Source organism: Ruditapes philippinarum, unplaced genomic scaffold, assembly GCF_026571515.1.
Source record: "Ruditapes philippinarum isolate M1 unplaced genomic scaffold, ASM2657151v2 ctg1375_1_1_1_1, whole genome shotgun sequence".
In the NCBI taxonomy this organism is placed as follows: Eukaryota; Metazoa; Mollusca; class Bivalvia; order Venerida; family Veneridae; genus Ruditapes; species Ruditapes philippinarum.
In genome coordinates this window covers 29,264-101,352 of record NW_026857788.1, presented here as the reverse complement: position 1 = coordinate 101,352, position 72,089 = coordinate 29,264, and the positions used below count along the sequence as shown (strand labels likewise).

The following is a 72,089-nucleotide window of genomic DNA, read 5'->3' as shown; positions in this document are numbered from 1 at the left end:
ATTGACATTTTCACATTTTAGCCTTTATCTCTCTTGATTTCATCCTCATTGACCCTAAAGCATCCTTAAAATCGATATCGTGCCGTTCACATTTACAAATCTGACATGTAGGCCGACCATCTGAAACAGAAAGTTGGAAAGATAAAATATAATTATTATTAGATATACATATAGTATCCCGATAATTATGTTAATTGATATCAAATCAATAATTTAAGCAGTGTTAGAAGTTAGCAGTAGTCCGAGGGCCCGACTACTAAATTTCTCCTCGGGCTACCAACTTTTCACAGTAACAGGCCTGACCAGGCTACTGTATTTTAAGAGGCAATATAAACAACTGTTTTGAACAAATTAATTGTGCCAGTGAAACGTCTTTTGGGCTAGTGAATATTCCAATCTGGTAGTCCGACCAGTCTAGTCGATTCAAATCCTAATTTCTTACACTGTTTAAGAAACAATTTGTTCAAAATTGTCCAAGAACAAAGATTTTTATAGTATACTATAGTAGTTATAGTGTATATACAGTATGTACTAAATGTCTTTACAATCTACTATACTGTCCTTAAATTTTAAGAAAACAACTATCTTTAAAATCCATTGTCTCAGAAGTTGGCAAAACCAAGTAAATGAAATTGTTCTGTATTTGTATTATTCTGCACAACTTCTGATCACAAAAGCTTCAAGGACATTAATGAGTGAATCAGGTCCTATCCTGAAAGATTGTTGCGTACAAGTTTTGAAGACAATCCATTCAAAAAAAACAAAGTCATAGCCACTAATAGCAAAAATCAGGAAAATTTAAATATTTTACCTTGAATGTTTATATGGAGGTCAAGTTTAGTCTGGTCTATTTGAAGGGTTGTTGTGGCCAAGTATGAAGACAATACACCAAGATCTGAAAAGTTATGAAAAAGGTTAAAGTTTGTTGACAGCAACGGGAAAGCCGTCATGACTGTAACAATATATTTTGACCCTAAATGCAAACTGAAAGTTCTAGCCTATACACATTGTTGAGGATAGCCGTTCAGCATTTTTTCAATAATAAATAAATGCAATGATAAAATCGGTAACTTGCAAGTCTTCTAACATTTTTACAAAGAATGAACATATATATTTTTCCTAATAATTCTACGATGACGTTCAGCCTTTTATATTATAACAAGATATCGGAAAGATATATCAGAAATGAATTGGCCTGTGGACTTTAATGTCAATCATAGAGCTCTTATGTAAAATGTAATGGTAAGCAAACATCCAGCATGAAATTTTCAAGTAGCTAAAAGTGAAATAAAATTATTAAAAATACTTTGTCATAATTCAACTACTGTTGGAAATTGACCCACATGTTTGATTACAAATGTATCTGTACAATAATGTCCATAGAAATGATAAATTAATTTTCAGTCTCTTTCTCTTTGCGCTTTCACACAGATTTAAATTATTCAACTCCATGATTTTCAGAAAGAAAAAAAATCTTTTGATCATCAAACACTACAAATTACTATACCAACTGTAAATTGCAGTCTGTGCGAAAGGCTGTCGGTCCTCGGACCTCGCCAACTAAAAATCAGTAGGGCCGAGATAAATTTTGATACAGTCAGTTGTCATGTCCGAATAAAATTTCAGCCAGTTTGAAACAATTTTGGCCTTCTAAAATATGCAAAGCTTCCAAGGTCGATTTATTTTTTTAATTTTTGCTTGTATTCACAGACCAAGATAACCAAAATCACCGCAGGATACGACCAGTTTTTGCTAAGTAATGTAAGCCACCATCTTGTCTTGGGATAATTTCTTTACCAAAACATATTTTTTCTCCAATCTTCAAAAATTAAACCTTTGAAAGATGTATTTGTTTTTCTTGTGAATTATGCTAATGTTTTATCAATTATGTTTCTGTATATTTTTCTTTAGTATCTTATAGTTGAGTCTGATAATTCATATATGCTAAATATTTTTCTTTATAATTATGGCAATATCCCTCCCCCATCCCTACAAAAAAAACCTGTCCGGGCTGGGGAAAAATCATCAGTCTAAGGATCCCAGTCCTTGCCGGAGGAATTTTTTTTACTTTCGCATTGACTGAAATTGTATATGATATTCAATAAAATCGTCTTTTAGAAAAACAAGTTTGCATATTATTGTTTTAGGCAACTCATTTTTAAAATGCTGTACAGCTGGCCTCAACAGTGAGTATATGCTAGTCGTATTTGACTCGCATACAGCCAGCACTTTTGTCAAACAATACTGGTTCATACTGCTAGCCACTGCCATGATAAATTATTCCTTCCTCTACCAATTCATATACTTCCATGAATACTATTAGTATAATAATCATATAGATGATAAACAATAAAAGTAATGATGACTTAATATGATGTATATAAAATTCCACTGCTAAAGAACAGTTGTTTTTATTGATTGTTTATATCAACAAAGGTAATGAGGTAAGTTTCATCAGTGTATGATGACTTTTAAATTTTTGTTTAAAGTGAAAATTGTAGTCATGCTAAAAAAAATGTTCTATAATATACGCGAATACTGTTATAGAACAGAGTTCCAGATCATTTTTTGACACTTGGGGTAATTCTTTCCAGAATGTGGGGGGGTAAATCTTAAATAGATCATAAATCTAAGCAGAGGTAAAATAAAGGACAATACTCTGTTTTAATCCACTTTATTACATTAAATTAGCTACAGGCCATTCTCTAACTAAGTTATTAAACTATAAATGCTTTTATCTTTATATACATTTAAAATAAAATCATTCTAAGTCACTACGTCTGGTCCAATTAAATCTCTACAAGTAAAATAGGCATTTCAGATTTAATGGTTTTCAGATTTTTTATTAAAGTAGCGACAGAATAAAAGATGCCTGTAACCACACTTTGTTAAATAATATATTTTTATTCTTGGAAAATATCTTAGATAATTAAGGGGGAAATATCAAAATAAACATCTTTTATTTATTTCCCTGAAAGATCATGTGAAATTTAGCAGATATTCAGCATGAATTTCATTTCAGTTGAAAGGCCTTTCATGTGCATATTTATATTGTTTACCCTCAATTAAGGCCCCCACGATTACATGTTTAAACGGATTCGTTTCGATTTTCATTAATAAACGTTTACGATATTGTTTACCGTTTAATCGAAATGACCATTATTGTCTTACAATTTTTTTTAATCATAATGATTAAAAAAAATTGTAAGACAATAATGGTCATTTCCTGTAATCATGGATTTTATCAATTCTAGTGGTTTATTCCAAAGTAAACAAACGGAAAATAGGTGTTTACAACCCTCCACCCAGCATTACGGTGCAAAATTGCTCGTGACATAATACATTTTTGGTAAAGAAGGGGGTTACAATGCAAAAAATGTGTGCTGACTCAATCGTGATGAGCCCTGCACATTCTTTATTTGTACATGTATAAAAAATAGAAAGAAAGAATCATTTGGCTACTTAAATACATGGTGTGTATAGTACATAGAGGTAGCCTGGAACCCCGTTGTATCGATCTATTTACCCATAAATCACAACTGCAGTCAAAAAATTTAAATTTCCCTGAATCTTTATTTTGTATCATTTATTTTGATTCTTTTGTCATAAATATTACATGACAAACATCACTGATATATAGTTTTTAGCTTTGGAATAAACGGTTATTTACAGACATGTCAAACAGGTTGAAGAATTAGGTCACGCCATTATATCGATGCATTGTGAGAATCGCTCAGTTAGTCAAAGTTTTGGAAGTCTGACCCATCTTTATGCTAGATTTTTCAGTCAATTAGAATCAAAGATGTCTGTTTTAAAATGTCAGCATAAATTTAGGAACTTTCAACAGGCAGTAAATGTGCTTTTAATAAGAACACACTAATTATAAGTCTATTTATTATCTACAAAGTCTGACGGTACTGGAAACATGTTTTTGACCACTTTTACGGCACAAAACAAACGCGAAAGATTTTCGTGACACTGTTGTAAATGTTAGCAATCAGTTGCTAGTGCATTTTGCAAAAAAAATCGAAAGATTTGTAAATAGATCGATACAATGAATAGCACGATACAATGGGGTTCCACTATACCACCGTTCAAACGGTCTCGTTTCGGTTCTTAGCAATCGTGTAAACGTTTACAAAAAAATGTAAACGTGGGAGCCTTACCCTCAATAATCGTCGACAATGACATAACCAATGCAGATAACCACCTGTCAATTGCCGATTTCTGTATGTTTACAGCGCCTCCATTCATGTATATTATGATTCACATTTTCTTGTGCTCTTTTCTTTTTAAAATACATTTAGGTTTTTACAATAGTTCCCCCCGGAAAACAGAGTTTTTGGTGAAAAAAATGTAAATTTTTGTTTTCCCCTTTAAAGCAACCAGGGCACAACATTGTTTTAAAATTTAAATTTCCTTCCCAATTATCAAAAAAAATAAAACCCAATTTAAAATTTTTTACCCAAGCACGAAAGAAATTTAAAAAACTTTTTTTGACGGGTTTCCCAAAAAAAAATTAGTTGGGAAAAGTATCTTAAAAAAGGGTTTTAAATTTTGGGAAATAGAAAACCAGTCAACCTTTTTAAAGGGAAGCGGTCAATCAGCTTTTTTCAAAAAATAAAGGGTCCCAAAAAAAATGAACGCAAAAAATTTTGGAACCTTGTATTTTTTTAGTTGTTTTTTTAAAGCGTAAAATTTTGCGAAAACTCACATTATCTGGACTCTGTTAGTGTTATATTTAATAATATAATCAGTAATCTTATTATAATCGACCTGTGGTTTTGAATTTTAATACAACTACTTTTTTCATATATAAATGTCTATAAATTTACAAATAAAAAAATCTATAAAATTATGGACTGACCATAAATATCATGAAATCCTACATCTGATGAAGGCAAAACTGTGAAAATCAGATCTACATGTATGAAATAAGTATATCATAACTTAAGTCATATTGAATATAATAATAATTTAAGAAAATATCTTTCCATGTTTCTGAATAAGTCCAGATATTAATTATGTGTTTTCAACAATAAAAAATGATAAAACAAACCAACATATTAATAAATTGAAAAGTGGACCGAGTTGAAAAAAGGGCCGAGCTGACACTGCACTAAAATTTGCAGTCTATCTGACAAGCGAAATATATCAGTAGCTTTACCAGATTGTGAAGAAAACTTGATTATACATACGGAAAAGATTGCAACCAAAATATCAACGTAATAGCTAGGACTTCCTAATTGATAGCAAATCTTCTCAACCTTTCCTCGGAATAACTGACCAAGATGGCGATTTCGGGAAAATGACGTCAGAGGGAAAATAGTTCGTATTCATACGCATACAAATTTTTACTCTGTCATTCACACTTTTTAATCATTTTAAGCTTGAAAGTTATCTAATTTGAAAATCGTTTTCCATTTTTCCTGAATTATTGTGTTCTATGATAGTTAGTTAAGCAATGGTATATGTAATTTTGTGATAAAAAGATTTAAAATTAAGTAATAAAATGACCAGTCAATTTTAAAATAGATAAGGTATTATGATGATCTGAATATTATGGCAAAATATTGGAACTATTTTTGCTCAGCGCAGCTAGATAGCCTAGTAGCGTTCAAAAGGTAGTAAGCTGAATTTATCGTAATTACATTGGGGGCTTGCGCCCCCAAAAACGAAATGTTACACGTTTTAACGCATCACACATGACGTCAATAAAATAAAATGACGTTAGAAAAAAATACTTCTTGTCTAAATTTATTTCAACATATCTTTATCAGAGTTCTAGTTTAATATGCATGTTAGAATGGAAATAGCTATGGATTTTTCTTTCGTTGTAGTATTCGTGCGTGTTTGCACTCAAACGATGCATTATTCACCAACAGTGCACAAAAATAATATCTATTTCCTAAACAAAAATATATACAAAAGGAAGACCTCAAAAATAATTATATTCAATACTAGACACATAGCAGAAAAGGATTATATCACGTCTGTTAAAAGGGGAAAGAAATTTGCATTAACTATGGCGACCTTACAAAGTAAAGGGAAATACTTGAAGAAGCAGGGAAAAGGCAATAACAGGAAGGCTGCGAATGATATAGCAGACGAAAAGGTGAACCAACTATATTCTGCGGAAAAGTCGAGTAACCACAGACCATTAAGTTTGGTTTAATTATACCCTGCATTTTGGAATAAATGGAGCTGCCATGAAGCAAAGGTTTTTTAAGTAAAAAAAAACATTACTACTTACATCAATAAGAACGTAATTTGGAACAATTTCGGCTTTGTTTTGGACAGACAATGAAAATGAGTCTACGTCACCTCAAACTAAAAAGGCTTTTTATTTTGCCTGCTTCAAACGTTTTTGCTCCAAAATATTACAATTAAAATAAATAAAGAAGATGTTTGCGTGAATCATGCTTGAAACTTAATAATGAAAATGAGTAGATTCTTATAACATATTTAACAAGCAAATTCGTTGAATTTATATCCCCCGCCGAGTACTGGTTATTATTAACACAACAACTGAAGACATAAGGCTTTATTTATATATTAATCATGGCATAAACAGTAATATTCTTTGAACTTGATAAATATTCAGGGAAATAACAGAGCCATAACTTTGTGTTAAATAGTAAAATCTGGAAATGCCAATGAGATGTATGCATACTACATAACTAATCAAGGGCCATAAATCTGAGTTATAAGTATCTGACTGGAACAAGGCGACTATATGCACATCTCCTCTTAGTATCCCATAAAGTTTCATTGAATTCCAGCCGGTGGTAGCAGAGAAGTAGCGAGGAAACAAATATTTTTCTATATGGATACTGCATAACTAATCAAGGGCCATAACTCTGAGTTAAAGTGTCTGACCGGAACAAGCCTCTGATATGCGCATCTCCTCTTGATATTGATGATTCCCATAAAGTTTCGTTGAATTCCAGCCAGTAGTTGCAGAGAACTTCTCCGGAAACGAAATTCGGACGGACGGATGGACGGACAGACGAACGAACGGTCAGATGCGCATCTCCTCTTGATATTGATGATTCCCATAAAGTTTCGTTGAATTCCAGCCAGTAGTTGCAGAGAACTACTCCGGAAACGAAATTCGGACGGACGGAGGGACGGACGGACGGACGGACAACGCCAAAACTATAACCCCCTCCCGTTCCATCGGCGGGGGATAATAAGTCTCAAAATATTACTGTAGATAAGCTTTAAATCCGAAAACTAGGTCACAATGTTAAATAGAATTATGAGAAAGTCTATCGAATATTAATTGCTAATTAGACTGCATTTAAGAAATCTGATGAGGAAAGTTAAATAATGATATCTTAAACATGGTCTTAGATCTGTTTTATGAGATAATAATACATGGAGGATTTGAAAAATTGTTTGTACAAATTAACCCTTGTGATTAGCTGTATTTGTCACTCTTGTACATTGTTGTCACATAAAATTTAAGTCATAATCAATTTTCATTTTTTTTTATACTTTGAAACCAGGCAACTGAAGTGGATATTCTTTTATTTTTTTTATTTTGAAACCAGGCAGATGAAGTGGGTAGATTTTTCTCTACGTTATGAGCATTCGGTGACGTATAAGTTCTTAGAAATTGCAGAAAGACAAAGAAAAACCAGAACGGGGTAAGATGACAACCGAAACAAATCCAAGATTGCACGCAACTGGAAACGACAGATGTCCAGTTGAAACGTATGAAATCTATGCAAAGCACAGGCCCTCCAAATTTAAGTACATGCGCATACTTAGATTATGGACAATTCATTACAGGTATTAAAATTGCGACAAAATTTACACATCATGCAAAAATCCTTCTGGTCTCCTTGCCACTGGTTCTTGTTGCTGGGTCGTGTGGGGTTTCTTTGGGGATTCTGTTTTTTCACTATTGCGTCCTTTGAACGACGCCTTTCCTTGTTGGTCTTGTTTATTATATTTTATAGGCCTTTTGGTCAATCATAAAATTGTCTTCTTTAATTGCCATGTTTGTTTCTATTATTTTCTATAACGTATCATTAAAGTTATTATCCCGTCCATGCTGTGCCCTGTCCTGTTTTTGTTTGGAATGCTGCTGGGCTCCTTGCCGGTGGTCCTGTGTTGCTGGGTCGTGTGGGGGTTGCGTTCATAAAACGCCCCCGTCCTAGTTGATCTTGTTTTTTATAATTTATAGTTCATTAGATAAAATATCAAGCAATTTTATTTAAAAAATAAGCAATTTTAAAAGTCGATTTAACAAATTATCAACCACTTTATAGAAATAGGATCTCAAAGGAGTTTTAGGGTCCTTATGGGCTCCTTGTCATTGGCTCTTGTTGCTGGGTCGGGTAGGGGTTGCGTTCATTGAACGCCGCCTTTCCTTGTTAATCTTGTTTATCATATTTTGTGATATACATTTCATGTTAAATGTTGAATTCTGCTTGGGCCGGTGCTAGGGGGCGTTGACGTTGGTTTGCACTTGACAGTACCGTCCATGAACAGGCTCAATCAAACCGAGCCTGCAACATTTGCAATTTTGTCGTGTTGATCTTTCTTTAGGGATTCTTATTTTATCGCCACATCATCGTTGTTTGTGCCGTGTGGAGGCTGTAAAAAGTCGCCCCGTACATACATTCAGAGATGTGATATTTCCGATCCTTAAAGATCGTTCAGCACGGCATTATTGTTGTGCTTGTGGTAATTTAGTTTTTTTCTATTCGGCTACTTTCTTGTTGGGTGGTTCCAGTAAACCTCACTTGAATACTGTTGAATCACCCTTAGGATATGTGGCCTGCTTTTTAAATTTGTCTTTTGACTTTGACTCTGCGGATGTTTCAAAATTCTAAATTTTACCACTTCATGTTAAATGTTGAATTCTGCTTGGGCCGGTGCTAGGGGGCGTGGACGGTGGTTTGCACTTGACAGTACCGTCCATGAACAGGCTCAATCAAACCGAGCCTGCAACATTTTCAATTTTGCCGCGTTGGGCTTTCTTTAGGGATTCTTTTTCACTCTCTTTCTTATCTGTGATATGCAGGCTTCATAACCTGATCCCCTTTCAAAATTCCATTTTATTTACTTCCGCCCATTGTTTTCTCGTTTAGGGCACACACATTTTTTTACCTGGAGACCATATGCAGCTTTTCATGGAATGGCACTTACGTGTCACATTGAAGGTTCCATGATAACCGCCATATGAACACATCTGCGGATGTTTCAAAATTTAAAATTGTACCAATTCATGTTAAATGTTGAATTCTGCCTAATCTTTCACGATCGAAATTATCAGCATCATAAACAGATGAAACATGAAAAAACAAGAATAATGATCAACAATGTAAAGGCAACGTTCACAGGACGCAGGTCCCCCCCCCCCCCGACACACCCAAGTAGGGCACCAAGAAAGCACCAAACAAAAACCTGGAGTGGAAATAAGGGCGGCGAAAGGAGAAGGACATGCAATGCGCGAAACAACAAAGACCAAAACGAACCTAAATGGGAATTATGGGATAAGGGCTGTAAGGATGAAAAGGAAGGGGTGTGAGAAAATACCTACCGTAAACGACAATCCAACAAGGCAGACATCACAAAACATTTAAACATTCAAAAACAAGTAACAATACAGACATGAAAAACACGTGAAGGAACACAGAGGGGTACCGCCTTGGAACGGTCAGTGGTAGTAAAAAAAAACAAGAATAAAGATCAACAAGGCAAAGGCAACGTTCACAAAACCACTGGGGAGTTTAAACCTCATTCTTAGCCCCGATATGTTACTGAATTACACAAAGAGCATGATGAAGCAAAAAAGAGCAAACTTTCAGATTAGGAAAGGGCTACAAATGATGTAATTATTAAGTTATTGTGCATAGATGTACAGAGTTTGTTGATTTTCTACTAGCTCATATTACAAAATGACATTACTTGACTCTATAATCTAGTTATCTACGAAGCAAAGAACTATTTTCGACACGAAGGCGAATGGGAATCAAATGCAAACATCTTTGCTACATTTGTAGTAAAGTACCTTAATCAAGCAAACATAAAATAGCGGCGAGTGTACCTACCAAAACAGGGATGCCACGATATCAAACGCATTGTTTTGGACAACCAGGAAAAATATTGTAATATATCAAGAGTACCTTGAAAGGGGCCAAACTCAACTGAAGTGTGACGGTGTACACTTTAGTGTTAAAAGTAAAATAAGGACACAATGCATTTTACGTTCTTCAAATGTATGTAGAAAATATACAAGAATAAAGATCAACAAGGCAAAGGCAACGTTCACAGGATGCAGCCCTTGACACACACAAGCTACCACAGCAGGGCATCCAGACGGCACCAAACGAAAACCGGGAGTGAACATAAGGGAGGCGAATGGAGGAGAGGGACGGGACAAGTTATGTGTGAATTAACTAGAACTCCTTGTCGGGTAAGTCGTCTTGTGAACGGTATAGCTGTCACTTACGCATTTTCTTCTTAAATATAGGTTATCACTATTTCACGTTTGTATTAAGCTTCCAGGTGAGACCGGCCCTTCCCGTTCGATCATGAAATATCTATCAGGAAACGAGCACATTCTTGGTAGAAAAAATTGCAGCACAACGATTTGGTACGTAAACATAGACTAATTCATGTTTGTCAGCCGAGTACGGGTCAGAATCACTTGAACTTACTTAATAATATTACCCGGCCTTTCATTGTTGATCGTGTTTATAATATTTTGCACACACTCTTTATAACAGTACATATTAATAATTATTAAGGAAAAAAAATCTTCAGTAGTCCGTACGGTAGCATAATTTTCATGACAACCTTTTGCACGTATCATGAATTACCATGGTTGTCCTATAGATCAAGTCCTGCGGATGTCTCTAAATTCAAAATTTCACCAGTTGTCGTGTTGTGTTTAAATGTTGAATTCTGCTTAAGCCGGTGCTAGGGGGCGTGGACGGTAACTTGCACTTTCCAGTACCGTATATGAACAGACTCAATCAAACCAAGCCTGCAACATTTTCAATTTTGTTGTGTTGGGCTTTCTTTAGGGATTCTGTATTTCTCTATTTTATGTATATACTGCATGTGTGTGATTAATCAACAATTTACATTTTTTGTGGTTCGGTATTATTCACACACAACTATATACGAAGGTGTGGAATTAAACTCATGAAGCATTAAACCAGTACACATGTAGTAGTGAAAAGTACTGCATTAGCATGATTAAGTTACAAATTACATCTGACCTATCTTTCGCACATCTTTCGTTCTTATAGATAATATAAAATAACGTCTTATTGGCATGTTACAGTGAAAAGAATGCATGTGCGTGATTTATTAAGTTACATGTCATATTAATTATGTTACAACGATATTGTGATTCCTCCGAACAACAGTATTGTTGGAAAAGGAAATCAAACAGTATGAACAGTCAAAATTAGTTAGAACAGAAGGACCATGATTCCGTATCATGAATCAGTTATGTTCAGCTCGCTATAATGATAGTCAAAACTTAGTTTGTGTTGTTGTGTTACAAGTTACTGTTTAACCTACTTCATTTTATCTCATAGTTTAATAGGGAATTTTTTTCACGTAAATGCGCAAAAAAGTATTTTGAGCATTTTCCCATGATTTTTTTATTATGTTAATAAGCTGTATTAGCGACTCAGAAGATAAAATGAATTGTACTTTGATGGTGTAAGACGTATCTTTGGATAGAGGTACTTTGCTTGATTTTTACAGGAGTGACTACGAAAGAAATGGCAAAATGAGGAAATAAAGTTTTTTCATTATGCTTTTTATAAATAATCCTGGCTAAAGCAATAAACGACATCAATACATGGGAATGAGCGTTTTAATAGCAAACATATTTCATTTGTTAAAATGACTAACTCTTTGGAATGCATTTATTATAAAATGTTGTATCTCGCGTATCTCAGAATATCTTATGAAAATTGCAAAAGGTTTCTGAGAGAAAATTGTATTTCGATTGTTGATCAAAAACGCATATAAAAATAATTTCTAACATTTTGAAATTATGATATTGTGTTATGACGCTTCCTTGTCACATTTGTCGTGGTTGCAGCAATTTTTTAAAAACAAATTAAGTTGTTTTTTTTTTTGTTTTTTTTGGCTATTCCTGAAACCAACGATTTTCGAATTACGATATTTTTGCACGGAACTGTCGCTTTGAAATATAGTAGCAAGATATGAGTGGAAATCAAATGAGACCTAAAAGCCTTAAATTTTAATTTTCAATTTGTTAAAAAATCAACTCGGGGCACTTAAAATGGAAAAATATGAAAAGGATAACAAAAAAAATGTCCTCGTGATAAAATTTATAAATAAATGTTGTGCTATTTTTTACCCAATTTAAGTTAAAGGTGTGAAAACACGTCTCATTTTTTCACTATTAAACTGATTATTCTGAAGAAAATGGAGTAAAAGAAACATTTACATTTGCGGACAAGTTATGAGTCCAGACCTACATCAAAAGGTACATATATGCGAAAAAAATATAATCTGTCCGTCTTGTCATTAAACCTCAGTGGAGTCCCGTTATCAAGACAAGAATGATGCATTACTGTAAATCTTACTTACACTACTGTTTCTTTTTCAGGTTTCGATTTTTATTTGATAAGGAATGTCTAATAAGTATTTAAGATATTTCTAACATGCTTATTGCCCTGTAGGTTGAGTAAATCTCAATCTTTTCAACGTAAGTCTGAACATGTCAATTTCATCAAACCAAGAAATTTAGCTCGAGTATGATTTATGCCTACAAAACGTACTTACAAATCGGGATATGATAATACATTTACATGAACATACTGGTTAATGATATACGTATAATATTTATATTTGTTGTTTAGCAATTTACAAAATTTCTTTCCATTCAATTTGGAAAACGTAAACATATTTCCGACTATATTTTTTTTTAATTCCATCAAGCTCTACAAAGCAAAATTCTACAATAATACATTGATCTATATATCAATATACAAATATGTATCAAAATAAATGTGCAATTAAAACAAACATGACATAATCAATTTAAACAAAAGACATAAATGGACGTTTTATATACCTTACATCCTATAAAACTTTTAACTGTTAACTGTTTAAAATATTAGACTTGTAAAATCAGATTTAATACGAATACAATTGTCCTTTAAACAAGGATGCATGAAAATTCCAGGTAATTAAACTACAAATACAGTTTCCGCTGACTACAGTATTGCTACAAAATGTTCGGTTTGTAGTGTTCAAATCTATTAAATGGAACTTAAACACGCGGTAATGTTGTAGAAATGCACCAGGATTGATAATTTACTGCACTTAAATGACACTATTCTTAATACCCATCTTGTCTTCTTTATCAGCTAACCTAGTTTGTTAGTTGTTGTTTTTTTAATTCTTAAAACCTATTTTTCACAAGTCATATTTTTACGTTTGTTTATCTATTTACAAATTGTTTCATGTTTCTGTCTATATATAGTCTAAAAGACAATATAAATATACATGTATATGCATTTGAGTCAAATAAAGGTGTTCATATTTACACATTTCCTTATCAAAGCTAATGATCATATTTTTATATTCGTTTCATAAAGTGCTGATAATCCTGTTGAATACTCAGCAGTTACAAACACGACAATCTCGTTAATTGTTGAAGACACCGTTGTAAATTCTGGAAGGCTGAATGAACAATTCGGATTTTCTATTCTTTGCAGTTGTATCACATCGGAGTAACCTCGTCGAGAGCCAACTGTTACATCGTAAACAACATCTGCTACATAAGGTTCTTGAAAAACCTTCGACCAGTCAAGCCGTATGGTCCGGTTACTCCAAGCAACTGTCATTGCGTTGCCTACATATCGAAAACAAAGCATATTAAAATAACAAGTTCACGGTATATAACCTGAATAATTATTACTACATAAATCATGATTTTAACAGCTCTAGTAAGAATATTCTAAACACTATATCTAAACATGACTTGTGTCGTTTCTCAAAATTGGAAAAAAAGCAATATCTATTCAATTGACTCCATTTCTAGCCCTGAAATAAAATATATTTAAAACTTAACTTGTTTATTCTTACAATTCTCACTACTTGATTATGTCTGAAATTTATATTTACCTGTAAGCTTAGGATCATCTCCTGTAATAAACACATTCGTAGATACCAGCTCACTAGTATAGTTTTCGGAATTCACTGCTCTTACGTCTATCGTATATATCTCATTCGGTAAGAGGTGAAGACCATCCAGTTCATACATGGTATGCTTTTTTACTCTCTTCCATGTCCCTTCTTTCTTTGTATTGTGTAGAAATCTATATTCATAATGGTCGATTCCATAAATATCCTCAAATCCATCCCACTCAAACTTGACTTGTGATTTGTTTAGTTGCAAATAAATTTCCGTGAATTTCATACCAAATAATTCAATGCCTTGTTTGAAACCAATGGCAGATAGAACTTGCACATTAGCGAATTCTACATTTGTGCTAGTGTAACGGATGATTATTGGATCTGAAACAAGCTCTTCCATAAGTTCGACGTTATTAATACACATAACTTTTACATACACTCTCTCTACTTTAGCCAATGTCATATTGATAAACTGGCAAGCTGAATTAGTCTCCGTAGGTTCTAATGATTCTATCCCGTTCATTTGTAATCCCCTTCCTGAAATTAGCCGAAGAATAAATTTTGTTAACTTCATTGCAATCATATACATCAAATTCACATACAGTAAATGCTAATACGCAGGTGTTATTCATTATAGATTATTTAAATAACACTTTAATTTGATGGTTCTATATATATTAATTTTGATAAGTTAAGTTGCAAACAACATTTAAAAGGCAACCTGTCAAATGTCAATACAGCGAATTTATAAAACAACACTTTTCAAAGTCTCTCCTCGGTTTAAAAATCAACAAAATACATACATTCGTAGCATCTTTGCATATATGTAGATAATATCAATGCGACTAATATCCTATGGACGTTGACGTTTTGTGTAGAGTTATAGAATATCATATAAGGTTTGTTTTCTAAAGAAATATCTACTAAAATTAAAGTATTGATTATTGTTCACTGTAAATCACAATAAAGAAAAATACCAAGACCGCAATAGCAAGATTTCACTCCACTTTCTGCATCCTCGATATGCCAGTTTGCATAAACACTATAGAGTGCGTCGGTGGCATGTGTATCATTGACAATAACATTCAGTTTTCTGATTACCGGTGGCGTTTTGTCGACAACAATCGGATTACTCTTAAAGCTTGTTGTTAAGCCAGCATGGTTCTTTGAGAAAACAGTCAGATATAGCTTACTCCCGTGTTCTAAATGCATATCGACAACGCATTGGTAATTATTATTAAGTTTTGAAAATGGCCGCAGTTGTAGACCTCCGGGACTTGTCCCAATTCCATAGTGTATCTATAAAAATTACCATAAATCATGAACTAATATTCTGTGACTATACAAAAACATTACCAACGCTTAAAAATAAGCATATTGTATACATAAATTCTTAAAAAGTGAACTTATACAAAGGGAAAAATCGAAAGGAATATTAAAATGTTTGTATTTATATTATCACAAATTGAAATTTTGTCAGTGTTCTATTGTTTCTTATTTTAATAAACATTTTTTATATTCACCTTATATACGGCACTCTCTGGATCAAAAATCAATGTTGATACTTTTACTGCCGAAGGCCCTATTTGTTGAAACTGGATTTCACCGTCTGCTTTCATGTTTGTAGTTAAACACTTATAAAAGTTTGCTTGTAACGAATGATTTTCGAAGAAAATGCCTTCGGTTTGGACTTGTATATTTGCAGTTCCTGATTGTTGTGCAATAAAGCTATATTCAAAGTTCTCTGAGCCATTGTGATCAAATGATGTATATAGAACTAAACGAATCCGATCGATAACCAAAACAAGTTTTGATGAAAAGCTAGCTCTACGTAATATTCCACTTATTTTGTATAAATTGTCTTTTTTCAGAAAAGTGTCAAGACGTATGTTAATATCAGAAGGAACACTGCCTTCTAGCATGTGATCTCCATATGTTTCATTTTGTCGTAACAAAACATACTTTTCACACTGAAGTACACTAGGTGCTGTTACATCTATACTTTTCAAAGCCGATTTTGCAATCATACTAGCATGCCCAGCCGCATCACAAGCTTTCACTAAAGCAACGTATCGTTTTCCATGTTCAAGTTTAATCTTTGTAAATTTGTATTTTGTTTTAAGATATACGTTCTTAAAAATGATGTGACTTTGGTTTAAGGTGTTATCTTCAGATATTGCAACATGATAAGATTTTATACCGGAATGATGATCGATAAATCCGTACCAAGAGATTCCGAATGATGATGTCGATGACTGGTAATTGCTGTTAATCAATTGGTCTGTATTGAAGACCATTCCAGCAACTGGTGTATCCATGTCTATCACGAAACCATCAGAGCTTAGTGAATTTTGCATTCCGAGAACATTGTATGCCGTTACTGTGAAGTAATATCTTGTTCCATGAGAAAGTTCTGTATTTATCAAAGTGAAATTTGTATTTAAGCCAACTTCGGTCATGTTAAAGATGTCGCTCCCTAAAAATATAATTATACAGTATGATATCCGAATTAAACAGAAACGAACGTTCATTTCAATGAATACGAGCAATTTTGAATTTACAATAGATATAAAAATAACAATTTCCTTTACAAGTACACGCAGTGAGAAATATAGTTACCAGGTAAATCAATATCAAATATGACAGCTAAAACATGATAAATAAAATACCATTTACAGATGTTCCAAGAGATATTGTAAAGTGGGACAGTTGACTCTGTGTCTCTCTAAAAACACCTTTCCAACAAAAAGTTAACTTGTCCATCCAATCAATGACATCGTAATCTACAGCACAATCTAAATCAGAATCTAATACGAATCGACCTTTTGCTGGCTGTGGTGGTGTGTGATCAATGATTATTGGGTCGGACGAAAATGTAAATTGCTCTAAACTCGAGTACCATGCCTTAACATACACGGTGTATTTCATAGCATGTATTAAACCAGTGTTTGGTGGCAAACAAAAATTAACTTTGGTACGTTTTCCGACATCATGCCATTGCCTTTCCGATGAAATGAATATTCCGTCTCCTGGCTTTTGTCCAAACAACCCCATACTCCATTCAAAGCGAAGAATCGATATCTCATTGGGACCAATTACTTTCCAATGTCCAGACAAGCATGCAGATGAAGATGATATTTGTTCGGGCTTATTTTCAGAACCACCAAATACTTCAATTTTTGGATATCTGGTGGTACCTACAGTCGATGAATTTACATACACACAGTTTGTCATTTTAGATTGAGTACAAACTTTTCCAACGGCCGAGCAAGTACAGTCTAGATTGCACGAATGTATTTTGCACGAATGCTTTTCAAATTTAAGGGCACCTGACTGATATTGTGTTTTTTCTGACAAAAAGGGTACAACTGTTGCTCGAAATATTGTACTATTCAGTCCAGCACTATTCTTTGCCCAAATTGAAATGATCAGATAAGACTTATCACTAATTGGTTGATTAATGGTTATATTAGATGAATGATTATTTCTAGATATATCAGCATCAATGACAACTATACCATTTGATAATTCGTGTCCACTAAAGTTATTGCTGACAGTTACGTAGTATTTGTCTATTGGCGAGTCTTGGTCCACAAAGCCATACCATGAAAGACAAATGATACTGTAGCTTTTATTAAAACTATTATGATAATTTGTCCACCTCATTGGATATGCGAATCCTCCCATAAGCGGAGGGGAAGAATCAATTTTCAATTTTTCCGACTTCGAACTTGTACAGAGACCGGCAGCATTACAGCATGTTACCACAACATGATAAATGTCACCGTCATGTAACCAATTGTTTTTATCAAGGGTTATCAAGAACGTGTCTGAATTTCCAACAACCACATTTTCAATAGGAATGTGACCATTTTGATGAGTTTTTAAGGAGACAATATGTTTGACAATAGAGCTCTCATTATCAATAAAATTCCAAATAACTCTGATCAAAGATTTTTCCCATTGAATATTTGTGCTGTTAGACTTTCTTGATTCTCCAAGTGGGAAGATTGAGGGTTTACGAACTACAACTGGTGGGGAATTGTCAATTATAAATCTTTCGGATGTTTGTTTTGCATTAATCCCAGCTCTATTAAATGCTTTCACTAAAACATATAAATCAACTCCGATCGGAAGATTAAGACCAGTCCGTATGATATTTGATTGAAGAAGACTGGACAGTAAAGGACTAATATCACAGATATATGGTTTAGTTCCAATACAATTTTCGAAGTGACTGATGCCAGATTGTGGATCCTCAAAACCTTCCCACTGCATGTGAACCGATGTGCTTTAAAGAAAAACGAAGAAATAATTTAGAACCACTTTAAACTTCTTGCTTTAAACAAAGTGCAAAAATCATATCTTAAGAGGAAAACTATAACAGCATGTAAGTTACCAAACAATAAAAGTCTCTTACAACGTAAGGCCTTAATTAAATTGATATATTGATAATCAATATTGATATTTCAAAAACAAATGAACTTTTTAAAAAATGATGCCCTAAGACTTTATTCAAATCGAAAAAGGATCAAATTTATATGATGTGAATAACTTTCATATTGCCACCTATCCAGATTTTTTAAGTTTCAAGAATGTATAATCTGAATTATTGTAGGAGTAGATGATACTGGGTTTACGTATTTATCTTCTTTAATCTCATAAAAGCCCAAAGGTAATGCTTTTTGCACCCCCATAAGCAATTCTTTTTACGCCATATGTTTTTATTTTAGTCAATTTGAACATTGTCATTTATTTTCTACAAGTGATTGTACTTAGACTAACGGACGGGTGGAGGATTAATCTATATTCCTCGTCAGTGAACAGGTTCAAGACTTAACTTAAAAATTAGATACATGTACTAACTCCTAAGATACTGATGTTTCGCGAGTTACAATCTATAGACATGTTATAGACATACTTATGTGGTGAATATATCACATGCTTGCTACCCGAGCCTATCCGCACAATCCCAATTATTGGAGGAGTGTTATCCAGTTGAATACCGTTTGAACAGGCGGAGGAACACAGATTCGCACCATTACAAACTTCAACTGTTACATAGTACTTTTTGCCAGGTTCAAATGTACCGTTCCATGTCATGTCTAAAAAGTGTATAAAAAATTATGGTAATAGTTTAACATGGTAATATTATAACAAAAGCACTACCTAAGGTCCTACACAGTGACTACAAGCACCTGAAATAGTGTTGTTTGTAACCTAGAATGCTATTTGCGCCTGAAACAAATTTTGGTTGAAAAGTACGGTTGCTATTTTCTACCATTTCGTATTTTTGTGCCGGAGGCAAAGACACGAGATAATATACATGCTCACTAACCGAGCGAGTCTTCGCCTTAAACTTTTGAGGGCGCCGACACGAAGGCACAATGCATTCTAGGTAAAATAACGATATTTTAATAAGACACGAGATATTCTTCTATCGTGTCGGCGGCCTATATTTACATTGTCGACGTATCTTCGTTGACTCAAAAGATGAACGGCGAAGACATGATAATTGGACAATTTACCGAATCCCTATGTCGTGGTGCTTTGCCCTTAAATCGATGACACGAAGGCACAATAATGAAAGTGTTACTTCAAGTATGTGTAATTGTTTTGCGAATGTCTACCGGAAGGCGGAGACATGACCGCACGAAATATTGTTCAATATCGTATAATGTTTTATACCTTTTCAGGTGACGAAAAGTAGCTTTTACATCATACAAAAATTTTACCTGTTTGAAGACCAACTTCAACCATAGACTCAATATTGTCAAGATATGGCCTTGTTCCAAGACCTACTCTGTAATACTGTATGCCACTATGAGGGTCTGCAAATCCATACCAATGTCCCGCAATGCTACGTAACTCTTGCTGAAAATCTTTGTCTGCCTGATGAAAAATTTAAGACCAACTTTAAAGAGTATAAATGTACAAAACTGCTGCATGTAAATTATTGTTTTATTTTTGAAAAAGAAGAGCAAATGATACATGCAAGGACTCATTGCTAAACCCAAAAAAAAACTTTAATTGCAACGTAATATTTTGTTTCGGAACGTTTAATTCTGTTTAAGTACAATAGTTGTTTGTTACATAACAGAGGCATACTTTAACATAATTTTACCACTTTTATAAAACATTCCAACCGGAATAGTTTTATACTTTTTTTAACTTACATAATTCTTTTTTTTAAATGTACGAAGAAAATCAACTTATTTATTTCTTTTCTATATCAGTTATGAGCATCTAACCATAATCGATGGCGATAAAATGTGAATATAATATACTTTATACGTCCAGTGACCATCCATGACGTGTCCACCGGTTGGAGGAGACAAATCAGAAATAAACTGTATTGTTGAAATATCTGATTTCAAACCTGCTCTGTTGACAGCCTGAACAATTAAGTTAAAATACATTGTTCAATATTCTTATAATACTTGATTATCGGTAAATTTCAAATCAAGTTTCTTGTTGAGAGAATACTAATTCTTTGTTTTTGTTGTTTTTTTATTTTTATTTTTTTATTTTCATATTATTTTTATTTTAATTTATTGTTTTTCTACTAAAGAAGCATGAAGAAATTCTTAATTTGACTTTATTTACAACTGAAAAAACATTTTTTTTATATTTACCATTGCACTTATAACATAAACATGCCCATCATTTATGTTTAGTGGAAGCTGATAACTAATATGTTCACCATGAAAAGAACGCATACCAACAATATCACATGTCATTTGTTGTGTCCCTAAACATATTTCATAAAAATCTACCCCACTTTCACTATCAGTAAAATCAGTCGCGTACAAGTCGATATGAACTGAATTTATATATACGGGAACCTTCTGGATACGGTCTATAATCAAGAACCCCTTCTGTGGGGGCGATGTATCGACCACAAATTCCTTAGAGTTGATGGTTTTAGAATTTCCAGCGTAGTCAGTTGCTGAAATATTAATTCGTATCCTTTATTTTATGTAATTGTACAAAATAAATCGTTTATAGGTAGATTCAAAATCGTCAAGATTGTCTACATGTAGTGTAGAGGATTGAATACCGATTAAACCAGTACTAAAGAGTCTGAGATTGGAATTCCTTTATCTTTCTTAAAAAGATATAGCCGAGTTATGAGTTTTTGTTTTAAACCCAGCAAACACAAGACGTCATACTGACGTCAGATTTAAGTCAGGTTTTGACGTCGGATGACGGTCGGAAAAACGGTTGGATTTGAAAGTTTTTTTGACGTAATAATCTGACGTCAGGTTGACGTCAGAATCTAACCTTTTTCTGACCAAAATCTGACCATTATCTAACCATTTTCCGACCTCAATCTGACCATTTTCCGACCTAAATCTGACCATTTTCCGACCTAAATCTGACCATTTTCCGACCTCAATCTAACCATTTTCCGACCTCAATCTGACCATTTTCCGACCTAAATCTTAACCCTTTTCTGCCCTAAATCTGACCATTTTCTGAGTTTAATCTGATCATTCCCCTAATCCTTTTGGTTTTACCACGTTATAAATATTTTCTGGCTAATCCTGATTTGATCGAATTTAATGTAACTCATTCTATTAAGTAACTTTCAATCCAATGAAATGTATAACAAAAAACTAAAAGCAAAAATATGTTTTTATGTTTTTTTTTATTTAAAATAAAAGTTCCAATTTTAAGCTGATACATACAATTTTAGTAAATTCTGCAAGGCTAAATACTTTTCATAAATTAAACAAAATAAAACATAAAATAAGTTAATAACAAAACAAAAAGTATTACAAAAACAATGACATAAATGAAACTAAGAAAACATATACAAATATTAAAGAACAAAACAATGTATGTACATTTCTATCAAAGTTTGCCTTATCAAACAAAATAATGAAAATATTATAATTTTAAGAAAAGTTAAAAGATTCGGATAATAATGTTTCAAGCAATTAATGACAGATTTTCAGTATTTTAACTATATTTCTACAGCATTACTAAAACATTTAGTGCCATTTTGCATATTTTGACCTCCTTTTGATAATTGTCACTAAGGTATAAATTACTTCCTTTTAGTTACTTCACAAAGTTATACTTTTAAATATCCATGAGAATTAGCACGAATTTAGAGGTGTGATGCTTTTAGATATGACCTTCTCTAACCATCCCTCGTCTGTCCGGAGGATATGTTAATGTCCAATAGCGTTTGTGATATCATTTTCACTGAAAAAAAGAAATTTATGAAAAATGGAAAAATAACAAGCTAAAATGTTTTTCATGGTTATCTGCCCTTTAGAAATTTTGAAAGTTATCTTAACCTAATGAACAATTTTGCTAGCTTTTTATAAGAGACACTCAACACGAATACTGAAAATTTAAAAGGCCGGTTTAAAACTGCAGTTTAGTATGGATTATAAGTATGTAATAGAATTTACAAAAATCTTACTTTGCCATGTTTCTTTTTACATTATCACGTGTTTCTGTCCCTCCGACCTTTGAGAGCATGTCCAACACTTGGAACTGGATCTACCTGAAAAGAAAATTATATTCTAAATTTCATGTATGTATATTCTACGTTTGAAATAGAACAGTTACTCGTTTTAAATTTTTCATAAATTCAAATTAAAGTTTCAAATTCATTCTCAATTCTCAGATTTTAACTGACAAAACATCACAGTTTAAGAAAAATATGAAAACTAAGCATTCTCTTTGGTAGTACTGAAAGGCACAAGCAGAGTTAAAACATGTCAAATTTGAAAAAAATTATTATCAGACATTATCGCGAAATTGTGTGACATTTTGCTTCAACTGTTCAAATAATGATAATTAAATTTAAAAATGCTTGCAATCATGCAATTATTTATCAAATACAAAGTAGAAATAAATTTAAATAAATGGAACTGACCTTTTTGTTCAAGAAAATCTAAAATATTCACTTTATCAATGCATCCCAATTCCTGACCGACAGCCAAAACGTAACGCCTACGAATTTGAATTTCCATCCACGTGGCTGTAGTTTCGAATTATAGGTTAATTATGTTTTTCTTTCCCTTTTCTGACACTATGATTAAATGTTAAAGCACTATTAAAAACTCGTGATTTTGATACATATAATGTACCACAAATGATAATATTATAACGTTAAATGATTGGAACTCGTAAACAGATCTGTAGCTATAAATAGATTTCATAACAATAGCACATGTAACTTGCATGCATATAGCGCCACCTACATGTTTTATTAGGATGCAGTCCCGCGATCTTGGTCACACTTCATTTGTAAGCCAAATAACATTTGAAAAAAAGTTTAAATGATTACAACAGCGAATATGGATTTTTTGTTTGTTAATTTTTTACCTACCGTCAGGACACCGACCAGAACCTGACGTAAGTACGACGTCAAAAAGAAACGTCTGAAAGACATCGGTTTTTTAACGTCAGATTTACGTCGTATTTTGGTCGCCGACGTCGTGACCAAAATCTAACGTTAATCCGACGTTATTTTAACGTCATGTGTTTGCTGGGAATGCTCTCGACGGACTTTCCAGAATCTAAATTTTCAGAACAACAGGTGTTAAGTGTTGTGTAGCTCCTGTTAACATGCACAATCATTGTTTAAGGATTGAATGCCGCTTAAACCGTTGTTATGGCGTATCCTAAGTTTTGTACTTTCATTATCTATCATGAAAATGACTAAATAGATAAAAGCACATTTGTGACTTCAACTACTAAGTTATCGGAAGAATTTACAAAACATATTTGTCTAAATATATACCTTCAGGTATTATCATCATTCATCTTTAGTACATTATTTGATAATTATCAGACATTATTTAATTTCCCTATTTATCGTATTTTTATGTCTTACCTTTGACTATAACTACTAAAGTTGAGCCATCTTTTATATTATCTAATTGAGATATAATTTTTCGATCCTTGCCAACATTTGTAAAATTGTGAAAATCGTAACTGAGTGAAGTCGAACCTATAATATAAGAAATAAACTTTGTACATGTGCTGATAATTTATTTTATACATTATGAAATGCAATTAAATACTTAAAAGAACTTTTACAATTTTGCATTCCTTTTTAAATTAATTTAGTATAATCTTTGAAAAGATAGTCTTACCTATAGCGTATGAAAAATACTTTATGTTGTCTCCATATCCGAATATTGAAACATCTATATTGTCAACAAAGCCTTCAATATCAATCTCGATAGCTGACAGATCATTTATAAATCCGTTAATGTTATCAACTAGTACATCCCCGCCAGATGGTGGAATATCATCCAAAATGAACCCATTACTGCACGTCCTTATTTCGGCAACACTTTCTACGTAGTTCTCTCTGTTTATCTTTAAAGGCTTCGACAAAGCGCATATATAGTAAACGTTATTCATTCTTATGTATTTTCTTTCAAAGTAAACATATCCATTTGTACTTGTCAATGAAGTAATACATTTCGTATCACTCTGACATTGGTCAAATGTTGGAATACGTCTGGTTGACATTAAATACCATGAGATATTTCTTTCGGACGCATAAAATACAACACCTGCTACCTTTGACGATCTCTTTCCAAAATTTAACTCAGTGTCATGCAGGAACTGTGTCTCGCCCCCTAAATGGTTGCTGTGAATCATCTGCATTGTATATTAAGACAACAATATGAGTGAGAAATCATTGGAAGTTTAGAAGTTATAAGCATTTGTAATATTTAAAGTATCAAAAAGGGCATGGAACTTAAGAAATTGAGCAAGTTTGTGTTGCATAAACATTTTACTTCTCTTACTCATTTCTATCATTGTGTGACATTTTAATAAAATTGCTTTTATATTTTAAAAATAATTCTACAGACAATAGTATGGCGGACGGACAGTTAGACGGACAAGGCCACGACTTTATGCTCCAATTCGGGTAGCAACACAAATCTTGTTATCTAAATTCCGATAGTGACAATCAAAATTATCTTTGAATCTTTTTTTCCTCATTTCAAATGTTAGATGACCAATGATAACAATATTCACATATTTACAGACTCATTAAGAATACGATTTACAAAATGGCACAGTAAGCAAATGATTTTATTAACAATGAAATGAGTTTTAGTTAACTAAACAAAAATATGCAAAAGGACTATTTATAAAAAAAATAACACTTTTTAAAATCAAAGATGGGTTAAATAACTACATTGTTTAATACTTCTGAAGATTAATGAGCCAAAATAGCAATATGTGTTACATTTAAAATCTTTTCCCAAGTTCCAGCCGCTGCGTCTATGTCATAAACTACATTTATATTATCAGTTCCAACAGAATTCCGATTTGGCTTCGTGCATGTCGTTATTTTATTTCCAGCACGTGAGTATGCTCTTACGCAGATATAAAATGTCGAATGAGGATAAACTGGTAACTTGAAACGTTCCTTTACCTAAAACACACATCAAAAACTTCAAAAAGGTTAATGTTTTCATTAAACTTGGCATTTAAACTTAAGTATTTTTTTTCTTTACACAGAAAAGTATTATTTGCAAGATAATTATAACACAAGTAATACGATATAATTTAACTACTTACTGAAATATATGAAACGTTTGATGTATCAAATGTCCTCCAAGTTATTATGCCTTTATTACCCTCTTGACTTTCACTTAAAATCCATTGATATAAAACAATGCCACTTGGTGCTTTATATGGTTGAACTTCAATATGAGCGATGACGTTGTTATCATAATCATCAACAATAAATTCTGATATGATGTTCTTTCCCGGTGAAATAGTTCTTTCGAATTCAAATGTTGAAGATTCAACCATTTGTGAACAACTGTGTGGTAAACATAAACTCACACCAACTGAATATTTTTTCTTCTCGATTAGGGATATATTTTTTAATGTGAATTCGTAGTCATTGTTCTTTATAATTTGAATATGTAATGAATTACTCGTGTTGGGGCCTTTTTGTCTGTTAGTTGTATGCTCTAAAAGTGTCCATTTGGGCGTGAGTGTGGAAAGGTAAATGCCATCTTTTATAAAAACATTGATTTTATGCCTTTCTTTAACAAAACCTTCACTTTCCGCCCTTATTAAACGCACACACGACTCGGTTTGATTTTCACCATAAATCTGAAAATTTGGAATATCCATATACGGTACCAAACAAAATTCTTTCGAATGTATATCCTTTATTACACTTGCATCGCTTGACTTGAGCGTGAAACTATCTGAAGTGGTTTCAACATGCATTTTATATAGCAATCCTATGGTTAGTTTTCCTAAAGAAAACTGAGTAAAGGACGAGTTTACGCTATTGAAGCATTTGTTAACTGGGATCTCTCTATGACCAATTTGAATATCAGTCGTTTGTAAAATAGAACTGTTAAAGATGTAAACGCCGTTCGAACTGGAAATAATAACTCCTCCGGAACACGCGGCGCGGATTGATACGAAAAAACGCGTACCATAGATAAACTTGTCAGACTTAAGACAATGAAAAGACACATTTCCTGTTATAGGCTTAAACGTATATATGTTATCTAGTGTTCTGTTTGTACCGACACCGATATGCAATGACACATTTTCGTGGTGATTAAACCCACTCCATCTTGCACATAATTGTGTTTCTGTAAAATGAACACTTGCATCTTTATTGCTAAATGTTTGTGCAGGGTCGATATCCAAAATAACACCATGACTTGGCGGATATCTTGAAGGGAGTTTGAAAGGATCTGTTTGGAACAAGGTTACATGCCCGGCATTATTGTACAGGTATACATCCACTGCAAAACTAAGTCCATCTTCAGTATCAATTTTTTGCAGTTTTTGTAATGGATAGGAAATACAGTCTTGTTTGATTTCACATGCCTCCGCATCACCATATCTCCATTCAAGTATTGGAGATACAGTTTCTGAACCGTGAACTGAAGGACAAGGTAAAAATAATTAGAATAGTTAGAATTTTTGAGAAAAAAAATATCGATCTTTCTTTTTATTTATTTTTTTTTTTATTTATTTATTTTAGTTAGAAGTTAGATAAATAAAAACAAATGTCTTGTTCTAATTATCCTACTTTAATCTTTGAAAAAAAGAAGTTCTATATTTTTTCTGTCTTTAAATAATAAATTACAAGATATACTGAAAAGAGCAAGACTTATAACGTACTAAATTGAAACAATATTTGTCCAATTTTCTCTGTTTGTTCATTGTCGTAAAATTGGCCTTCGTCCCAACTGATTATAATATTTTGATTTACGACAGAAATAATCGGTTTCTTTTTGTACAGCGGTGGAGTTTCATCTATTACGAACGGGCCCAAAGAAACGATTTTTTCTAGTTTTGCTTTGTTTTCTGCTTTTATAAAAACATAGAACTCGTTTGCTAGTCCAAAGCCTAAATGGTTTACTTGAAAGTTGTGTCTGCTGTTGGTCGATTTGTACGTTTGCAAAGAAGGAGAATATTTCTCATCTACCGTCTTTCCGAAACCAACAAAAAAATTGTCCACCTGACTAAGGCTTTTCTCTATGTGCCATTGCAGGGATATGTGATCATTTGGAAGATACAGTTTTATCTTTTTGTTGAACAGCGGAAGGTATCTGCATAAAAATTCATCAATCTGGGTGTCATTTATCGATTGTAATTCTTCCATGATATCTACCAATTCACTTTCGCTCGTATCGACTGAACAACGCTCCCTACAGGTGGTAATGTCTTGAAGTAGGCATTTTTGAAATTTATTGTTGAAATGCCATGCACGTCCATTTAAACAAAATAGAGAATCAGACCATTTGGCATGTTCAAATGAAATATTACGGATCCGGGGTGGAATAATATCTCGGATGATTCCATCCGAGCAAACAGGCAATGACGACTGCAACGCATTATTGATCGCTACAACTGTTGCAAAAAGTTGTCCAGTAGCATTAGTTTGGACTCTTATATAGTTTTCAGTATTAAGTGCCGAAAAATGATCCATGTTATTCAATGCTATGTTATCGGATTGAAAATCTTCTTTATTAAGACATTTAGCTGAAATTCCGATTCTGTATAACTTTATTCCACTCTCATGATCTATGAATCCATTCCATCGTACAATAAAGTTGTCTTTGCTAGTGTAATCAATATCTGGTCCACCAACTGTACCTTTATTATAATATAAATTCGGTATTCATATCATTTCTGTTTACTTTTTACATGAAAAAGATCTTTATTATATTCCCTGTACAGTTAAAGTTAACATGGTAAATAAATACTATTTTCCTTCTTATTAAGTGCAATGTTGCTGTTAGTTTTCAAAGATTTTATAAAATTTTATTATTCCATATATTACAACGATTAACGGAGGAATTTTGTGGTCATTTTTGTATCAAATAATTATGCTCGAATATTTACTTCATAAAGTTACTAAGTCATACAGGAAAACGCATGAGAGATTTATGGAAATTCCTCTGCAACAAACACAAATCATTTTTGTTTCTTTCAATATTTACTCCACGAACTGCGGTGACGGAAATCATTGATTTCTTTAAAAATACATGTATATTATTGAATACGTAACGGTACTTTATGTTGACATATACAAACAAAAAAATCTATGCATAAAAAAACTTATGTATTCAAAATATCCTACCCTCATATACGGCGCCACTTTCTGGAGGAGAATCATCAACTAAAATATCCAGATGTTCAATATTTTTCAACCTGGCGTTATTTTCCACAGTAAGTGTAAAGAAATAATTTCGATTATGATCGCCAATGTGTGTGTTGTTGTTCACCAATCTATTCAGATCAAAAGAGTATATTTTCATCTCACATTGCCCAACGTCTGGACAGTAAGCATGTGGTGTTGGTTGCTGAGTACTTTTCCTGAATATGTAAAATACGTAAACATGCATATATACTCTTATGTTATATCATTTGGCTGATTTATTTTGAATGAGGTTTATGAATGAATGAAGACATAACTTCCTTTGTTCAAGTGTATAAAATATATTAGTTTACACTTTCATGATAAATGTCAGTAATTTATTTGCATGTACAGATCATGCGCGCCAGTAATCGTAATGCAAATTCGACTTCTCTGTTAATTATTTAAAGCAAACATTCTTTGAAATAATATCTAAAACATTATTAAAAGCTTACTCTTTCTACTGTTTTGACTCTGATATTAGCACTGGCAAGTTGATTTTCATCTGTTCCAAATGACCACTTTATAGATCTCAAACCACTATGAGGGTCAAATGCTTTGAACGAAAGTTTCATTTTTGATAGGTCCGTGCTATCATGCACAAATATTTGTTCTTCGCCATCTTTAGTCAGCCAAATATCTTCTATCACAGGTGCTGAACGATCGACATTAAATGTTCGATTTTCAATGAAGCTATTGTTTACTATGTCTTCAGCGATTAGCTTAAAGGTATACTTTTCTCCATCACGCATAGCTAATTTAGTACAGTAAAGTTGTTGTCTTATATTTGGAATACGAACTTCATTTGAATATGATCCACTATTAACTTTCCAAGAAATCTTAAAGCTGACTATACCATGAACGTTTTCTGTACCTTTCACGGGAAGGAGACCTGATGTTTGTTCATATATGCCTGAAATTTCGGAGTCTGATTCTATCGGGATTAGTAATTGATTTTGAACATAAAAGTCGTTATAAAAATAATCGTTCCAGGTTATGCAAGTTTGTTCATGATGTGTTTGCCATTTATAGTGAGTTTCTTTTGAGGCGGACGTAATGTAAAAAATGGATTTATTTTGTCGAGTTTTAATAACCGACGAATTATCAAACAAAATAAATCTGCGTGCATACTTGACGTTATTCGCAACATCTTTTACTGCAAGTTTTATGCAATATAGTCTCGGTAAGTTAGTCGTTATGTTTAGTGTATAAGAGGTAATAAGCTTACTTATATTTGTTGAAAAACTCGACGAAAAACTTACTTTGCCATTTGAAACTTCATGCATACTTATTTCAAAAAAGTCAATACCAGAGGCACTCGATTTATTCGCTCCCGGTGGAGGCTTATCAACCCATCCATCAAAATGTACTAAAACTTGTTTAGAACGTGTTATCCGTTTTTCGACAAAGAGTGGATCTGTCTTACAAGACTTATCTTCAAAGCAGTGTTTTGGTCTAGATGTATCATATATAAAACAAACTGTTTCTATTGTTCTTGACTTTTTGTAAGAGACTGGATCAAGTACTTTATTTGACCTTGTATCGAAAGCTGTCACAAATCCACCTCCAAGCGATTCGTAATGTAAACACAATCTGAAGTGATACAGTGTATTTTATCAAACATATGACAAAATGGTTTGATTAAAAACTCAAAAAGATTAGTTTTATCTCAAGTTTTGAATTGATACGATGTTTTTAGCAATTATCGATAGTTTTATCAAATGTAGACAAACAATCTTAATAACGTCAGTGAGTAGATTAAATATTTGAAACTTTAGGATTATTTTTTGTTCTTAAAAATCATACCGTTCCCCGTTTGATAAGCTGTAATTTTTATAAGCTTGCAGATTTATCGTGTCATTATAAAAAACAGCATGTTTGACGTTCGTTCCTTTTGAGAGATCTGTCTCCAAGGGTTTGCTGCCTATTTGAATTATCTTACCTAAAATATTAAAGGGATACTCAGGCAAATAAATGACAATAATATCAAAATTATCTTATGTACTCAAAACACGCTAAAATGACATTTTTGTAAAAGTCCCAGCATGAAAAATTCTGTATAAATTCTATATATTTTGGGTTTGAAGCGTAAATATATCTTTATATGTTGATCGAAATTTAGACGCCGACAGAATCACCGAGTACTTTTAAAACTAGTCATGTGACTTGAGCAAACCCATGAAGTTAACATTACAGATATTGTGGATATTGATATTGATTGAAACAAACCTAAATCATTCATTTGACATGTTCTTAAACGTTCCCAGAGTTCACTGTGACAACAATTGTGAATTTATTTATAAGGAGAAAAGTTCCTGTGACTGTCTACTGTATTCATTTTGAGGACATTTACAGAATAATGAAAAAATAAAGAAATAAAAATTGTGCCTGTGTTTCCCTGAATGTTTTCACAAAGTGTTATTTAAAACAGTAGGAGAAGGAATATTATATTTACTAGTGATAAAAGCACAATAAATTTCATTTAATGTCACAAAACACGTTTCATTTTGTTCTATAAAAATCACCATCAATTGTAAACTAATGCTTGTAACAAGCACTCTATCTTTATTTAAAAGCATTGATGTCTTAAACATAAACTTAACATTTTTATATAGTCTTATCATTAGGCATTGTAATTTTAGTGCCATTTAAGCGTTTCAAGTCTCATTTATAAAACAATATATACACAATGTAACAAATAACTATTTATGTCTTTACATATATAAATAACAAATAATCTATTTACCATCAATTTGCACTCTAGTTATAATAACACGTGTGTCTGTAACCCCAAAGTTGCTGGAATGTATAAATTTTGGTCTAGGAATAGTCGACACGTTTACCATAAAGTCAGATTGAATATCGAAGTTAACATGAACTGGCTTAAAATGTCCATACAAATCATGAAGAGTATGACATTGTCCAGCTGTAGTTTGAACTTTCTCAAGATTGTGTCCTATTATTGTAGTAAAACATTTGTTAACAGTCGGTCTGGTTGTTTCTGATACTGCAATAAAGAAAGTTTATTTGTTGTTTTATTACTATAGTTATTATTTAATTATTGTTTGTTTGTTTGTTTGTTTGATCTAAGAGCTGATTTCTAACTGATTTCCTGGATAACTAGTAATTACTAATTTCTTCGAAAGTGGTCGCCACTTATACCGCATGTTTTATGGAACGAATGACCATAAGACCGGTGATTAATATAAAAATCTGGAAACAAAGTGATCCATCCGAAGCATTAATCACAACAAAATTACCAGAGAATTGCAGACTCAGTTTGATTGAGTCTGTACATGAGGGATAATGAGAACGTGCAACATCCCTCACGCCTCTTAAAGTTGATGATGTTTGTGCATAATTGACATTTGATTATTTGATACATCTAACAGGGATCCAGATAACAATTGTGAAAATAAACTATTAAATTTCGTATCGACATAAGGTCTAAGCTATGACACGGTGTTTTTAAATATCAGAAATTAATTCATGCTCTGTAACTCAGTTACATTCAATCATTTTATTACAAACCAGTAAGAATGGTAAAGAAATATAACATTGTCATTATTTAACTTTGAACTAGTTTTTATATTGTAAAAACGTCAGAGATACAGTATAATGATGTAACTTCATAACTTTTAACTAAATGTTTAACTTTGAACACAAATGTTCTACTTCTCAAATCAGTTCAATGTTCTATGATATATTTTAAAAAAAAATTCATATTTACATTGACAAGAGGCTGCTTCCCTTGTGAAACCATTCAAGCACTTGCAGTTGGTAGCTAGTCCACTCCTGCACTCCCCTGGCCAACATTTATTGGCATCAAAGGAACACATTCCTATGTTTAAATAATAAAGTCAGGCTACAAACAACAGGATAAGCATTTACAGTCTAACAAGTCAAAAACAATGAATGATGCGAAATTTTCTTTAACTTCAATAAGGATTAATCTTTTTTGTCTTACTTAATTTGTCTTATTTAGAATTTAAAAAAAATGTAAATGAGGTTTTGATACGTTAAGATAAAGAATCGTCATATCCTATAGCTTTTATTTTTGTAAAATTTACTTTTATCTCTGTAAAAAATGTATCTTATTTTTCACGATATACTTACTTTCACAGCTCTTCTTGTCATGTGATACTTTATAGAACACCGTTTTATCAATACATGTGACACATGATGACTCACGTGCATTTGAACAGTTTACCTTCACACAATTTTCAATCGACCTACATTCTATTAAGAAAAAGGCCATTTGTTCACTTTTATAAAACATAAGAGAAAACAGTTGATTTTAGTGCAGTTAGTTAACATGAAAGATGTCTTAAATTGGTATCTTGCGGGAAAAATTCGTCTTGTCTTAACTGTTTTTAATTGTAATACTAATATAATAGCGTTTTTGAATATTAATATACATAGGCAATGCAAGTATAAAAAGATAAATATTTATTACATGTTTTGCAGGAGATTACTGAATTATAACGGTTAATTATATTCTGATAATTTCACAGTAATGATTACCAAATATAATTTCACAGTAGCCGAACTATATTTGGCGTAAAAATAAAATATTTATCATTAATGAATGTTTTTTTTCAGCGGAAATGTAGTCAATCATAATAAAAAAATGTACGTGATAACTGTTGTTCGTAAATATTTACGAACGTTGTGCTGAAAAACTTCTAAAATCTAAAAATAATCATGGAATTATATTTTGCTTCAACATTGTGACGTCATTATTTGATGACGTCGTGAAGATAAGAGCATGACGTTACGCGGCAAAAATCAGTAAAATGGTTTAAAAATCGTTAAAAAATCATGAAATAAACAGAAAATTTGTTTGTTTTACATGTAAGATCAAATAATATTTCACTCGTGAACCCCAGCTATTATATTTTCACTCGTGGCTACGCCACTCGTGGAAAATATTGCATCTGGTGTTCACTCGGTGAAATATTTTTCGATCTTACACTGAAACAAACTAATATCCTCTATGTCATGCACGATAGTTTTAAATTAATACTTAATATACATACCAAATTTAAAGGATCCACCATTTCCAAATCCAAAACTAATGCTTATTGCTTTGATTGAAAATGAAAGTCCATTCCATGACATGAATTCGCTGTGACCAATAGTTTCTCCTTTTCCCACCTATTGTGTAATTTAATCAAATGAAACACTTTATAATTGATATGATTTTTTTAAGCTATTATTAAGTGTTTTCTGTACTGAGGTTAAATAAGGCAAAATATATCCGATCTATTTTTTCTAACACATATAAATGGTTTGGTGTTTTCACTAAAATACAGCTGATTTTATGTCTTATGGCTTGTAAATACCATCATTTGCTTAAAAAAGTTTTATAAAAAGTATTTTCAATTGGATGATATTTTACTGTCACCCGCAAACTTATGTGTTATTTACTCTACACGTACCCGAACAAATAATGTAATGATCTAAAATTTTCAACTCAAAATAACTGATCCCATACTGTCAAGTTTAGAAATACTTACTCTGATATAAGATCCCGACCATGATATCCAGAAATATTTGAAGCTGGATGGAGAAATAATTCTCGATTCCTGTCAGGGAAATAAAGAAAGAATACAATAGAAAAGTCAAAATATAAAAAGGAACATTATGCATGTGTCATAGGGTAGTAATCATTAATAAATAAAATATGAATAAATACTGGTTGTTGTTTTCAATCTTTAATCCTTAAACACAAATTTGGTCTCGTAATAAGTCAAACATATTTCTCTTCTCTACGTCAGTCATTCAATAACTTAAAGTCACGTTATCCTATTATTATATTCCTATAGTAGCATGTACTAACCGTTTATAAGTGTTTATACAAAGTGATATTTACGGGTACGGTAATTCATCATTGCATTCCATCACATTCACTCACTTTGTGTAGACGCATTTATATATTATATATAATAAATTATCTATGATAATATTATCAAAGTAAAGATTAAAACCTAAGAAAATTAAACGAAACTTAAAAACATTTTAAAATCGTAGAATCACCATAGACGAGTTTGATTTTTGGTCAAATGTTCATCATAAACGGCAACTTTAGAACTAGTAAGTAGTGGCTATTTACATATTTTGTGTACGCTGAATACAAATTTTGCTCTTCCACGGCTGTATTTGTTGTCAAAAAAAACACCTAATACATAAAATACCTTAAAAATCCATTGTTATTAGGATAGTTGTTATACCGTTAAATGATACAAAGTCTAACAATTTATGTAAATACTACCACATGCTGTGCTCTTGGCGGTTCCTGCTGTTGCTTACTTCGAATAACTGACTTTGAATTTTCCCAACCACCAAGTACTATTTCTATGACATTATCCACCAAATTGCTGTGATCGTGTTGAAGTAATATATGGGCATCGTGACCACCTTTTACTTGAAACGTTATTGATGACTTTCCTTCAAGGTGAATTCCATCAGCGTACAAGTTGTTTTCTGCATAATTTGTACTTGGTCCATTTCCACAGTAATAGCCAATTAAAGCTGTTTGTTTAGAAATATACAAAATAATAACTATCTATTTATAAACGTACAACACCTTCCGTATAACAACTTATGCATTGTATATGTTGCCTTCCAGTTATATGATAATCTAATATGTGACTAGTTTTTAAATCTGATATTGCTTTATTATATTAATGACAAAGGATAGGCAAATTACAGCTCAAGATCTGCTTAAACTAATAGTCTTCTGCCTGTAAATATCGTCTAAGATTTCCTATATGAAGAATCATATGTGAGATTTTTTAACATTGTTCTGAATATATAAATGTATTTTAAATATTGCTTAATTTAAAATTTACCACCTTTACAACTTTAATTTGATTTGCAAGTCATTCTCGTACAATATCGAAATAAAAAGTTAAAGCGGCTAACAGTGTTGAGAATGGTGTGACGGCCTAGATGTGAAGACCGGCCTGGTTCGATTTTTCGTCGCAAAGGCGAGTCACTGTTAGTTCCGGCAGTTTACCTACCTAAGGGTTTCAAATGCAGAAAAATTCTTATTTCGGAACAGTTTTGTAGATTCAAAATCATTTCAATAAAATTTAAAGTAACCTTACGTACCAAACGAAACTTCAAAACCTAACAATAAAAGAGCAATTAAAATCCTCATCCTGTCACATATTTACGTTCGTCATCAAAAATAAGTTTCCTTCATTTCAACTACCATCCAAATGAATGTTACTGCAAACAACCGTATCGGTGAGATAAAGAATATACGTTTTCGTTGGTAAGCAAAAAATATATAAATAAAAGATTTGTGTGTTTCCTTTAAGTGATTACATTGTATGTTCTATAGATATTTAGAGTAAAAACATACGCTAAGCGTATTTATAATCAGATAAAACTAAAGTATTAAATCCTGTGCAAATAAGAGATGGATAGATATTTCAAATCAGTATGGGCATGCAAGTGATGTATCATATTGTTTTTATGAAGAAAATGCATTTAGAATGTATATAGAATGATAACATTATCTATTTTGAACACCTAAAAGAGTACTCGATTGCAGATAAGTATAAATGACGAGTACATACATACGCTCATCCGTACTCGGGGCAAATGTTATTACATATTTGCGCAGGAAGATAGATAGTCAAATAGTTTAGCTTCAATGTGCAAATTCATCCGAGTTTTCCCCCTTCGGGCTAGTTGATTACTTTTTCTTCAGAATTCCATTGTCAACTATCAGGTATCGTCCGGATATAACTATCAGGCTTGTTGACATGTATGGGCGGCAATATAACCCAATCTCCACTTTTCGGCCCTTTCTATCAGTCTTCGGATAAGAACATCGAGCACAGAAGTAAGAATACACAGAAACGATGCAGTTTTTCGGTCTAAACTACGCTAAGAAACTAAATATATTAACAAAATGTAATTTAATACTAGTAGGTGAAAGTTATATTTTTTCCAATATATCGAGTAAAAGTCCAATTAAATTGAGTAATTTTATAGATATAACCATAAACAGTACATTTTTATATACTTATTGTGATTGTTGAAACCGAAACATTTTGACACTAATTCGGATTTGGTTATAATTGTACATCAGTGAGCATTTTAATTAATTATGATTGTCAGACAAAAAAAATCCCTGCACAATTAGTAACATAGAGGCTTAGACATCTTTAATCAAGAGCATTCTAGTAATTGTTCGAAAGGCAATGCTATATGCCAAACATTTTATATAATTAAATGTTACAAAAGGACCGCTTATGTACGGAAGAGCATTAGTGCCAGGTGTATGTTTTTTATTTACTCGAAATTTCAAGTTACTAACTCGAAATTTCGACTTAATTATCTCGAAATTTCGACTTAGTAACTCGAAATTTCGACTTAGTAACTCGAAATTTCGAGTTACTAACCCCAAATTTCGACTTACTATCTCGAAATTTCGAGTTACTAACTCGAACTTTCGACTTACTAACTCGAAATTTCGACTTACTAACTCGAAATTTCGACTTACTTACTCGAAATTTCGACTTACTAACTCGAAATTTCGACTTACTAACTCGAAATTTCGACTTACTTACTCGAAATTTCGAGTTACTTATCTCGAAATTTCGAGTTACTAACCCGAAATTTCGACTTACTATCTCGAAATTTCGACTTACTAACTCGAAATTTCGACTTACTAACTCGAAATTTCGACTTACTAACTCGAAATTTCGAGTTACTTACTCGAAATTTCGAGTTACTTATCTCGAAATTTCGAGTTACTAACCCGAAATTTCGACTTACTATCTCGAAATTTCGACTTACTAACTCGAAATTTCGACTTACTAACTCGAAATTTCGACTTACTAACTCGAAATTTCGAGTTACTTATCTCGAAATTTCGACTTACTAACCCGAAATTTCGACTTATTAACATTACAAGAATGGCCAAAGTTATAAGTTAGATGATATAAGATATAGTAGGGAGTGCCGTTGAACGATGGAGATGGAGAATCGGGTGCCTGGACAAAAACTATTGAAATTAAAATAAAACTTAGTAATGGCACGTACACAACCGACCTAAAACACAAGGCTTCCTTTAATTTGTACGTTCAGGCGTTCTTCACACGTTGTATTGTATCCCATCTGTTCGAACATATCTTTTCACTAATCATATTCTTCTCATCTCTGTGAATAAAACGATCCTATACTTCACGTGTGGGACATCTGAGAAAAGTATCGCGGCGTGGCCAAAATAGGGCGTGCTGAGGCCTTTGTCAAAATTGTTTGACTGACTATATTTCTTGTAAAATCGGATGCTTTTATATTACTCCAAACATATATATAACAACAAGTTCCACTTTTATCAACTTTTATCAACACAATATGAATCAAAGTATTAGTAAATAATGAATAATGTTACAAAAACATTCTTAGTATAAAGAAACGTGACAGACTAACTGGCCTATACACGCCATTTAAAACTTATTTAACACATGATATTGCACAGTTTACAATAGAGTGGGTTTTGGACTTGTTGTTTCTCCACATGATGGTTGTATGTGTGCTTAAGAAAAAGAAACATCCGGTTAACACGGAAATGTGGAAAGTGTGATTTTAAACCCTCCTGCACAAAAAAGCGAAGCATATGTTCTGTATGTGTGGACAATTTGACCCTATTAAATTGTTCTGTTAAATAAATGTTAAAGGTGCTCTATCAATGTGCAACAGCTACACACGAAAGAAAGTATCTTGAATTCAATCCTTGCTTTCACCTGCTTTTATATTGTTCCCAACATATATATTATAACAAGTATCACTTTTATCAACTTTTATCAACACAATATGAATCAAAGTATTAGTAAATAATGAATAATGTTACAAAAACATTATTAGTATAAAGAAACGTGACAGACTAACTGGCCTATACACATCATTTAAAACTTATTTAACACATGATATTGCACAGTTTACAATAGGGTGGGTTTTGGACTTGTTGTTTCTCCATATGATGGTTGTATGTGTGCTTAAGAAAAAGAAACACCCTGTTAACACGGAAATGTGGAAAGTGTGATTTTACATCCCCCCCCCCCCTCCACAAAAAAGCGAAGGATATGTTCAGTATGTGTGGACAATTTGACCCTATAAAATTGTTCTGTTAAATAAATGTTAAAGGTGCTCTGTCAATGTGCAACAACTACACACGAAAGAAAGTATATTGAATTCAATCCTTGCTTTCACCGGCAACCAATGAAAGTCGTGCAATGTAAGTCGAAATTTCGAGTTACTAAGTCGAAATTTCGAGTTACTAAGTCGAAATTTCGAGTTAGTATGTCGAAATTTCGAGTTACTAAGTCGAAATTTCGAGTTAGTAAGTCGAAATTTCGAGTTAGTAACTCGAAATTTCGAGTTAGTAACTCGAAATTTCGAGATAAGTAACTCGAAATTTCGAGTTAGTAAGTCGAAATTTCGAGTTAGTTAGTCGAAATTTCGAGTTAGTAAGTCGAAATTTCGAGTTAGTAACTCGAAATTTCGAGATAAGTAACTCGAAATTTCGAGATAAGTAACTCGAAATTTCGAGTTAGTAAGTCGAAATTTCGAGTAAGTAAGTCGAAATTTCGAGTTAGTAAGTCGAAATTTCGAGATAAGTAATTCGAAATTTCGAGTTAGTAAGTCGAAATTTCGAGCTAGTAACTCGAAATTTCGAGTTAATAAAAAACATACACCTGGCACTAATGCTCTTCCGTACTTATGAGCCAATTGCCAAGATCTTTATAAATTTTGTAGAGGTCCATAGGGCAAATCTTTTTTGTCAAAGTTTTTTATTGCAATAACGTACATACTAAACTTTGACTAACTCGGCAAAGAAATGCTGAGTCAAAAGTTAATTGCAAACATGCATTATATGAGTAAGAACGCGCTCACATTTCCTCTTATTCTAAGATTAATTACTTTCCATGGTAAAGCATTTTTCTTTATAGACCGGTATACTAAGACAATGTTATGACCAGAAAGTATGGCATTTAACACTTTTATTTGAAATTGACCTAGTACAAAACGCTTAAGTTGGCATGCAATATTTCGGGAAAAAAGTTTACATTTAGTGTATGAAAATGGAAATGTAAAAACGCGCTTTTTAAAGAGTGTACCAGAAAAAATTAACGAAAATCCATCATATCAAGCAGAGTAACTCTCGCCGAACGTTGCAGTAAATGGCGAATGTCACTCTTTTTTTCTTTTTTCAGTTTACCATAGATTTGACTTGATTTTTAAACTAGCTGATTATATTAAATTGAGATTATATTTCATCCATTCGGATAATATAAAGGTATTCAAAGGTCGGATAAACAATATGGAAAGCCGTACAGGATCGAAAATATGCGCCGCAGTTTGCGGTTCCGTTCCCGAGTTCCTATGCTCACAATACTAACACTGGCTAATAATGTTAAATATTAATGCATCAATGTATGTGTGTAGAACTTTCACTATTGACAAGTGTTTTCCTTACCTTAGAACTAGAGACTTGGTTCATGTGTGTAACACTACGCCTCATGACGTTGAACTGTTGCCCATGCATGTATAAGACATGGTCCTGATTGAATTACTTGCATTTTTATCAGCAAAGGCTAAATTGAGATACAACCTGTGTCATGACCAATTTTCCCGTGATAATACCATTATTTTTTTAGATTAGGATTCTGAAAGTTTGTCTTTTGAGACTAAAGTAAACAACAAATTCAAAACAATGAAACTAAATGTGTTTCTCGGAAACACTACAATTCTTTTGACACTGATAATTCACTTGCTGTGTAGGATATTGTCACTGGAAAAAATAATGATACCCAATTCCCATGTCACATTCACATATTATTCCTGTTGAATTCAATTAGAGGAACGCTTTGTTGGCTAAGAAGCGATAGGAAATACAGTAAAAGGGTTTGCGTGTTGCTATCACGCACTTTCATTGAATTAATTCTAAGAGCCATCTCACATTCATTCAAACACATATTACAATAGCCACTGCTAGCTTTTTCTTATTTACAGGGGCAATCAGATGGAAGGTAAACATAGCAGTAAAAGGTTTTAAAAGAAAATATCATTTTTGTACAAAATTTAATATAAAACAAATCATTAAGATAAAGATAAAAACCATAAGAGATGATCATGCAATGATATTGTAATGAAATTGCACACTTTTGATGGACATGTAAATAATATTATATGTCAGTCTCAGAAAATTACAATGTATATAAATGCATATATAGATGAATTTCTGAGGTTGCATCTCCCATTTTTAAGACAAATGTAAAATGCAAAACTGACCCGACTGACCGAGGAATGAAACGAAAAATATTTTTTAGAAATTGCTAAATACATTGTAACTACAGACAAGTCAGATGTTAATAGGAAAACAATGGTCGCTGTTTGACATTCTTCCTTATTATTAAAATCACCAAATGTTAAAACAGATCAATATACAATCTTACAGATATTCGTTACAAAGATCATAACGCAAACATTAGAAGCAACTTTTGTCCTCGACATCTGTTTGTGTCATTTGTAATAAAATCTAATTAACCAGGAAATCTATGTCTAATGTTGCTTCGATCATATTTTAACAAGATTTAGATTATTCATTAAGTTTGCATAATCGGTAGATCTAATATAGACATGTATAGCAAAATGGGCCATAACTGTTTCATTATATCAAGAATGTTGTTTAGGCTGATTAAAGCCATTTATAATAAAATATTTTATAAACATTTTTTGATGCTGTTTACTTAACATTACGGTCGTTACCTGAAAAAAATGTAACAAAGAATCAATCAGTGTGCGTAAACAGAATAAAATATTCCAATTGCTATTTTAGTAGTAGACGGGTTTGATTTTCAGAAAAGACCCTCCGTTAAGAGTCTAACGGCATTTTTTAGTACAAGCAGGTAGTCAATCGTTTTTACATAATTCGGGTACGCTGAATCCATTTTTTGCTCTACCACGGCTGTACTCAAAGTCCTTGACCTTCTAAAGGTCAAATCAAAATGACCGCCATTGTCCTTTACCATCTACTTAAAAAATTATTATTTCTGGTACATATCGTATCGTATGTCCGTTAATCTACATGGAATAAAGTTTCAATTACTTTTAGCAATAATTGGCTGATAATTATACATGCTAAATGTAAATATTTTAAATATTGCCTGTCATCTTCACAGGTCAACAACTATGTCTCTGGGCCCGCATGTCCTTGCAACAATATATATTGTACGACCCGATTTAAAATAGAAAAAAAAGAACAACAACAGAATCCCTAAAAACAATCAAAACGGCAAAATTGAAATGATGTAGGCTCGATTTGACTGAGCCTGTACATGAACGTTACTTGAAATTGCAAGGTACCGTCCAAGCACCCTAGCACCGGCCTACACAAAATTCATATATCAAACGGGGAATTTCGAAATTTGGAATTTAGAAACATCCGCAGATGTGTCTATACGATATTTTTATTGTTGTATTGATATAGCTACTTTATAAAGGGTCTTATTTATCAATCAAACTTTAAACATGCCTAAACATGGTTAAAAACAGATCATCTATTTATAAATTGAAATAAACTCAAATAAATGGTAAAGTTATTTTAATCTTTATTATCTTTCACTTTGAGTAAAAAAGTCTCGCAAACATGAACCATAAATGGTCTACGAGCTTGCACTGTCTTACGGTTTATGAATAATATAGAGTAAAACATTATAGGTCTACCGCGGGTATTTGATGATGGTACATGCAAAGAAGATTAGACAGATAATTGATACCAATTCTGCAATTAATATATTGACGATTCACTGCTGTTTACCCTTTTTTATTAACACAAAATGATTTGATAGAGCATTTTGTTTTGTTTTTTGCTACTAAATCATGTAACATATGCCGTCGAAGCCTATGTCTTTAAATTTTGTGCGTTTTGCCTGAATTCATTGATATTTATTCATTCATTGTCCTAGTTAATATCAACGTCTTCATTATAATTATGTCACTTTGCCAAGGACGCTGCGACTTATTCTATCTCATAATTTAAAATCATTCAAGTGACTAAGATATATTCAAATCTTCATACTGATTATGTTCTCGTATTGGCTATCTTTCAAGAAATTGACGAGTATCTTATTACATTTTGATATAACATATTTTGATGTCATTTGCAACTATATAATTATTTAATCTCATATTTTTTCTACTATCACTCCATAAAATTAGTTTGGTATTTCTTAGTGTAATTTTAGTCACTAAAATGTGTACTAACTATTTTTGCACTATCCTGACAATTATGAAAAACAAAGATAAACAAGGGTGTGCCACTTTCCTTGTTAATCTTGTTTTACATCCTAGTGTTTAAGCATTATAAGTAGTCCTAATGTGCCACAAATGTATGCCCAGTTATGCCAATATCCATCTAATGAATGACAGAATTTATGACCGGACATGACCTTCAAACTATGGCCTTTAATGTCTGAAATCTTACTTTATGCGACAATTCTTTTCTCACTCAAGACAAATTGCTTCAAAGTACAACGTATTAATTCTTAGATCTTGCTGAATAACACATATATGAACTGGACATGGCAACAAATGCACTCTCATACCATGACTTTTGAAATACAAGTGTGACATTGAAACATTTGTCCGCTACATGTTGTCTTACGAAGAGGCACCATATTTATCCCAAATGATTTTTAATTCATCCATGAATGACAAAATCGTTAACCAGACTTTTTAGACACTTTAAGGAAATATTTTGTTCGAAGTGAAAGTATGATTTTGATCTTTGATTTACATCAACAGACGGGTTTACATGTGACTCATTGTCCCAATGTGCCATATATTTATGCAGAATTATTATTTCAAAAGGCATCAATTAATGAGAAAGTTATAGATCGGACACAACCATCTTGTTACGTTTATATCATGATTTATGATATAGAAGTTTAACTGTAGACATAACCCTGCTTGCGCATGACACGACCTTTTTTAAATTACACCTTAACGCAGTTATTGTCGTTCCAGGACGGCGGCCTATACAATTAACAAGATTTAAATATTTTTACCTGTACACCGCCTGCTCTAGGTCAATCAAAACAGATAATTTAATACCACATGATAACAAAATAGACGACAAAAGTCCTAACACAGAGGCCTCAAGCACCATTTTCTTGTCGGGTTACCTATATTAGCAAATGAAATACTATCCTCATGCACGAACCTCGGAACTAGTATATAGGGGCTTCCATGGGATAAACACCATATGGAATATTTCTCTTACAAGAAGAAACATTAACTCTATTATTCAGGAAAGTAGTCTATTTCATGAAAAAAAAATATTTTTCAAATGCCAGCCTTGATGGCGATTCCTAAATTACTTTTGGAAATACTAAGACTTTTTTTTAAATATCATGTCGAGCATGAACAATTGTTGACCGGGTTCCCCACTAATGAACTTTTACAAACTTGTCTTTCTTGCTAGACATGACTCTGATCTTTGGACTGTTGAATTGGCTCTCAATCACTACACGTCCCAGTACATGTTCTTGCGCCATTAACATTGACATAAGAAATAACCAAACAATTTTCATGGTATCCCTGTTTAATGATTAAGTAATAATATAAAGTACATCATTTCCCAATCCATTATAGGCTGTATATTTATGCTCAACTTTTTCAAAATACATCTCTTAATGACAGAATACTAAAATGCACATCTTTTTTCAAGCACTTTCAAGTCTTACTTGAGGGGTTGAGCTTCAAACCTGGGTCTTTCTTATGACATTGTATCCATGTGCCACACATTAATGCAATTTATTTCAAAATATATCCAAAATGACAGATATGGACGGGATTAAAAACGGACAGATAGGGACAAGCTCTTACTGAAAAATTTGTGAAGATGTCTGTATCTTCATGTTTGTTTCTTACTCCAAAAGCAGCCTTTTGCCTCCCATAACCAATGATTCATTCTATAGTTTGGGGGTACACGGAATTAATCTAAACGCATAATTGTGATCGCAAATACCCCTAACTGACACAAGAGGACGCTCGGACAGATAGACAGACGAACATACATTTGAGCAGGTCCCCCCTCAGGGCGATACAAATTCAATTTAAAAAAACATCGCAATAATTTGAAGAACATGCATTGTATTCTAAGAAGTATAAAAATAACATCTCCATGACAAAGTGAACGCAAATGTGACTCTCATTTACGTTGTATTAGGGTATAAATTGTGACCCTTTTGCACCATAACGTTTGTAGTTTTAATGGATGTTTTTCAAAATCTGCACTTGGAAGTCTTAATTAGTATCACTGCACTTCTTATAAAAGAAAACATGCCTGGTTAAATGCCTTCTTGTGCTTGTTAACTTTAAATATATTAATGTGTATAAAACATAGGAAATTGTCAGCCATTTTGAATTCCAAGATGGCTGCCACAATAAATTTTATTGTTTTTGCATCTATTCTTCTCGTCCACACTTCAGCAGACTAAAATTAACAAAACCTTAAATTAAAATGCCAAAAAAATATGTATATATCTCGCCCATGGGAAAATAAAAGTAAAATTAAAAAATTCAATGGCGGCCATTTTGAATTTGATTTTTAAAGGTCAAGGACTAAAAATACAGCCGTGGTAGAGCAAAAAATGAATTCAGCGTACTCGAAATAGGTAAGTAAGCCCAACTACCTGCTTGTACTAAAAATGCCGTTAGGATGAATATTTTCCCAAAACCAAACCAGTCTATAGATTTGGCGAGCCAATTTGCTTTTCATAGAAAATATTCTGACATTTTTTTTTCATTCTTAATATCGCGTGTTATTATTTTAATCATAATGTAAACAATAATCATATAATCCATATAGCAAATATTAAGGTTTATGCAAAACAAATTTATAATTTTCATGTGTATAATACCAGCGGAACGCTTTCCATCCAAATACCTGATATTGTAAAAAGCGACATGATATTGTTTTGGTGTTGATCTTTTTATCGCAAGTATCAAGAAGTGTAAACATTGTAAATTGAAATCCAAAATGAAATTATTATGTATAATGATTTTCCTCCCTAAAACAAAAAAGTACTTGTTAAGCAGTTCCAGTTTATATTCTTTTACCACCAAATATTTATATATAAAGAGAGATAAAAAGATTAGATTTTGATCAATCATGTACGAGCCACAATATCTATAATGTGATATGGCGTATATCTAGGCAGAGATACATAATACTCCAGCATTATGACTTGTCATTAATACTGAAATGGAACATTTGACATTGTTATATCTATTTTGGCGTCGCCATAACATCTATCAATCACTTTTATGGATAAACATCACAGTTATATATGTTGTTTGTGTCCGGTAAGACTATTAAGAATCACAATATATAGACGGAAATGGTATTGTAACTGACACGTATAAATTGTATAAGGCATTTGTACTTTACGAGAAGAAATATCAAGGATATTTTTGAAAATCGTGCTATTATATCTTGAGATAATTCTCATTGATGCAAATCGTAAAATATCCTAATTGTTCAATAAATAAAAAAAAATATATTGAAACTGTTGAAACATAGGCCTGGATGACACTTTCTTCATATCAATATATACAGCTCAGGCATATTAAAGATATTATTCAAGAAAAACAGGCTGCAGTTTGATCGCATCTTTACATATCTAAAGGTTGTGTACAATGAAACATAGTTTGTATGAACTGTCATAATCTTTTCTTTTTTTGTAAACAGGAAAATCCAAAAAGTGTAACGCTTGACATCGCTTTTGACACGTTGAAATATTACATTTCACTGATACATATACAAGATTTCTGTTTTGAACGTTTCTATGTTTTTAATTAAAAAGGGGGAAAACATGTCATTTTTCCATTCCTTGAAAGGTTAAATTTTGAAAAGGAGAATATTAACATAAAAATATATAATGTTCAGAAAAATAGTGATTGAAAAGGGTTGAAACAGATTAAAATAGAATACAAATTAACAATGTACAAACGTAGCATCGCAGTTAGAAATTATTGCTATACAAGATTTTCCTCATCTTCAAGATGTCTGTTCTAAACATCTCTAAGTCTTCTTCAATGTATAAATAAAAAGTCAAGACAGTATCCCATTCTTTCGGAGTATTTTATTTTTAAAGGACAAATAGTTAGTTTAATATTGATCGACAAAAGGTTGAAACAAAGTATTTAATTTTACACTGAATTAACGCAGCATCGCATTCAGAAATGTCATGTACAACAAAGTACATGAAGTAATTCTGTTGGACAGGTGAAAAAACTGAGAATTCAAGAATAAATATCAATTTTGTACCGTTGTTCTAAGTCCGGAAAACATTCAAGTACATTTGCACTATTGATAGCATTATTACTTGGTGGGGTTCGAGGTTCAGATATTCATTTTTTTGGGTGTTGGTGCCTCGTTTTTGGTTCATTCAAAGGAGAAGATGATGTTTGTGGAGATAAAAGCTGCATCTGTAAAGTCTATTAGGTGCTTTAGAACTTAATGAAATATTCTTATTTTTTAATTTTTAGGAAATAATCATGAGAAAACTGACAGATTACAAGATATGTCGCTCAAGATAAAGATTGAAATGTCTGACAATTATGTTTATGTACAGAAAAATTCCTCCATTTATTTTTACTAAATGACCTTCTTAGATTAGCGGACTACCTCATGAAGGAAGAGGTTAAGACTGGTTGGAGTGTTTCGATTATTCAGAAATAAAATGCATCTATGTTTTACAATTATCGAAAAAGTATGTTTTGTACAGACTAAACTCTATACTTCAAAGAATATTCTGACGAGGAACGTTGTGCAAATATTGCTGATGTAAGAAATGATGACCCCGAATGGTATTTCATAGAACTGAAAGATATAAAGCAAAAGAACATCTAATCACTTTAGACCTTGATTCTGATGGGATGGATAGGCAGACGACTGCGGTAGAATGTAATTTTCCAAATCAAAAGGTTGTTGATTTGCACATATCAAACAAAAATCATCAGAAATGATACAGTGGCCGCAAAAGTAAGGAAATCTATTTAACTCTAACTAGAGATCCAGTAGAACCGAGGGTGAATATGAATGCGTCGGTTGAAACCGTGATGAAGAATATCAAAATGGTGCGAATGCGGAGAATCATAAAGTCAAAAAGTTAGGCTTGAAAATAGAAAAATAAATGTTGTTTTTTTTGTACTTTAGGCGTTCTTTAGGGATTCTGAATATTTTCATTATCTGAAAATTGTAAAGTCACCCTAAGGATATGTTGCCCGCTTTTTAAACTTTTAGTTTATACAGAATTTGTTTTAGTTTGATATCTGTGTAGGAAGCCATAAACTTATAGACACACTCTCGCAACCGTTCCTGGAACCAACTAGTACAGAACAATGAGTGTAAAGTTTCTTGATCAAGCAAACAACAGCAAACGGGGTTTGAACACACACGGCTAGAGGCCCTTAGAATACTTGTCTGATGCGTTAAGCACTCGTCGATGGCGAAGGAAATTTGTCTTTTGGCGTTAAATATGTGATATGCAGGCCTCATAAACTCTGATCCACGTTCAGAATGCCTTTATATTTAGTTCCGCTCACTGTTTTCTCGTTAAGGGCACAAAGCGCAAAATCAAAAATGGACGTCGACATAGCTGTGGGGCAGAATTCCAAGTATTTAAAATATTGACAAAAACAATGGAAATGTATCATTCGAATATTCATATAAAATATTGATTGGAAAAAATGTTGAAAGTTGGGTTCTAAAAGAGCATTTATATCATGAATAATGATAATTTGTTCCGAAACAATTTCTATTAGCTTTAAAAAATAATATCTGATCGTGTATCTCATTGATTCATTTATAATTATTTTGTGTTTTATAGTCACATATATATTAAATAATATCAACATAATCATTTGTGATAGTTCAGACCTTCCATTACGAACTAATTCACATAAAAGTAAGTAGGACTGAATAATTTCAAGCTACTATTTGTCATTCCTCTGTTTTATTAAACTGACCAAAAGTCGAAATGGATCAATAAATGATCAAACAGTAGTCGATTCAAACACCATGATACACATGATATAAAGTTGAGAAACAACTTTTGCCTGCGATGATAGTTTTCGTATCGATATATGTATTTGCCATTGGTTATAAAATCCTGTTATGCTGACCCATGACATATATGCTCATTTTTGGGTGATTCACGAATATTTAGATGTTAGGATATCTTTGGCATACAATTGAGCCTACCATGCAAATGTTAAGTTTAAACCACGGATTAATATTCAATTTAATTAGGATCAGTGTTTAAACATAGTTTATTTTTAACAATGAATACAACATGTTAATACTTAACAATAAGTAGATACATAAATGAAAAAGGTTTCTTGAATTAAAAAGGATTTGATATGAAAGCTATATAGCTTGCATATAAAGTATTCTCCTATTTATTTATACCAGGTGATTAAATAATGACAGTATGTGTAATGTTGTTTGAAAGAATGCATTTTACTTTTTATCAGTTTTAGAATGTAAATGAAATTCTAAAGAATCAAGCTGCAAATTAATTCATAGCATTTGTTCAAAAGATCCAAGTTTAAAGAAAATAAATGTTCCGATAGAATGAGAAAGTTTTAGAAGATTCAAATAGGAAACGGTAAAAAAAGAATTAAAAAATGAAATTTAAAATGCATATTTATTATATTAACTTTTCCCTTCTCTTAGATAAATGCACTTGTATGGTCAATCAAAAATGTAGAAACTATATCATAATTATATACGTCACAATATCTATAATGTGATATGGCGTATATCCAGAAGACAGAGATACATAATACTTCAGCATTATGACTTGTCATTAATATTGAAATGTAATATTTGACATTGTTATATCTTTTTTGGCGTCGCCATAATAGCTATCAATCACTTTTATGGATGAACTTTACAGTTACATATATTTTGTTTGATTCCGCCGGTAAGAGCATTAATAGGCGTACAAAATATATACATGTGTAGACGGAAAAGTTTTGAATGTTACTAAGACGTATCAATTATATAAAGCGTTAGTACATTAAATAAAAGATAGATCAATGTTTAAAAAATCGTGCTATTATATATAAAGATAAATATCTCATGATGCAAATAAAAAAGTTGATTGATAAAAAAGAAGCATACATTATATTGTCATTTCAACTTACAAAAATCCTTGTATACCAATGTGATGATTAAAATTTATTCCAATATATCGATCGTTTCTGTTCAAAGTTAAAAGTATCCTTTCTTTACAGGCCTCTTAATATTCCGCACCAAGACAATCAGTCTAACCTGTCGTCTGAGCGGAAAATGGGCCAAAAGCAGTTGAAATGCGTTTAATAAAAAGCCTTAGCCTTAGGAAATATGACCAACGTTAAGATTATACGTTGTCTATTTCAACAAACCTTTTGTCTTTACTCAAAGACTTTGCGGCTGAAATTCTTTCTACAGGGAAAATTTAACAAATACATTGACTTAACCCATTAAATATTATTGAAGAAAAGCATTCAGCCTTTTGCTCGCATTTAAACATAATAAATGAATGGTTGCGATGAAACATATCTTGTATGAACCGTCTTAGTTGTATTTGCTTATTTGCCAACAGTCATTCCCCGAAAAGCGTAACGTTTGACGTCATTTGTGACACAATAAGATATATTACATTTCGATAATCCATTGTTTTTCCAATTCTACAATTTTTATGTCTTCAATGTAATAAAAACCCTAAAATTTTCCTTTCATGGAAAGGTTGGGTTGTTTTTAAAGACACTGTTTTAGATAAAAGTGTATAACATTCATCTAAATTTCGATGTACAAAAGAATTTAACTTTCCTTTTTTGTGTGTAAACTTGAATGCTCATCGTGAGCATAAATCTTTGGTAATATGGTGAATTTTCTGAAAATAGTGAAGTTAAACATACAAATGTGAATGTTTTTGTAGAGAGAAAGCTATCGAGCTAGCTTACAGAACGTCGTTGGTTCAACTCGAGTGCCCGTTTGTGCCTGAAATAGCGCACAGAGGGACACCCGAGGTGTGGAGGAAGACTCCACAAGTAAGGCTTAAAAGTCGCCGTATATGGTGCAACATAAAACCAAATCAAAATTATTTTTTTTGATTCATACTAAGACAAAACTGCCGATATGTTGAATAATATAAATTTTACCTTGATCTTAAAACAACGTTGACAGTCAATGTCAAATTATTGAATATTGCTTAAATTGTGATAACTTTCTTTTTTTACAGATTGCATTCATATTTTAAAGGGAAAAAAAACACAAATTACAACACCTTCACGTTGAAAAATTAAAGCATGATCATGATAGGATGGTCAGATACAAAATTAGATTTTTAAAATGATGTTTCTTCGAAAATTCTTTACTAGTTTACTTCCTCTGATGTTGTCTTGAGATCATCGAAAAGTTAATTTGGAATTAATTGATCAAGAAAAAGAATGGTAATTAATTGATTTTAGAAGCGTAATTCTAATTATTCTTATCTTGCACAAAGATAATCATGGACTGTTGTTTCACACGTTTAATACTAAGGTTTAAAAAAACAACATATGTTTGATTCATTATGGCATAACATTGTACAGATAGGACATGCATACAACTGGAAATAATCTGTTACGATAAGATGAAGATTTACATAATTTCATTTATCTTGAGAATGTATAACAATAAATTGCATTGTTGTTTGATTTAAAAACATCTGCTGTATCTATCTATCTATTCCGTTTATAACTAAATGTTGCTCGTTGTTTGGTATTTATCGCGTTTCAATGAGATCCTTTTTATGTATATACGTCAAACATAAAAGACACGTTTTTATAATGAATTAAATTGTATACTTTTAAACAATTGATTGCGTATTTCCTATTAATTGGTTAGTTCCATATATTGGAAACGACTTTAAAAAAATAAATATATCATTTATTTCGGCCCATTTCAAAAAAAAAATGTACTCAATTTTGATATTAGAAAATAATGATTATTGCTACACAGTCGCTTTGTTAATATAAAATAAACATATTTTGACTTCACACAAAGTAGTTATGTCATGTACACTACAGGTGGTTACAATATGAATACACAGTGTCATTAAAAAAATCAGTTTTTTTAAGAGAAGACTAACTTTACTTGACTTGTAATAGGGAACATAACTACCCATACAAAGTTAATTCATTCTTTTTTTTTTCACATACACATTCAGTAAGAATTTCATAGATTTCAATAAACTTGTGTGATTAAATGATCTCATTGAAACGCGATAAATACCAAACAACGAGCAACATTTAGTTATAAACGGAATAGAGTAGATAGATACAGCAGATGTTTTTAAATCAAACAACAATGCAATTTATTGTTATACATTCTCAAGGTAAATGAAATGATGTAAATCTTCATCTTATCGTAGCAGATTATTTCCAGTTGTATGCATGTCATATCTGTACAATGTTATACCATATTACTCAAGAATGAAGATAGTATATCTGTAATGAAACAAATTTTTACAGAATTTTATTAAGGTTGTTGAATTTATGGTTATATTTTATTATGCTACACAGAATAACATTTTCGTGAGCACAAAATTGAACCGCGTTAAAGCTTTTTACATGAATTCTGAAACTCTCTCATAATTTAAATTGGCGTCTAATTATATTTCTATTTCTTGCAAAAGTTCAGATGAAAATCCAGTACACGTTTGTTATAAGATTCCATAGACTCTGATTCGGCTTCATAATTACATTATACTTACCAATACCTCGCTTACTGTTGTTTCTTAGAATTACCATAGAGTGTGGTAATTGTGTTAATAATATTTCAGGAGGGTTCAAAGCTCTTGTGAATTATACTGTCTTTATTACTGTCTTATGTTCTATTTATCGATGCTGGAAAACAACGTTACAGTTCATAAATGTATGCATGAATATTTCATATCATTTACGTATTAGCAAGCAAAATCAACATAAATGTACATAAAGTTTACTTCTAGCAACAAAAGTTTATTAGTGTATCGTTATTGATAGTCAATATTTATAAACAGAAAAAACCAAAAGAAACAAATTACCTGTTTTTTGATGGAATTTAAATTAGCTCTTTATTACAACTATTAAAACGTTCGCTGCATAATCTATAAAACGCTATTACCTCGCTCAGTACAGGAGGTTTATATCTCCTAGTGTTTTTATCTTGGCCCGATTTCTTTTGATTTGCGATAGGTACACGTTACAGATTATCGCCTTAACCCTCATATCATCTAAAAATTTGTATTTAATGTTGATGCCAATTTTAATCATGTAAATTAAAAAGTAATTCGAAGCACACGCGATAAAAAAATTTTATATTTGAACAAGTTGAATGTTTGGGGAAAACTAACGAGTTCCAAAGATGTGGATTTTGTACAAAACGCAAATGATAGTTTTAAAAAATATAATTAATTTTGATACAATGCTGCAAAATACTTAGTAGTAAAACTTTCAATCTTTAGAGTAACAATAAAATAAAACTTTTAAGATTTTTTTGTATCTTGTATAAATGTCTCATGGAGTTTAAACTCTTGTTAAACATGTGCTTAAAACTTAATTATAGAATTTGTATAAGTGTACACTCCTAAAAATGAGAAAATTGGTCATTTGTTTATGAAAGAAAGCAGAGAAATTGGTTAAAAATGTTTAAAATGAACTCTTGAAGAGTATGACTTTCTATACGTGTATGTATTTAACTTAACCTAGGGTTAATGAGATGAACATATGATCTTATCAGATGACCAAACAGAACGCTAAAAGTATCCTATCAGTGTGGCCGCAGTTAATTTCTCTTAATTTATGTGTTTATGTGTTATTATTAGAATTAAGATTTATTCAATTATTCTTCTTAAATGGATTAATACAATTACTTAATAACTTTTGTAAAATGGATTAAATACCGGATTTGTTTGTAATTTGATTTAAAGTGAAAATGTTTTGGTTATAACAACTGACTTCTGCTTTTGACTTGATTATCCATTTATATTTCCCACATGGATTGCTACAAGAATGGGCAAAGTGTTCAGTTCCAGCAGGGAATTTCACTTTTCAAGAAGCCCAACAGTCGCTATAACCAGTACAGTAGGTACTGAGGCGTACTGCGACGACCCCAGAGTTTGCGGACAGTAGGTCCAACATAACTCTGCAACAAAAATTGGAAAGTCTAGAGTTTGCGGACAGTAGGTCCAATATTAACTCTGCAACAGATTAGGAAAATCTGTTTCGTCATCATGGAATGGTGGACAACGTAAAGCTTATATATCATGTCAAGAAAACATTTTTGCTAAGAAAACATTAATGTAAACGTTAAATTACTTTAAATAATGTAAAGATTATATCATGTATAGATTACATTATTGTACAGATTACATTATTGTAAAGATAACATTATGTAGAGATTTTAACCGTTAAATCAAATATAACGGAAAGGCAATTATTATGTATTTCTTTTAGTATTTTTAGAATTTTGAAATATGAGACCCCTTGAGTTTAAAAAATGTGCAACATCTCCCACGGCCCTAATCATCGGCGGTTTAAAGTCTTGGAATCAATTCTACTGTAGGACCAGAAAAATACAATAACACTTAAAGATGAAGTACAGGACAACTTATATATATGTTGTCATACAACAATTAACTGCCGTTATTGTGAGTATAAAAATCCTGGAAATGGGACATCCCTACAGAACGATAAAAACAATAAATTGCATGATCAGTATTATTGCAATTGTTTTCATGAGAGTGGAAAGTGCAACGTCTCTTACGCCCAGAGCCACGACAAATTGCATATAAATGTATATTTTGGCAGAGTTGTTGCAGAACATTTCCAGGTGTATTTTTTCATACCTGTACACCTGTACAATGTTATATTGTAAATATTACAAACATATGGAATTTGTTAGGTTTTGTTGTTGTTATTGTTTGCATGCAACTGAGAAATTAAACGTGTAAACTACCATGAAATTATGGTCAAAACATTGTAAGACACGAAATTTGTTCTTTCATAAAATAAATTTATGACTGGGTAACTCAAAAATGCTTTGATTTGGTGTGATGATATCTTTAAAATGACACGGCTAAAATGAAAAAAAAATGAAATAGCCATTGGCAATAGTAGTGGTAAGAAAAACACCAGTAGAATTCAACATTAAGAACGTTTAGTACAGTAGCCATAAAGGCATGCAAATGGAATGAAAACTGTTTTATAACATTCATAAACCTTGCCATGCTCTTAGAATATGATAAAAAAATAAGGAAAAAGATGGGTCGATGATATTTTGTTTTTGAGGTGTCTGCCCTTGAATTAGAATTTGAAAGTTCATTGTGATAACTGTCACATTTTGTAACCATTTAGATACGTGCTAAAAATGTATAAAATAAATGTGTAATCTCATGCAACAAGTAGTCGAGGAAAGTTTATATTTTCGTTAATTCGTACGCTGTCGACACTTATTCTTAATTTGTTTCTGGTAGAATATTATCATATGTCTGCCTGTCTATCTTTCACTCAGTCAGTCTTCTGATTAAATGTATAAGTAATTAATTTACAGCTATCAGTTAAAGTATAAAATTGTCACGTCCGCTGTCAGTATTCATTTTTTGATATCAGACTGCAATATGGCATTTTAAGATTTACCGTATGTATTATGCATTTTGCATGTAATTACATTTTCTGTCATAGTCTAGGTTCTAAATCAATTTCCTAGTTATTTTCTGATGATTTTTTATTTCTTTTTTTTTTTGGGGGGGGGGGGGGCATCAAGCTATATTATCGTGGAAGCAACATGCTTGTATATCTATATGTTATGAGTAAGAATTATGCTGAAGGTATTCAGAAATATTCGTAGCTTTTTGTAGCTTTAGATAAGTTATTAAATGATTATTTTATTAAGTACTAAAAAAGGAGATATGAAATAAAATATTGTAAACCTGGCCTGGTGTTGACGTGTATAACTCTTTTATCTTGAACTTACATTGGTTAATTATTTTATTAAATAATTATGTAGACAGTTATTTATGTCAACAACAACAACAATCACTTTTATTAGAAGCCACGTCACAATAGTAACAATATGACTGATTAACATAAAATAAAGAGTGGGTAACATGATACGTAATACAAATTATACTTTATTTTTATCACATGGGGACAGTAATTATATTGTCAAAACTGCTGAAATGTTGTTTATGTTTCCAAATATACATTTATGATTAACTGATAAATAGTAAGTACATGTACATACATGATATGACATGCATACAACTGGAAATAATCTGTTACGATAAGATGAAGATTTACATCATTTCATATATCTTGAGAATGTATAACAATCAATTCCATTGTTGTTGGATTTAAAAACATCTGCTGAATCTACTCTATTCCGTTTATAACTAAATGTTGCTCGTTGTTTGGTATTTATCGCGTTTCAATGAGATCCTTTTTATGTAAAAACGTCAAACATAAAAACACGTTTTTATGATGAATTAAATTGTAAACTTTTAAACAATTGATTACGTATTTCCTATTAATTGGTTAGTTCCAAATATTGGAAACGACTTTAAGAACAATTAAATATATCATTTATTTCGGCCCATTTAAAAAAAAATGTACTCAATTTTGATATTAGAAAATAATGATAATTGGTACACAGTCGCTTTGTAAATATAAAATAAACATATTTTGACTTCACACAAAGTAGTTATGTCATGTACACTACAGGTGGTCACACAGTGAATACACAGTGTCATTAAAAAATCAGTTTTTTTAAGAGAAGACTTACTTTACTTGACTTGTAATAGGGAACACAACTACCCATACAAAGTTAATTCATTCTTTCTTTTCACATACACATTCAGAAAGAATTTCATAGATTTCAATAAACTTGTGTGATTAAATGAACATTTTACTCAAGAATGAAGATAGTATATCTTTAATGAAACAGAATTTTATTAAGGTTATTGTATTTATGGTTATGTTTTATTATGCTACACAGAATAACATTTTCGTGAGCACAAAATCGAGCCGCGTTAAAGCTTTTTACATGAACTCTGAAACTCTCTCATAATTCATGTTAACGTCTAATATATAGTTCTATTTCTTGCAAAAGTTCAGATGAAAATCTAGTACACGTTTGTTATAAGATTCCATAGACTCTGATTCGGCTGCATAATTACATTATACTTACCAATGCCTCGCTTACTGTTGTTTCTTAGAACTACCACAGAGTGTGGTAATTCTATTAATAATATTTCAGGAGGGTTCAAAGCTCTTGTGAATTATACTGTCTTTATTACTCTCTTATGTTCTGTTTATCGATGCTGGAAAACAACGTTATAGTTCATAAATGTATGCATGAATATTTCATATCATTTACGTATTAGCAAGCAAAATCATCATAAATGTACATAAAGTTTACTTCTAGCAACAAAAGTTTATTAGTGTATCATTATTGATAGTCAATATTTATAAACAGAAAACACCAAAGAAACAAATTACCTGTTTTTGATGGAATTTAAATTAGCTCTTTATTACAACTATTATAACGTTTGCTGCATAATCTATAAAACGCTCAGTACAGGAGGCTTATATCCTCCTAGTGTTTTTATCTTGGCCCAATTTCTTTTGATTTGCGATAGGTACACGTTACAGATTATCGCCTTAACCCTCATATCATCTAAAAATTTGTATTTAATGTTGATGCCAGTTTTAATCATGTAAATTAAAAAGTAATTTGAAGCACACGCGATAATTTTTTTTTATATTTGAACAAGTTGAATGTCTGGGGAAAACTAACGAGTTCCAAAGATGTGGATTTTTTACAAAACGCAAATGATAGTTTTAAAAAATATAATTAATTTTGATACAATGCTGCAAAATACTTAGTAGTAATACTTTCAATCTTTAGAGTAACAATAAAATAAAACTTTTAAGATTTTTTTGTATCTTGTATAAATGTCTCATGGAGTTTAAACTCTTGTTAAACATGTGCATTGAATTAAAACTTAATTATATAATTTGTATAAGTGTACACTCCTAAAAATGAGAAAAGTGGTCATTTGTTTATGAAAGAAAGCAGAGAAATTGGTTAAAAATGTTTAAAATGAACTCTTGAAGAATATGACTTTCTATACGTGTATGTATTTAACTTACGTGTCATGATACTCGTATCCCTACAGTTGTTTGTGCTCCGTTATTTCATCTATTTCCAGCTTTGTGAGTTTAGCTCAGAGAGCCTTATATATCAATAGTAATGAAAGTCTCTGGCTCCAACTTAAATCCAGACTCGTGAATAGAAAAAAATAATCTAACAAATTATCGGACCTAACATTGGAATATTTCTAACTTCATTAGTCACAAAAAATTTTCAGAGAGAGATATCATTTACATAGAAAAGCATGGGTTGTGTAAAGATTACTCTTCAATAGTTGTAATAGTTTGCTTTTGGATCAATAAAACTGCTTTTTGATGTTATTGTTTTTTGTTTGTTTTTGCTTCTGCAATTTTTTATGCACCTTTCATAAAGCAAAGATTTTTAATGAATTACGTTTATTGATGCTTTCTTTAAATTAACTGCCTTCTAATTTAGCATCAATCTTGTCTGTAATCATGAAAACTGATAATATTAGGTAAATGTAAAATAATGTAATGATTTTATAATGTAAACATCACATGACTGTAAAGGTTACATTATGGTAAAGCTTATATATCATGTCAAGAAAACATTTTTGCTAAGAAAACATTAATGTAAACGTTAAATTACTTTAAATAATGTAAAGATTATATCATGTATAGATTACATTATTGTACAGATTACATTATTGTAAAGATAACATTATGTAGAGATTTTAACCGTTAAATCAAAAATAACGGAAAGGCAATTATTATGTATTTCTTTTAGTATTTTTAGAATTTTGAAATATGAGACCCCTTGAGTTTAAAAAATGTGCAACATCTCCCACGGCCCTAATCATCTGCGGTTTAAAGTCTTGGAATCAATTCTACTGTAGGACCAGAAAAATACAATAACACTTAAAGATGAAGTACAGGACAACTTATATATATGTTGTCATACAACAATTAACTGCCGTTATTGTGAGCATAAAAATCCTGGAAATGGGACATCCCTACAGAACGATAAAAACAATAAATTGCATGATCAGTATTATTGCAATTGTTTTCATGAGAGTGGAAAGTGCAACGTCTCTTACGCCCAGAGCCACGACAAATTGCATATAAATGTATATTTTGGCAGAGTTGTTGCAGAACATTTCCAGGTGTATTTTTTCATACCTGTACACCTGTACAATGTTATATTGTAAATATTACAAACATATGGAATTTGGTAGGTTTTGTTGTTGTTATTGTTTGCATGCAACTGAGAAATTAAACGTGTAAACTACCATGAAATTATGGTCAAAACATTATAAGACACGAAATTTGTTCTTTCATAAAATAAATTTATGACTGGGTAACTCAAAAATGCTTTGATTTGGTGTGATGATATCTTTGAAATGACACGGCTAAAATGAAAAAAAATGAAATAGCCATTGGCAATAGTAGTGGTAAGAAAAACACCAGCTTAAGTAGAATTCAACATTAAGAACGTTTTCTACAGTAGCCATAAAGGCATGCAAATGGAATGAAACTGTTTTATAACATTCATAAACCTTGCCATGCTCTTAGAATATGATAAAAAAAAATAAGGAAAAAGATGGGTCGATGATAATTTGTTTTTGAGGTGTCTGTCCTCGAATTAGAATTTGAAAGTTCATTGTGATAACTGTCACATTTTGTAACCATTTAGATACGTGCTAAAAATGTATAAAATAAATGTGTAATCTCATGCAACAAGTAGCCGAGGAAAGTTTATATTTTCGTTAATTCGTACGCTGTCGACACTTATTCTTAATTTGTTTCTGGTAGAATATTATCATATGTCTGCCTGTCTATCTTTCACTCAGTCAGTCTTCTGATTAAATGTATAAGTAATTAATTTACAGCTATCAGTTAAAGTATAAAATTGTCACGTCCGCTGTCAGTATTCATTTTTTGATATCAGACTGCAATATGGCATTTTAAGATTTACCGTATGTATTATGCATTTTGCATGTAATAACATTTTCTGTCATAGTCTAGGTTCTAAATCAATTTCCTAGTTATTTTCTGATGATTTTTTATTTCTTTTTTTTTGGGGGGGGGGGGGGCATCAAGCTATATTATCGTGGAAGCAACATGCTTGTATATCTATATGTTATGAGTAAGAATTATGCTGAAGGTATTCAGAAATATTCGTAGCTTTTGGTAGCTTTAGATAAGTTATTAAATGATTATTTTATTAAGTACTAAAAAAGGAGATATGAAATAAAATATTGTAAACCTGGCCTGGTGTTGACGTGTATAACTCTTTTATCTTGAACTTACATTGGTTAATTATTTTATTAAATAATTATGTAGACAGTTATTTATGTCAACAACAACAACAATCACTTTTATTAGAAGCCACGTCACAATAGTAACAATATGACTGATTAACATAAAATAAAGAGTGGGTAACATGATACGTAATACAAATTCTACTTTATTTATATCACATGGGGACAGTAATTATATTGTCAAAACTGCTGAAATGTTGTTTATGTTTCCAATTAACTGATAAATAGTAAGTACATGTACATACATGTATGTAATACAATATATATGTTTACTTCTAGAAAAGGTGTAACAAAAGAGTAGTAGAGCATTATGATATTAAAAAAAAAAATTAACACATTTTGTTATTATTTCTTCTATAAATTGTATAGTTATTTATCAAATTATCATACATAATACCGACTTCATTTAACATACAAAGATTGCATTTACGCGCTTCATATGGAAGATGTCAGTTGCGCCACCTTCCTATTTCAACAGGTAATTTATGATTTCCTGTTCTAAAATGGAAAAGAGTGAACCTTAGATTATTTGGTAGTATATTTAGATATACTTCAAATGATATATCATTTTTAAATAGCCTATAGTTTATACCTTTTGATGAATTTTCAAGCTGACTGTGCCATTTTTGTACGAATTTATCAATTAATACCCTTTTTACATGTTTATAAGTATTGGTAAATAAGAGCGAGTTTTGATATGTCCAAATATATGTATGGCCCGTTTGGTTTAATATGTTTTCACATTCACAAATTCACATCTAGGGTGTTGCTGGTTTTTTGTGTGTGTTAAACAAATTGGGCCGAATAAGGGTGTTTTTTAAAGTTGATGAATATTTTTAGATTTCTATTATTTAATGAAAAATAGTGTTTAAACCAATTTAGAAGGACAATTATATTGTGTGATATAAATGCTTTGCAGGGTTTTGTTGTGTAATCCATTAATGTCATAGAAAAAAATAAAATCATTCTTCTTAATCAGTAATGCTATTAATTAATGTATATGCTGTGAATAATATCTACTGTAGAACTTTGGTAAGTCAAAATTGAAGGAACTTGCTCAAAAACTTTTACACATCAGGACTTCAACTCAGTTATTGTGAATCAATCTCAAATTCATGACAAAATATCGAGCCATCAACATTTGCATGTGAAGTACAAAAGTCGATAAGTAAAACTAAATTATATTAAATATATCCTGTGTGATTATCATGTGCCACCGGTCATCAAAACCAATTCATATTGTTTACTTTTAAAATATATCTATTAACTATGGCAATAGACTTACTCCAGAATTCACAATATTTTGTTTTTTAGCTCGACTATTCGATAAGAATAAGTAGAGCTATTGTAGTCACCCGAGCGTCGGCGTCGGCGTAACCACTTATGTTAAAGTTTTTGTAATAGTTCAAATATTTTCAAAGTCCATTGACTTATGGCTTTGAAACTTTGCACACTTGTTCACCATCATGACCCCAACCTGTAGACAGGAGGAGGTAACTCTATCAAACATTTTGACAGAATTATGCCCCTTTTTCAACTTAGAATTTACGTTAAAGTTTTTGTAATACCTCGAATATTTTCAAAGTCCATTGACATATGGCTTTGAAACTTTGCACACTTGTTCACCATCATGATCCCAACCTGTAGACAGGAGGAGGTAACTCTATCAAGCATTTTGACAGAATAATGCCCCTTTTTTGACTTAGAATTTACGTTAAAGTTTTGGTAATAGTTCAAATATTTTCAAAGTCCATTGACATATGGCTTTGAAACTTTGCACACTTATTCACCATCATTACCCCAACCTGTAGACAGGAGGAGGTAACTCTATCAAGCATTTTGACAGAATTATGCCCCTTTTTCGACTTAGAATTTACGTTAAAGTTTTTGTAATAGTTCAAATATTTTCAAAGTCCATTGACATATGGCTTTGAAACTTTGCACACTTATTCACCATCATTACCCCAACCTGTAGACAGGATGAGGTAACTCTATCAAGCATTTTGACAGAATTATGCCCCTTTTTCGACTTAGAATTTACGTTAAAGTTTTTGTAATAGTTCAAATATTTTCAAAGTCCATTGACATATGGCTTTGAAACTTTGCACACTTGTTCACCATCATGACCCCAACCTGTAGACAGGAGGAGGTAACTCTATTAAGCATTTTGACAGAATTATGCCCCTTTTTCGACTTAGAATTTACGTTAAAGTTTTTGTAATAGTTCAAATATTTTCAAAGTTCATTGACATATGGCTTTGAAACTTTGCACACTTGTTCACCATCATGACCCCAACCTGTAAACAGGAGGAGGTAACTGTATCAAGCATTTTTTTACTATCAAGCACTAAGAATAGTCGAGCGTTGCTGTCCTACCGACAGCTCTTGTTTCCCATCTAATCTGGGGGTAGCAAACAAACTTTTACAATAACAAGATTCGAAAATAAGTGCAACAGGTTGACTAATCTGTTGTGACCTGTAATACACTATAAAAGTTTGTTTGTACCTGGTGATTAGAATTTGCTGAGTTCCAGATAGCATGATCTATTTAATTAGAATAATAATAATTATAAGAGCATCATTCACAAACATTTGAATGCCAACAGAGGCACACAGCTCATACAGACAAACTTTGACTCCTCGAAAAAATCAACACAGTCATAAAAGTTTGACTCACAGGTTTTAATTACGAAAATATGGGGGGAGCATCGGGACTTTCATTTTTACTTTGACACATCGAGAAATTGACTAATAGAAGATTGACACATAGAAGTTCTACTGCATTGTACTGTAGTTGTATAATATATATGATTAGTATAAGGTTAATTTTAATGTTAATACAGGGATAGATATGTGTGTAAAACACTTGATCATTGTTTTGACAAATATTAATAAAGAAACATGATTTTTGATCAGTACTTAGATATTTACTTTCATAAAACTATTGGATACATATTAAAACTTTAAATGTATATGCTGCACTAAATAATTTACCCCTTTAAAATGCAGATAAATAGAGACCTGAAATTTATGCTTCATATTTAAATAAGATGATTAATGTATTGTTTTAATTTTTGTAATGAATGTTTTAAAATGAATCAAAGAAGTTTTTAAAATCAAGATTTTTATTTTTATTTTCAGAGCATCTGAAAATTCTATCATTGGCTAGAAACAGTATAAAGTCATTGACTGGATTGGTGAGCATTGGATTTTCCCTTTACAATTTGATTAAAATGGGAAATATTCCTGGAAAACTTTAGTCAATTTTATTATAGCATCTTATAGCAATTATATTTCATAAAAACACTGGCTTTGAAAGAAGATAAAAGTGTGCCAAATAAGCATGGTTCTAACTGTTTAAGAATAAAGGCTCATTTTTGTTGGAAAATATTTGAATTTCTTAGAGAAAATATTTTTGTTATATTTTCTTACTAGGCAATTAACATTTGACTGCCTTGTTACAGAAGGTAGATCATTACGTTGATTTAATGTCTGTGTTGGAATTTATTTTCTTGGCAAATAGGGTTAATTTTGATATGCATAGCCATAATGTCCTCATTGTTTTCTACTGTCCCATACCTGTTTCAAATTATTAATACAGGACAGTTTGCAAGTAAGCTGTTAAGCAATCCGTTACTTGTAAAGAATACAAGATGAACACTATAAACTTATATTTGATTGAAATTCAAAATCAAGTTGGCACTCATCTAAAAGTGTGTCCACCAGAGTATCAATTTAGTTGAAAACTCATGCATATGCAATATGCATATATGAAACTACATGTATACTAAACTACATGTGTAATGGGGCGTTCTTGGCCGAGTGGTTAAGGTTGTTAACTTCAAACCACTTGCTCCTCACCGCTGTAGGTTCGAATCCCGACAGGGACATTGGCTTCTTTCATGTGAGGAGCTATCCAGCTAGCTTTCAGAACATCGGTGGTTCTACTCAGGTCCCCATTCTTGCCTGAAATAATGCATAGAAGAGCACCTCAGGTCTGCCCACGACAGTAAAGCTGGAACGTCGCCATATGACCTATACTGTGGATGCAATGTAAAACTCAATCAAACAAACAAACAAGAACTACATGTGTGCTAATTTTCTGTTAATCATAGGAAACTGTTGGTGACACACTTGAAGAATTGTGGATATCTTACAACAACATTGAGAAGTTGAAGGGAATCAATGTCTTGAAGAAACTCAAGGTATATTATATTAAGATTTGTCAAATCAATATTTATGAATAGCATCTTTGTCATTTGAATAAGAAATAGGACATAGATTTATTCTATCCACAAAAGTTTATGGTATGCTACAATAATTATGCAGTGTAACCAAAATCATTTGTTACAAATACAGTGAAAGCACTTGATAAATTGATATTTACCTTTTGGTATTTTTACAGTAACACAATTATATTGAATTTTATTGTTAATGTTCATCCTTTACCCTGCTATATATCTGTATTGGACTTGCCACTGACTATATGAATTTAGAACTTTTTATTATTACTTAAAGGGATTTCAACCCTTACACTATTAGAAACAAAAGGATTACTTTGTGTCACCATTATAGAGCTATGCCATACTCCACATCTGTACAGTCTGACCAGGTTCCATATTATTTGCAGCTTAAATTTTGTACTTTTATATTGAAATCCCTTACACTTCGAATGACTTGTTCTAAATTCAAAGCTGGGCAAATCCAAAATTTATACAAATTCAGCAGGCCAAGCGTAAATAGAAAAATACCTTACTATATTCTGTTGGTAAGGACCAGTTTAAAATGCAAAAAAATATCAAACTATGAATGAAAAAAGTAACAGGTTATATGATCATAAACTTGAACAAAACTTTATAAGTTTTGTAAGAGGTAGTTTTTAAAAGAAATTTTTAATTTCCAAGAAAATTCCTGAAATGCCACACATCTTTTTCCCAGTTTAAGCGCACAAAAAAAGATGAAAAAGTCCCTGTAGTCACTTAGTCTTGACATGCTTAAAACTTTTATATGATACAGCTAACATGTAGACAACAACAAAAAATTTTGCTGTACTTTTCAGATTCTTTACAGTCGACAAAACAATGTTAAAGATATGAACGAATTCATGAAACTGGTAAGTGTTTTTAAATCACTGTTTCATATGTAGGAAAAACAAGAAGATCTTTAAAGTATAATAGTGTGTTGTGGTATATATTATTACAACAAACTTTAAATCAGATTCTACTTGTTACCATAGAAAAGTATATAGACGTGATTTACTATGTGGCATTATTTGCTTACTAGTGTTTTCATACAATGCTACAATATACTTTGATGTTATTTTCAGGCAGACTTGCCATGTATGATAGAGCTTGGTTTTGTTGGCAATCCTCTGGATGATGCCCTTTCTAAAGTAAGCAGTGAAAACTATACTGAAACAATAACAAAGAAGCTACCAAAATTGAAGCGTCTAGATGGTATGTTTGGTGTTGCTATTTTTGCACACACACGAAAAATGAGATGTGATGAGGCATATTTTATTATATTTCTATTATGACAAATGAGCTATACTTGAGTATGATAATTGCAGAGTTAAATTAGTTTCGGTATCTTTAACATTTAGCTTGGTGGTGTCAATGAAATGATTATATCAATATTTGGATTTCTATCATAATTATTTTAATATCCTCTTTTAAAAATAAAAGAAGTTCAATAAATAATTCAAGTAATTTAACTCAAAACATAGCCATGTAGAATTTGATATAATTTGATTTCAAAACTCAAAAGACATATCACTAAAACAAAATACGCATATTAAATGCTTTTAAAAAGAAAAACATCAAATGTTCATACCTGATTGTGTATTATTTAGAAAATATTATGCGTTAAAGTTACAAAATCACTGATTGTCCAATCGTTACAATAGTCATACATTACAGTATCATTAACACTATGTATATAAACCAGTAATAAACTGTTTACCATTCAATTGATAAAAATATCTATATACTAATCTTAGTTCAAATGATATTTGATTTGGAACTTGCAATTTATCTGTGTGATAATTTTATTACAATTAAACGATGAAAAATACAGTCCCAATTTCGGTAGGTCTACTTGGTTAATTGGCAGAAACACGCTTATATATAAAAATAATTATACCATTCAAATGTCACTTTAATATGTCATGTTCAGCAACTTTTTCAAAATTAGGCTAAGTAAAGTGTCCACTTAAAGTTTCGACGATATTAATTTATGGATGAATATGGATTTTAGTAACGCTATACTCATGGGACAGGGTTTCATTTTTACATTCTAACATATCCTAACATATCTAAGAGCTGTTTTGCAAAGTTAATTAATAACTGTATCGATTGAATCATTTTGTATAAGTTTGGTGCATTAATAATGGAAGACGTAGACATAAGTCTACCGTGAAAAATAGAATTCTCATATGCATGTATGTGAAAGAAAATGGAAATGGGAAGTATACACGAATTGAACGTTTTATAATTTATCATTTAAATCTCAGTTTTAGTGCCATGAAAGTTTTGCCAAATATCTGAAAAAAATTAATCCCTCGGAAGCATTAAAAGTAGCAAAATTACATAAAAATTGCAGACTCGGTTTGATTGAGTCTGTACATGAGGCATAATGAAAAAGTGCAACATCCCTCAACCCCCAGCACCGGCTAGAGCTGTACTCAATTCTCAATACTTCAAACTGCTGGACTCAACAGTTCCATAGTATGACAACAGTCTATACAATATGTACCGATTCTCAATCATCATACAACATGAGAATGTAAAAATGTTGATGAAAACTTTAGGCATATTTCATTGTGTTATCTTAAAAGATGTTCATTACTCTGAACAAACTTGTCATTATCGGTAATTAACTTTGTGTTTCATTCAGCAGTAATATATATAGTAAATATCAAAATAAAAGAAAGTTGTTTGACTGAAAAATGACTACACGAGTTCGTTTCTTTCTTCTTGCTTCACTGTATAATGATATTTGATCTGGTGAAAATTCAAGACACTATTATTCAATAAAATTAGTGACTTTTTAAAATAATCCCTTAGATAAATAAAATATGAATAAATTAATGAATGAAATATATACAAATATGAAAATAATTAATTCAGAATATTATTGTACACATCATGTTAATTACACGAAAATGCATGCAAATGTACCTAAATAAAAATTCAATTAATGATATATTGTTTTAGAACTCGTCTTAAAAATGCACTTATGTGCAAAAAGTGGATATATATTTCTTATATAGATGCAGAAAAAACGTTAATTTGTAATCTGCTTTCTAAAAGCATACATATATAAATGTTCATGTTTGTCAGGCTCATACCTTATCATGAAAGTTATCACTAGATAGGTAAGTTTAACAGCTTGCTGGCCGTATTCTGACCTACAACAATTTGTAAATCATTGTTCCAGTAAATAGTTACATGTACAGTGAAAATATTCAACGAAATATTCGGTTTTGTCTGTTTTACAGCGCAATGTAACCAACTGAAGGTAAGCCTGTTTGATCTAATATTTAGGGTAGTAATGTATAAGTTACGCTCTTTAACCGTTTCTCCTTTCTGTTTAATCACACAAAAAAATCATATGTAATTAAAGGATCTATAGTTTGATAATCACAAGTAGGCTGACTTAAGGTAAAATAACAACTATACTTAAGTTCTTTACAATAAAATTGCAGTTAGTTAAATTTTTTATTGTTTTACAATAAGAATAATGGTATACATGTATAATGAAGTATCTTCTATAGCAATTTTCATCCATTACAAATTGCTGTGGTTTACTTTTTATTATGTAGATACAAGTTTATCACGCATTCTCAATATCATTTACAGAATAGATAAAAACGCTTTCCACGCAGCATATTCGTCTTATTATGTGCTATATATTTTATCTAAAGCATCTGTTCCATCAAACATGTTCCGTTTTAATTAAATCAAAACAAAAAAGTGGTCAACTGTCATGATTTGGAAAAATATTTATCGCACAATAGTAAAAAATGAAACGTACGTGACTGTCTCTATAAGAAAAATGAACTTTAAATGTTTTCATGTTTCAATTGGTCTTTTATAAAACAATTGTTTGGTGTTTTTTGTATCTCACAATGCCTTAGCGTGAATTTAACAGTGGAACATACTGAAAACTATGATAAAAATGTAAACAAAATTGTTGTTTCTTCCTTTCCACTGATACATGCCTTTTGGAGTGTGCGTTTTTAAACAGTGAAGAAAATATTATTTAAAAAATAAGATCTTTCAAAGTTTGAAGTTTTCTGGCTGATAATTGGCCATATTGACAAAAATAATGTATTATAAAAGTGGTATATAAAGATGCCGTAATTGATGGATGATTTTCTGAGAAAATTAAAACGTAATTTTTGCCGCGAAACGTACGTTACTGATGCTACAGGAACTGATGAAAATGTAAAGAGGTAGACTTGTGTCAAGCAGTTAAAGCTTCCCTCAATTAGAAGTTATGTGTTGAGAAATTGTTATAATTGCTCAAGACTGTGTCCAGATCTGCATTGAAAAGTGGCCAGAAATGTACGTTACCGAAACGAACGTTACCGCAATTTAAAAAAATATTCACTACACTTAAAATATGATACCTTAAGTAAGAAAATTTATATGGAGAGAAGAGTTTTGTAACATCAAAGCCTAAATAAATATTGCATTGTGTCACTGTGGATATAATTTAAGGAAAATTCATGTTTGATATACGATATCACAATATATATTAGAAAACATTTTATTTATATAAGCATATACCTACTGAAAACATTCTGCTGGATTTTGAGATGTGATAGCATGTTTTTTTCGCAATGTAAACAAAAGGTAGTAGTGGAAAGTATATTTCTGCTTAAAAGTGCCATGAAATGTACGTTACTGTTGGTAACGTACATTTCAAAACTACTATTAGTAATTTCTATGAAGAGTATCTCCTGAATTCTTAAAAGTTACTTCATGAATATGTTTTTCATCTAATAACAAGTAAGAATAGGATGATTAGAAACGAAAACAAATTAAATATAATTGTATTTGCATCAGTTGCATATCAATTTTATTCAGGTATTTTTTCTATCTACAAAAGTTGGGATGCTAGTACAATATATGGTTGTTTAAGTTGAACAGTTGTGATGATATAGAACATTTTTAATCTTTTCTCTAGCATCTGCACAATCAAATGTGCATTGTGTATGAACTATAAAGGTCTACAAAACAATGATTTCTCACTTACATTAACATCAACAACAAGTAACGTACATTTCAATTGTAGTAACGTACATTTCAGAGACCGAAATTAAGGGCTGAGATTCAAAAAGGCTACAGGTAGAGAACAAGAGCTGGAAGATACCGAAAGTTATCTTTTGAAAGAGCGTTATTTTAGAATTACTTATTACAGAATCCGAAATATTTGACTAACAAAGCGAGAAATGAAAGAAACAATATTTTGTAAAACAAAAGCAAACAATGTTTTATATAAGCAATGTTTCGTATAAAGTAAATGATTTTTTTCCAGATTTTACCTTATTGTGTACAGAACACTGGAATATATCGTTAAGCAACAAAATAATCAAGTTAATGTGTCACACTTCTAAAGCATTTATTTTTACATGCATTTCACAAATGTGATTTTGGTAATCATAATGTCTTAAAACATGCGAATTTCTAATGAAAGATATTAACAGGACTTTCGATGAATCATCTTCAAATGTATGTTACTTGCAAAGTTGCACATAAAATTGAAGTTTGCGATAGTAAAACATGTTTTTATTATTTTTTATTTTTTTACATAAAAATGCAACAAATTTTATCAATTACACCATAATGGGGCTCAAAACATTTCTGGACATTGCTGTAAAATTATCCTCATAACAATGAATAACGTAGCATACAAGGATGATCACATGTGTTTTTAAATTATTTTATAAAGTAAAAATGTTTGTTGTTTTAAAGATTAGAAATAGAAACATTTTGTTTATAATGTTAAATATTAATTGGTGCATGTCTTTTTATATACAACACCCATGCCAGAAAACTGAAATGTACGTTACCAATGAGAGTTTACAACAGTATTTAATAAAGTTTTTAAGAAAGTCTTCAAAAATGCTAAAGATTGATATTTTAAAGCATTTTATTACACACGTATATTGTCATAAAGGGTTTAATATGCACATATAATGTTGTTTACATGTACTTATTACCTTATATGAACAGAATCATCAATTAAAATACATCTTATTTCTGTATGCATATACAATATCTTATTCTGACCAAGCGTTGATGATTTTTGTAGTTAATTGTTCAAATGTTTAGAAAAGGAATAAATACCAAACGGAAATATTTAAGTTTTCCCATTCCTGTCAGATTTTCTTAATGAGTTCACTGTTGATATTTTTTGTAATAAACTGAAATGTACGTTACAAAATTATCACATTACTTTTAAGGCATTTGGGGTGAAAAAACAACCGCTACATGCATGAATTAGTTTACAACGAGGAGTTTATATGTACCATAAACAAATAATAACATTGTAAAGCCGAACTGCTTTTCATTGATAAATCTGTAAAGAACTTCGAAGTCTGCATTGAAATAGTAAAATATGTATCATTCATCTGTAAAATTTGTTATTGTTTTAACATTTCAAAAACCTGAATATATTGGTATAATTTAACAAAAATGTGTTTATTTCCATCCTACATCTTTTGAGAAGGGAATTGTGAAAACAAAATTACTGACTACATGTATGTCAACAGTTACATGATTATGAGCTGCTAATTTAAAGTAACGTACATTTCTGTGCCTGTTTTTATAAGAATGACCTGCTCAATTTGATATGGAACTGAGAGAACATGGTTCGTATCTTGTTTGCAAAAATTCAAATTTATGTCCGGGAGATATTCTTTTTCAATATTCAAACATTATTTTTATGATCTCTGAACATTATTTTTTTCACTTTCCGTGATTCAATATTTGTAAATGGTATTGAGAATGCGTGATATATGTAATTTTTAAAGGCACATATCAACACTGCAAAACCAAATTCCGCCATCATGTCAAGCTGTACCTCTTTCAAATCCGTAACATATTCCTTAACATCCCGTTTTTAGTATATATCTTGACAAACTATTTGTATTGGAAACGAAGAAGATTACTCATTATTTTAATATATAAACGTATGATGCATTTGCAAACGTTGAAAAATTGTAACGAATGAACGGTATTAAAAGCAAACCCTAATATACAACAGGAAAATTGCTGATGGTATTTCTGTTTTTTATAAATAATTTTGAATTTTGTGCCTTATATTTCTTCAAACTTAAAATCATAAGAGATGGTTCATGGAATCTCATTTTTTTCATTCGAATTCAATATGTTTGGAAATATCTTTCGTCCATAACACGTCGTCTTTTTCCTTCTTGTTTCTGGTTTTGTAAATATATCAATTATTATTAGATGCACACAATGCACTTCTTGCAATCAACTTCCGTTTTAATTAGATAACATTGATATTCATATAATGTATTGTTCATCAGTATATCACTGTACATTTTTCGTCGAAGCGTGAGGAAAACTTGAATCACAAATAAGAGCCTGCCAGGGTTGTCAGGAATTTCCAACATTGGACTGTCAATGTGTTTATATAAAACATTATAGCATAAAATCGGCTATTTTTCCCTCTTTTGCCCATGTTATAACGGG

The 72,089-nt window shown here is 31.5% G+C and overlaps 1 protein-coding gene and 1 long non-coding RNA gene across 2 annotated transcripts; both read right to left on the bottom strand.

The window, feature by feature from the left end:
* Positions 1-12,740: 12,740 nt before the first annotated feature.
* LOC132751063 (uncharacterized) lies at positions 12,741-36,091 on the bottom strand. Its single transcript, XM_060741172.1, has 24 exons — positions 35,942-36,091; positions 35,100-35,359; positions 34,345-34,413; positions 33,865-33,982; positions 32,942-33,064; positions 32,556-32,666; positions 31,572-31,832; positions 30,632-30,767; positions 29,281-30,418; positions 28,769-28,991; positions 27,304-28,281; positions 25,723-27,062; positions 25,388-25,576; positions 24,273-24,789; positions 24,011-24,127; positions 20,787-21,100; positions 20,439-20,546; positions 19,887-20,043; positions 19,073-19,256; positions 16,821-18,442; positions 15,675-16,627; positions 15,129-15,450; positions 14,140-14,688; positions 12,741-13,867 (listed from the first exon to the last, which is right to left on the bottom strand). Exons 1-24 carry the CDS (start codon positions 35,988-35,990, stop codon positions 13,584-13,586), a joined length of 10,122 nt encoding a protein of 3,373 aa, XP_060597155.1. The 5' UTR covers positions 35,991-36,091; the 3' UTR covers positions 12,741-13,583.
* LOC132751040 (uncharacterized) lies at positions 21,813-23,342 on the bottom strand. Its single transcript, XR_009628633.1, has 3 exons — positions 23,048-23,342; positions 22,589-22,672; positions 21,813-22,365 (listed from the first exon to the last, which is right to left on the bottom strand). It is a non-coding gene; the product is annotated as an uncharacterized LOC132751040 (long non-coding RNA).
* Positions 36,092-72,089: the final 35,998 nt, after the last annotated feature.

Coding starts and splice junctions, on each gene's coding strand:
- LOC132751063 (XM_060741172.1), bottom strand. CDS start 35,990: ATGAGGATTTTAATTGCTCTTTTATTGTTAGGTTTTGAAGTTTCGTTT. Junction 35,360..35,941: donor AGGTTTTGAAGTTTCGTTTG/GTACGTAAGGTT, acceptor CTAAACAAACAG/CTTTAATTGGCTATTACTGT. Junction 31,833..32,555: donor GGAAGCAGCCTCTTGTCAAT/GTAAATATGAAT, acceptor TCTTTATTGCAG/TATCAGAAACAACCAGACCG.